This window comes from Pinus tabuliformis, chromosome 2_1 (assembly GCF_031772625.1).
Source record: "Pinus tabuliformis cultivar Carrire ecotype Pingquan chromosome 2_1, CPIR1, whole genome shotgun sequence".
Lineage (NCBI taxonomy): Eukaryota > Viridiplantae > Streptophyta > Pinopsida > Pinales > Pinaceae > Pinus > Pinus tabuliformis.
In genome coordinates this window covers 3,178,728-3,250,816 of record NC_142299.1, presented here as the reverse complement: position 1 = coordinate 3,250,816, position 72,089 = coordinate 3,178,728, and the positions used below count along the sequence as shown (strand labels likewise).

General features: G+C 40.7%; 2 protein-coding genes and 1 pseudogene across 2 annotated transcripts; all 3 read right to left on the bottom strand.

Moving 5' to 3' along the window:
• Positions 1-24,206: 24,206 nt before the first annotated feature.
• LOC149198405 (putative rhamnogalacturonate lyase C) lies at positions 24,207-53,589 on the bottom strand (annotated as a pseudogene).
• Positions 53,590-53,615: 26 nt separating this feature from the next.
• On the bottom strand, positions 53,616-57,644 carry LOC149198404 (uncharacterized). The gene is made up of 2 exons (XM_089403688.1): positions 56,796-57,644; positions 53,616-53,737 (listed from the first exon to the last, which is right to left on the bottom strand). The coding sequence occupies exons 1-2, from the start codon at positions 57,625-57,627 to the stop codon at positions 53,616-53,618; spliced, it is 954 nt and encodes a 317-aa protein (XP_089259814.1). The 5' UTR covers positions 57,628-57,644.
• A 28-nt stretch (positions 57,645-57,672) lies between these two features.
• On the bottom strand, positions 57,673-58,685 carry LOC149198403 (uncharacterized). Its single transcript, XM_089399267.1, has one exon. The coding sequence runs from the start codon at positions 58,548-58,550 to the stop codon at positions 57,690-57,692; it is 861 nt and encodes a 286-aa protein (XP_089255393.1). The 5' UTR covers positions 58,551-58,685; the 3' UTR covers positions 57,673-57,689.
• Between the last annotated feature and the right edge of the window lie 13,404 nt (positions 58,686-72,089).

The window sequence follows — 72,089 nt, the reverse complement described above, 5'->3', positions numbered from 1 at the left end:
AGAGGGTCCGAACTTCATTCCAGTGCTGAGGAGGCACCCTGTAATACAATACAATACAATACATTATTTTTCATTTTGTTTTCATGATCTAGCTGAGGCGGGCATTCCCATGCTCAGCTTTATAAATACATTTTGGTACATAGAACAGACGATCGTCTGATGGTAGACTGATAATTCTCTGCTGAAATTATCATCCTTTGAGTAGGATGATCATCTGCTGCAATGATGTACATGACAAATGCTTTTATGTCCTGAATATATATCGCAACCCGGATGGATGAAACTAAATCCGAGGTCTTCAATCTCTTCCGATCTTCACTCGATGTACAATTCGATCCATGTGAGAATTTCTTGAAGTCGAACATGGAAAGACATCGCTTGATTACCGGTCAATGATGTAAACCGTTAACAAGCGCAAGAGGAATCATCGATAAGGATGATGACCCTCAAGGTACTGCAGTACAATTCACGTGGCGTGAATAAAGGACTTGGCGTCAAACGCCACGCAAAATCTTCTGGTCGAAGGTCATTGATGTATACCTGTCGCCGGAAGTGAGAAACTTGCCATTGAGGCATGCAAGCTTCAAAGTACTGATGGGGTTGTTCCTAGATCAACTTCTTGGATAATGAGCTGAAGTCGACAAGAATCGATCCGTCAAAGGAGGGCCTTAATGAATCCCACATCAATGACACGGAACGGAGCTAATGATTTTAGTGGAGGTGAAAACAAACTGTGACATATGATTCAGGGTGGCGATCATGAATGGATGAAGGATAATGTATGGCAGTGGATGGGACACGGTTGACACTTTCAGAATGACCTCTCTTGAACATATAACGACACTGATGCGATGGATCGGTAGCATTACCCCAAAATGTGGATGGTTTGGCGAAGACCATGGTGATGAGACCGGTGAATGAAACAACCCAACCCGATGTGGTACGGAAGAAAAGTGTCATGTTCAAGAGCGACTTGCTACCATTAAGCTTTGATGTTCTCCCAATTTTTCCCCAGTCATTTCTGACGAGTACCTCTTTATTTTTGTCAAGCTTGAGGAGGATAACATATGCTTGTTCTATAACCTGCCCTTCGGGCAAGCCCATCGCTATGATTTAATGAGCTTAGCGATAGGGAAACTCATTCTCGTCTAAAGACAAGTTTGTCGCTATTTAATCATTTTAACGAGTCTAACGACAAGGAAAACTCGGTCCTTTTCACTTTTAGAGAGTCTGAAAAGGTACAGAAAGTTAACTCCATAATTCCTTTTTCGTCATCTAATCCCTTAAGTCCGAAAAAGTATAAAACAATACAGAAGGGATGAATTTTCGATTGCTTTAACGAGCCGAACAAAACAAGCGCTCAATATTTTTGTGCAATAATCCCTCCAGTCCAAAAAGATTAAAATCTAGAGGAGGGATAGCGTTCCGGTAGTTTAACGAGCTGGAAGGCCAAAACTCGGCAAACTTTTCATATTTTACGAGTCAGTGAAAAGAGCTCAAAGAAGACTCGTCTTTTGAGGAACGAGTGATAAACAGGGATAGCAACTGATTCCAGGTACAGGTTGGAATTTTCCAATCACGGCAGTGTCACAAGGATGGCTAGGTGAAATCACTCTTCGCAGCTGTTTCTCAAAAGAGGTAAACACACAAATGGAGGTGAATGATCGGCCAAATGAACAGTGGAGGTGACGGTGCACAAACACGACCAAGGCTTTTATGGCTGATGAATTTACGATCTCAAAAGGGTATTTACCAGTTCATTTTTTCTGAATGAGCTTGAACTCTAAAGGAAAGCCTGCTCATAAACTTATGTTTATTTTTTAACGAGCATGAACTATGCGCTAAAACTGCTCGGATCTTGCGTTTATTTTTTAACGAGCATGAACTATGTGCTAAAACTGCTCGAAATACCAGTCAATAAAATAAGAATGCCTCCTCTAAGGGTCCATTTTTTATAGAGCTTGCGCCTTACCACAGCTATGCTCCAACTCATCCTTCCTTTGTGTAAGTTCGGAAAATGGTTAATCTTAAAACCAGATAAATAACCGCCCCTAGCTTGCACTCCAGAAGGTTTGCATGCCCCCAGGTATAGGATAGAATTTCGAGGTTGCCCCTCCTCTCCCCCACCTCTGCTTTTCTTTGGGTGTTCACAGCTACTTGTCATCTTGCCAATCTAATGTTAACGATACTAGTCTTCTCTTTATTTTAAGGGGTCTTACGCGGTACTTGTCTTCCCGTCGGCCCAACTTTTAACGAACAGCTATTTGTGACAAGAGAAGGACACTACTCAAAGGCAAAACATTGGTATTATTGAGGGAGGCTTTCCTCTTTCTTATTATCCGAAGAGGGTTCTATTTGCTGCCGCAAATCAATCTCTTTCTTCGGCGATGTCTATCATTGGGTTACTCAAATATGGTTACCCTATATCACAACAATATAATCTCTTTCTTTGGAGGCTGCCCCTACTTATCCTTCAAAACATTTGTTTTAATGGGTGAGGCTTGCTTTTCCCCAAAGATGGTTACTACTTGTTGCAATAAGGGAATTCCTACTTGGGCAGTGCCCACCTCTTTAGACAAAGGTGAATGACTCTTTTGCCAAAAACATAACTTTAACAAAAGAATACTATTCCAGAACAACCCCTCTTCCATCCACGGACGGGGTATGGACTAGTCATATTCTTCTGCGGAAATTCTACCTTATACCCAGGGTTTCTTCTGCCCGAAGCAGACCAGGGTGCATGCCCCCTGGGTTCCAGTCTTTCTTTCCGAATCACTCGCACTCATCGGGAAGGAGGACTGGGGGCGGAGGCGAATCTTGTGTGAACAGACCATTTAGGAATGGTATTTGACTATTTGCGATGCGAGATCCCGGAAATGAAAGTTGGTCTACGAGCTTGACCATCCTTCCTTCGTGTGGAAAACACATTACTCTAAAGAGTGAGGAGACTATCGCTCCCATGCAATAAATATAGTCACGTCCAAGGAGTAGGTTATAATCCAAGGGTCCTTGGACAACCATCACGTTCAAATTGACGGTCTTCCCTTTCAATGTAACAGGCACATTGGGGAGGATTCCTAATGGTCGACTGGTTCCTTTATCAAAACCTGAGAGATTTCTTAACTCAGGTAAAAGCGCCGGGGAACCCAGTGCTTTCCAAGCAACAGAGGAAAGGATACTCACAGACGCCCCTTCATCAATGATAGTACCAGCCATGATCATTCTATAGATCTGGACAATGATTCTGAATGGTACACTAGCTGGTAACCGGGGTCCGCCTAGTTGATTCCAATCAAAGGATACAACCAGGTTGCTTGGTGGTGGGACCGAATATACGGCCGGATATGACCCTGATGATGTTCCTTCCTGCGATAAAGGAATGGGCGCATTGCCCTGACGCTCATCAGAGTTGGTGCTGATGAAAAGAACCTAGATGGTGTCATCCTTATTCTCTTCAGTGAGGGTGTCGCATGAAGATGACTCTTCGGCGACGGTGTCATTTGAAGATGAAACTTCTGAAGGTAGAACCGAGTCAACTGCCGTATCGACCTTTGGACTTTCGTCCGGTCTGGATTCAGTAGGTTCATTTTCAGTGACTAATGCTTCAGCCGACCACTTGAGCGGGCCAGCTGTATTTTCAATCAACGAAGGACTTGGCACGAGTTTTTTGTATCCAGGAGGAAGTTTTACCGGTGAAACCGGACGATCTTCCAAAACTCTCTTCGCTTCGTCTAAGAAGGGACAACGGTGGATGGCATGACTGCCTTCACACAACTTACAGGGGAATCTTACTCCCCCTTTTTGTCTAGATCCTTCACTTTCGCTGGTTGACGGAAAGCCATCAACCTGATTGTCAGAGGTTGATGCCCCCGAATTGTGCAGACGAGGGGACCAGTCCCGTAGTATCCGGGGAATACAGGGACAATCTCTGTGGAAATGGTCTCCTCTACATATGACACATGGCGATTTAGGCCCGGTCTGTGCAGTGGGTGGGTTTTCGTCAGATGTCTTTTGCTTGCCCCCAGTCGCCTTAGGCTCCTTCTTCTTCTTCTCTTTCTTCTTCCTTTCCTTCTTCTCCTTGGGAGGCTGACTTTTGCCAGCTCTACCTTGCGAAGATGAAGGATCAGAGGAAGTATTGTAAGAAGTGGAAGGCTGGTGGGTAGCTCTAGACTGGTCTGACTGTTGATTCGATTGCTCAGGATTAGTGGCGATCTGGACTACATTAGTTGAAAAGAGCCATACAGGGAGGCCGATTGTCAATCCTGGAAGTGACAATGTTGCCATATGAGGCGCACCAACATCTCCCCAAGAGGAGAAGGGATTTGGACTTCCGCCAAGGTTGCCTCCTTGGTTGGTGGGCTCCATACTTTTCAACTGAAAGATCAACGTGGGAATAACAGGTGATTTTGTTCCGCTTAAAATAAATTTTATTAACGACGCTTTTAGACACAAACTTGCTTTTTCATGTTTTAAGAGTCGAGAAAAAGCTAAAGATGACTCTATTCGCCTTCGATGTATTAACGAGCCCGAAGTGACAAATGCTCGGTTGGACCTTTTCAGTTATAGAGTTTGAAAAGGGCCAAAAGAAACTGCTCTGGAGATCTAGGCAGAGGGTGTGCCAAACCTTTCGCGAAACCACAGAATACGTTTTACGGTACGGGTGGTTGATCTTCGTGAATGTTGTGTTCACTGCATCGCGATCAGTAGGGCGGTCGACACAGCTTCCTATGGATAAAGGATAAATTCCTATAGGGGTCTCCCAATATACGCGATGGTACGCGGGAGCACAAGTCCGTATTAGTGCCACCGACTCTCAGGAGGAATCACCCACCTTCGTAGAGATCGACAGTCACTATGTTTAACGACGCCGGAACACGTCTCTACCTAGACCTCTAGATGTTTGCGTTATGTTACAAAGCGTTGTTATGTAAATTGGATTTATTTTAATGTTGATCTTGCTTAGCAGTTTGCCTTTAAGGATCACCACGAGATGTATATATACAACTTCCTACATGCAATCTAAGATGAGAAGCAAAACTTTTCGATCTTTCAACTTTGAAAACCTTAATCTACTGAGGGAAAAGAGGATATCAACTTTTCTCACAGATCATAGAACACACACTAAAATGCAAATTTTCCTAAATCGTCAAGCACACAGTCAAATGCAAAATGCACAATGCAGATATTTCTTTTCGTTATCCTTAATGTTGATGTAAGACAAAAAGGAAACTGTTGTATAACTTTGAATCTAATTTCGAGCGAAAGTAAACAAGCTTGTCCAAAATCAAAAGACACCTTAAGATCGACTTGTTTAGAAACTGGAAATGTATAGATTCAAACCACAAGATGAAAAACAAACAAACTCAAACAGCCATGAACAGTAATAAAACTAGCTCTTAAGATCACAAAGACACTTTTACAGTTCAGGATCTAAGAGGCCACAGCTATACTGGTTCGCTTTTCACAATGGGAAACTGTAACTAAAACAAGAAATACTGAAAGAACAATCACAGTTTCATCACACAACTGAGGCGGAATAATGTCAAGGAAAGTTGGTTTACAGCAAGTACAATGACAAGCAATCAGCAGCAAAACAATAGTGAAAACAGGTCTAAGACATAGTGGGAAACCTCAGGAAGACATAGCCTAACTGGATCAGCGCAGGCTCTGGTCTATCAAATTGACTCTCAGCGCAGTTCCCGAAGGGAGTACCCGCGCTGGAATGCAGACTGCCTGTGGACAGCCTGCACTGAGACACGAGAGTTGCGTTTACAAGGATTTCCGGGTCATAAAAAGCTCAAAAATTCACTGTTTTTGCTGAAATAAAAAGCTATAGGTCAAGTACAAGCTAAGGGATGATCAAGAGGATGAAAAGCTATCACAAAGAGTACAAGAGTCTTTTGTATATCAGCTCTTCAAATCATGAATCTGCTCAAAAAATGAGCAAGAGTAGCAGCCCCTCTACTTCGCTTTTGATATAGTCAAAAGCTTTTCGATTCGGTACTCTTTGGTTCAGGAAATGAATAGCAAAGATACTACAAACACCAACAAGATACTAGGCTCCCCAGCGGAGTCGCCAGTTTGTTGTGGGGAAAAGTATCTGACTCGGATGACCCTATCCCTACTCTAAGGGTGACAGTCCTTAGCAACAACTGAAAGTAAAGCTTTGATATTTTCCTTTATGAAAGTACAGAGAAGGAAGAAAAGATTGACCAACCGGTGTCTTTCGCTTTTGTCGATCCTATCCTCTCTCTTTGTCTCTTGTTCCCAGCTCCTTGCTCCCTTTGCCGGTCCAGCTACATAAAGATCCTGCACAAACAAGAGAAGGAAAACTACAAGAAACATGTACTCATAACTGATGCATGGATTAGAGTGAATCAGATATACAAGTAAATACAATACAAGTATATAGGAGAACATTCAAAGCTTTATTGATAGAAGTAAAAGGGTTCTGAGAAGGTTACAACCATCAATGGCTCCAATCCAGCAGCACCTCCCCAGCAGCAAGAAATCTCCTCTTCTCCTCTATAAAAGCAATCACCCAATAGCTCTTAACTGTAAACCAACAGCACTTCCTTACTTTGCACAAAATTCCAGCCTCCTTAGACCTCATAGAAGAGCTCTATATATAGGAGATTTGGAGAAAGGATGAGTCAGCTTGAGGCTGGCATAAAGCTGACTAGTGTCCTCTCCCACTTTAGTTAATCTTCAGTTCTTGAGTCCACTTGGAGAATCTTGCTTCCACTTGGAGATCAAGACCTTCTTACTCATCATAGGGCGAATCCCCTGAACCAAGTGTCAGTTTGGAAGCTTCCTGGGCAATTGACACCTTGCAGAATGACTGTGCCACTTGGCCAATCTCGCCCAGCGCAGGTAGCCTTCATTAGATTTGACTTTCAGCGCAGGTACAAGGAGGAGCAGTTGCATTCCAGCGCAGATGCTCAGTGGAGCAGCTGACATGATCCAAAAATAGCCTGTTTTTGAGTGTTTTCAGGTGGAGAACTGATGGGAAGTGCTGTGGTTTGCTGACCTTGTTCTTCTAGGGGTAAGAACAACATGTTTAGGGACTGAGGATCCCTGTAATTATTGACATTTCATGCTCCATGCTGCGAGGCACAAAAATGTCTATAACAGCAGGGAAACTCTATAAAATGGGAAATGATGAGATATTTTGAAGATACATACCTAGATTTGAATGAGGTCAGATCATCGTAGAAGCACATGGGGGTGCTGCAGGAGGACACTATGCAAGATGTGCAATTACACAGAATATTATTCATGTTGGGTTATGGTGGTCAACCCTACATCAGGATTCAAAAGTGCTTGTCGGGCCCATGACATATGTCAAAGGACTGGAAAAACATCACAAAGGGACAAGATGCCACTAAATCCACGAATGAAACTACAGTTATTTGAAAAATGGGTAATCGACTTTGTGGGACCGATCAAACCTCATGGTAAGAGGGGTGTGTGCTACATCGTCACTGCGATGGAGTACTTGACATGATAGGCAGAAGCATAGCTATTCAAGGACTACACAGCCACTACAGATGTGAATTTTTTATTCGAAAAGGTGTTGACATGATTTGGTTCTCCGAAGTTATTAATGAGTGATTGCGGAACACATTTCTTGAATGAAACCATGAGTGCACTCACAGCAGAGTTCTAGCTGTACCATCAGCAAAGTACACCGTACCACCCATAAGCTAAAGGGACAGTAGAGGCATTCAAAAAAATATTGGAGACTGCGCTGACCAAAGTATGTAACGTGCAGGGAAATGACTAGGACCTGCCCACACCTACTATATTATGGGCGTACAGAACAACATGCAAAAAACTGATGGGACAGACACCTTTCCGACTAGTCTATGGCATGGAATCTGTCATGCCAATGGAATACATCGTACCTGCTCTGTGAATAGTTGCACTCATAGGCATGTCAAACCATGAAGGCTTTGAAGAAAGGCTCGTGAAATTAGAAGAACTCGAGAAAGAATGATTTATAGCTCGATTTCATCAACAGGCACAAAAACAGCATGAAAAGGCCTGGCACGATCATCATATCAAGTTGCACACCTTCAAGGTAAATGACTTAGTACTGTTGTACAATAGTGAATTTGAAAAATTCCCAGGAAAATTTAGAATACACTGGCTAGGACCATACATGGTTAAGGAGGTTATAGATGAAGGCACCGTCCAGCTAGTTAAACTATTTGGTGAACCCTTCCCCAGCAATGTAAACGGCAGTCGCTTTAAGCCCTACATGGGTGGGTCAACTATCTAGCTAACCTACCACGACACAATATTCTTGACCTGAGGAGCTGGACCAGGGTGCAAGACTGTAAACACGCAGCAAATGCCGCTACCAATCTTAGGACACAATTCAGCAAGCATGCAGCAGTCCTAGCAGCCAGCAGAACAATGTGTTGCAGACCTCTGGGCAATATGAGAATAGAGTGAGGGGTTCCACGCCAAGGTCGCTGCACTAGCAGAGTGACTCAAGACAAGTCACGATGATTGTGTTGGGGCCCTTTTAGGCATGGAATCCCTCCACAGTAGGTTTTTGGGGCTCAAAGCCCAAGTTTTGGTCAAAGGTTTTGTAAGACTCTGTGAATTGCGGGCATGAAGCGTGAAGTAGAGGTTAAGTCATAGGGCTATTCACCCTAAATTAATGTAATGTAATGTAAAGTCATGTCAACCTACCCATGGTCTGTGGACCATGGGACTATATAAATAGAGCGAGGCTCTAAGTGTAAAGATAATGAATCAAAGAGAATAATAGGAATGGTTCAAGCATAGAAGTAGAGTCTAAGTGTATTGGGTCATAGTAGTAGGAACTAGCTCTATAGCTAACTGCACAGAGGCCTAGTAGAGTCCACAGCTGAGTGCATGGACCCCCTACAGCTGAGTGCAAAGGGCGGAGTTGAGATTGTAATTGAAGGAAGAATTAATAAAGATAAGGTTGATTATAAATACTGTGTATTTGGGTTTCTTTTTACTTTTATGCATTTATACTGTTTGATGATTGTGCACACTAATATGAATGTTGAATGATAAATAAGAATACTGGGCTCATACAGATAAGTTAAGTACTATAATAATAATGTAGTAAGTATAAGGAATTAGGGTAATACTTCCTTCGCACTGTAAACAGAGTTGTGCAAAGGCAGCTTCATTGTTGCAAGGGATAGATAGTTGCGCGAAGCAGCGTGTGCAAAGGATCGAACTGCGAACCTCCCAAAAATCATCAAGACATCCCTAGGGTGTGGAAACCTAGTTCTAGCACCCTCCCATACTACTTCGGGTGAGACTTCAGTTTGCACTCTGCGGACTATTGTCGAAAGGGCCAGTAGTACCGGGATTTGTTTGGCTAAATCATCTTTGAACCTGGGTCAGGCCCCAACAAGCCAATAGAGCATGTATACCATGGCTAATCCTTCATGCTTGGTGGTGGAATAGTTCTTCTCAGCCTTGGACAACCTTCTTCTTTTGAACGTTATAGGATGGTCCAATTCTCCTATGTTGGCCTATGTCAGTACTGCTCCTAGCGCTATGCATGATGCGTCTACATGTACATGAAACTCAAACTTCCAATCCAAGAATAGTAGAATTGGCACGGTGACCATTTTTCCTTTCAATACATCTAGGCTTTTCTAACTGTCCTCATTCCAGCAGAGCATGACATCCTTTTTCAACAACTTCTCCCTAGGTGTGGTGATCTGGGCATATCCCTTCATAAACTTCCTGTAGTACCCACTATGTCCCAAGGTTGCATGCAATTGTTTTACACTACTTGGCACCTCCAAGTTAAGTATCAATGTGACCTTCATGGGATCTACCAGCAGTCCCTGTCTACAAACCACATGACCCAGCAGAGTCCCAAAAGGAACACAAAGCAAACATTCCTTAAGATTGAGCGTGATCTGGTACCTTCGATAAATATCTAGCATTAAGTGAAAACTTTCCACATGGAGTTTTAACAGCCTAAACATAGTCCAGTCATCAAATTATACCTCCAGAAATTTATGACTAAAGTCTTTGAATGCAGTAATGACTACGTGTGAGAAAATCACAGGTGCATTCTTCAATCCGAAATGCATTACAATGTACTGAAAACATCCTCATTCAGTCACGAAGGTCATCTTGCTTCTATCTTCAGGTGCAATTTTAATCTGATGGTACACAAAGAACCCATCAATGAAGGAGTATGCTTCCTGGCCACCTACATTATCCAATATATCATTAATGAACAGAGTTGGGAAATGATCATGCACACAAGCGTCATTCAACTTCCTGAGATCTACGCATATCCTTATTTCATCCTTCTATTTCTTTTCCTGTACCACCATTGGGCTTACCCAATCAGATTTTTCTATGGGCTCAATGATGCTTGCTGCAAGCATCTTATCTAACTCTAAGTGGACCTTCTCCTTATACTTTGGATTGAGACGGTAAGGTCTTTACTTAACTGGCTTTATGTCGGCTTTTACCATGATCTTCATAACGCCCAGGTCCCCTATTATCCCTTTTAACTCTATAAACTTGGTAGGGAACAAATCTTGGTATTCATGGATCAGTTCAGTGACCTTATCTACTGTCGCATCATCCCAGTAAACTCCAATATTCGCAAATTTGGGCTCCGCCTCCATACCAATATTTACTTGTTTCGTTTTCAATGGCGTGGTTATATCAGGATTCTCGATCTGCGGTCCCTCAACCTCACGATGGCCCTCGGTCTCAGGGATATCAATCTCTCGTGGATCCTCATCTTCTTCTTCAGCAGTCACATTATAGCATTCCAACACGTGGCTTAGATGAGTAGTCCAATCAGGTTGAACCAGATCCAAAGTATCCTGCGGTATCCTAAATATTGCTGCTTTAACTTATTGTAGTGTTTCGTCAATATAGTCAAACCTATCTTTGAAGCTAAACATCATCATGAATCCTTCACGTAGAATATCCCATTCACCTATGCCATGGTGGAGCTCTGTCTCTAAGTACCAGTTCATCAAGATGACATCCAAGGTGTGACAAAATAAGTACACCAATTCAAGTTGGGCTTCGCTCCATAATCCTTAGCCCATTTGGTCAAGTGTGCATGTTGATCATCCTTCCCATCATAATTATTTGTCACTCATACCTTAGGCTTCCTAAAGAATGTTTGGATCATCCTCCTACACTCGCGCCAATCGTCAAAGTTACCCCTGTGCGTACCCCACCATCTCACTGGCATAGTGTGCAATGCCCAGTCCAAAGCCTAGAAGCGCTACTTCTCTGGTACTTCCCTCTCAAATGCATCCAAAAACACATCCACATCATTCAAGCCATCATAAGTGGGCAAATTTCTTACCTCTAATGACACACAACGACTGGGTCATCATGTTATGTCTCAGCATAGTTACTTCATGTAGCCAATTCTACCAGCCCTCTAATTCTTCATCCGAGTGTGAGGTGAAAGAACTCTCATGATCCCATGTAATTCATCCATCTGCTGTTGAATTCACCTAATCTTGATCTCGCGTTGTTATCTTATATATGCGGTCCAAATCGTCATCACTTTCGAAATCGCAGACTAGTTCCATATAGCACGATCCTTTAGCAAGATCTAGGAGTACTATTACACAAAGTGATTTCTTTTCAAATATCATCTTTCACTTCTTTAGGTTGATTACCCCATTCATGTCAGTGGCCCAATTAATTCCAAGGAGCACAGGGTAGCGATTGTTGTCATCAACAATTTCTAATACTTCAAAATCAGCCAATGCACTCACAACTTCAATATCTACAGTTACTCCTTGTAGTCATCCCATGGGGATGATCTTATGTTGATTTGACATCCTTAATTGAATCGGAGTTCACTGTAGTGCAGGTCTCCCAATCTGCTCCCAAGTCTGCTTCAGAAAAACGTTCACATCTCACCCTAGATCTAGAATAACCTTATCCATTTCCTATTCTCTTACCTGTGCAGTGAGTCTCACCTCATGCCCTATCCTTGCTTTATGCTTACCAATCTTCCATACCATGCGCGGTTCACCTAGAGCATTTCCTGCACATCTATTTATAAGTTCTTGTAACCCCTTCACAGCCTTGCTATCACGCAACAACTTCATGCAGGTCTCGAGAAAGGTCGTAAGAATAGAAGGTTCCATTTATTGAATAGGCTTATCCTGGCTCCTCGAGGTAGAGGCCTCAGTGAAGCTCTTCTTTGCTTGCATGAATGTTTCATGTGCACGCTCCAAATCAAATTCAACCTCCTTTGCCAAAGCTCTACGAGCCCATGTGCTATCTTTGGGTTGTTTCCCCTTATTGTCGCCCGTTGTAATTCCATTGAGGAGCACTATATTCACATTTGTATCCTCTTCGTGAGGCTCAGCCCTCATCATCTATAGGTTCTAAGTCAGTTACGGTGGTAGCACCCCTTTTTCATGTATCCTCTCTATCAGTGTAGCACAGTCCTCCATCTCATGATCAATCTAAGTACAATATTTGCACGATGGATGCGTTGGGTTAGTGCATTCACAGACATAGTTTCCTGTTCCTTCACAATTGTAACAGATCAGTTGTCCCTAACCTCTGTCAAGTCCTACTCCACCTCGACCTTGTCCATGAACCTAAAAGCCTATTCATGCCATCCAAGTGCTCTGGTCAGGGGGGCACATTTTTTCCTAAAATCTATAGGTGGGTGTTTTGTCCATCATCAATTCATAACTTTGGCAGTTTCACTCATCATGCCCTACTGACCTGAAGAAGTTGCAGAACAATTGTTGTGGTATTTGTACAAATTTTTGTAGCAAATGATAGTTATCAGTCGTATGTTTCCCTGCTACTTGACATATAGCACACCACAATGCAGGCCCTGCACTCAGTCCTGCTTGGGCTTCTGGCCTCAAAGGAATTAGTCCTTCTCCACTAATATAGTTCAGAAAGGCTCGGCAGTGTTCTTTGTCATACCCCTAACCTTTAAATTTTAGGCACCATATTTCTTCACGTGCCTCCGGTCTAACTGTTCTATCCTACTTTAGACTTTGATTTTAAAGGAAAATATTTTGCAACTATGAGTGGATCTGCTGAACCCCTAGATTCAGATCTTGCATCAGTGTTTCATGCAGTCTTATTGCAATCTCCAAGGCCTCTACATGAGTTGTAATATTCTATTGTGATAGTGCAACTCTTAGGTGAGGCAAGAGCAAAGCCACGAACCATTCATGGTGCTATCCATATCTTAAGTTCATATTAGCTTCACGGACTTTACACTTCAGTCTCTGATCCAATTCCCAAGGCATCTCACATGTTTTCATCGCGATTTCCTTGAACCCCATAATTGACTGTGCCTCAGATTTAGGCATACTGAACTCTTTATTATACGCAGTCTGGTTCTCTGCCAACCCAACATTTAGGTTATCGTTGAAGTACTTGATGTACCAAGTTAGTACAAAGTCTTGTAAAGAACTAACCAATGTTGGCTTCTTCATGTAATCATTTGTGACGCCTTGAGCTTCCCATACAACTTTTACGACGAACCAAAACTGGTATGAGTCCTCTTTTTCCAAGCCCTTAAATAAAGGCAGCTTCACGAATTCATCATATTGAATTGTGGTGGAGGTGGGGATGGTGTGGGCGAAGTCATAGGTGATGGTGGTGAAGTTGGCAGTCACGGGAATCCCTGCTTTATTAACTAAACTGCACTTCATGAAGAATCTTGTGCTACTCCCTCTTCATCACTCAATGGAGTTGAAATAAGTGGGTTGTATTCAAGACCTATTCTTCCTTCGTTCTTGTAAGTAGTTCCACTTTGCGTAGCTCCAAAAATCAAGGTATCTTCATAACCCGTTTTTTGCATGATAACATCTTAATTGAAGTATTTAAAGACTTCATGTACTTACCTCGCAGACCCTTGAACATGTGCTACTCTACCTCACTGTAACTGAGTGAGAAATTGACTACAAATTCTGTCACAAACCCCCCTATGATACAATCGAGTTGATGATCGACAGCATGGGCTATCTTATCCTCATAGGCTTATAGTCTCTATACTAACTCCGGGGTCCAGACAATAGGATCATCAAGCCTCCAGCTTCCTTTGCTATTTGCTAGCTTTGAAATCCACTCGTATAACTCAACTGGAAAGGAACAAAATAAGATCTCATGGATTTATGTATATAGGTACCTATCTAGCCACTGTTCCTTTGTCAGTCGTGGATTACTGCTCTCCTGCACTGCAAATTCGTGGATCTTCCTATCCAACTAGTCTTTGACCTCTTTCTTAGTTGGATTCTAGTGATATGACATCACACATCTCTCATGCAGATTCTGGTCTTGGCAACAGAACCATTTGTTGGCTTTGTGGGGCCTGACCTAAGTTTAGTGTTAGCTAGCCAAACAAATCCCTACACTACTGGCCCTTTCAGCATCATCCCATGGAACACAGACTGAAGTCTCACCTGGAGAAGTATGGTGGGATGTTGTAACCAAGTTTCTGCACCCTAAGATGGTCATGATGTCAATTTATACCCTCAACCCCTACTTTCATGCAAGTCACTAAGCCTTAGGGCTCTATCAGTCTACCCTTTATTCCTCCCTTGAGTACTTCTGTGAAGGTGTACGATTGACCTTCGTGCAGCCTCAACCTGTGGTCTAGGTACTTTTGCATAGCTATGACAATGCATTGTATAGGTTCCCAAGTTATCTTAAGTGTTTACTTATCTTACTAATTTCTCACAGTTAGCACCGCGTAAACTGATATCCTTACTTGCATTAAATTAACCAATACAATCTCATATATTCACGCATTACATAAACATTGTAAATTAAACCCAAAATGTAGTATAATCCAATGCATTAACAAGAAATAAATACACAATAATTACATAATGCTTCTCTTTATTGATATCTTTTAGTTTAATATAGACTCTATCCACCTTATGCACACAGCTATAGGGGTACGCACACTGAGTGTTGGACTTACACCCTAGGCCTTTGTGCACTCAGCTACAGAGCCTCTACCTATGCTAAGACCTAAAACACTTAGACTTCTCTACCAAAACCCCAGTGCTTCACTTCTTCTCTTCTTCTCTCCTTAAAGCTTACTTACCTGTCTCCTTTTTATACAATCCTATGGTCCGTGGACCATGGGTAGATCTTTATAGCCGACTTGACACTTTACAAAATAAGGGGGGACAACCCTTTATGAATCTTCACACCTTTGCACTCTGTGACCACAAAGTGCAGAGACTTTACAACTTTATTACAAAATCATCCCAAAGCATGGGCTTTTAGACCCAAAAATGCTCTTGGGAGAACTCATTCCCAACAGGCCCCCAACACAAACGTGGTGACTCACCCTCGAGTCACTCTATGGGCACAGAGATCTTGGCACGAAGACCTCCCAGCTCAACCTGTATGACGGCAACCTCAACGGTACACTTGTGTGGCTCCCTGCTTCACTTCTTCAACCAACTTCTCTGTTATTGATCCTGAACTGTTAGCCTAAAGCTACTACTAAGTCACTTTCAGATTAGCAAGCTTTCCTTCAATGGATTCCATGACCGAATAAGCTTCGTCTAACCAGGGCTTCAAGTGCGCCTTCAACACTTCCTCTTTGTGCTGCACTGCATCTACCTGTTCCTTCAATGTTTTGGCCTCCTGTAGCTACGCTAGTATCTATGTGAGAGCGACAGTGCGTGCTGTACCTTTTACTTTGTCATAGTGCTGCAGCAGTCCTCACACCTCTGTCTCTAGCTGCTCTACATTAGGATCCTCCTGCAGGTTCGTTAAGACCTCGAACGACTATTCAAAAAGCTATGTGCAGTCTGCTACTGCACTGTCTACCACTACTATTGCGACTCTGACAGTGGTTGCATGTTGCTTCTTTACTTTTGGAGGAGTTGAAGGCTAGGTCTTCAACTGTAAATCTACAATCTGTAGGTTCAACTCCAGTTGAACCTTGGCCAACCCTGTGTGAGCCTCGCTAACCCCTGTAGTGAGCTTGTAGACCTATTCATCTACATTTGTGCTCTCAGGAATGGCCAATTCGTGGACCATTCGGCAAACTTCCCTCACAGCCTTAATCATGCACATATTTGTGTTAGTGAGCTCCACCATGGAAGTGAGGGCGGTGTTTCACTATAGGGCCATATGCACATTATTAATCTTCTGTTCATTGATTACCTGCAAGGTGCAGTGTTCACAGGCCCTCAGCTCCACGATCAGTCCATTCTATAGTAAGTGGAGCGCCTCGCCAAGGAGCGCTGCCAAGTTCAACCCCACTCCCTTGAAGGCACTGAAAGCAAGCTTGTTAGCTTCATTTTCTATGGTATTTCTCCATCTGGTAGCACTATCGCTTGGGAGTCCTTCACACGTAGCATCTCGGCAGCTTCTAAAGTATTGATAGCAAGGCTGGTGGTCTACGTGCTAGCCTATGATGCGTAGATCTACATCTCATGCAAACCTATCTTGATTCCCCCTAATAGTTGTTGTTTCTACTGCTCGAACTGTTGTAGTACCTCCAAAGTGTCATCCCACAATGTGTCTCCAATGTCATTCAAATCTCCCTCTATGAGGGTGATTGGGTCCAGCGATGCCTTCCTAGCCTTAGACTTCTTCCATGACCACATTTTTTCTTATTCTCTTGGACATTTGATGCGGTACGATGTCGTCTGTGGGTCTACTCTGTGCTACTCTGTTTGCTCGTTCATCTCTTTCTCTGTTTTGAGTGAAGGCAAACTCACACCTTTGTAAGAACCATGCTCTATTTCACATGTCTGCTTTTCTGCCTACTGAGTAGCATTGTACTTTTCCTGGGCCTTGTCAGTGGTCTCCCTATTCCTCTTCTCAGCCAGTTGTGAAATCTAGAGCTTGGCCTTCTCCTTTTTGTGCTGCGCAACAGACTTGCTCTACCCTACCTCCAAGTCTGAGGCAGTGCGCCATTCTGTCAGCCAATGATCAAGAACTATAGTAATCATTTCATCCATTTCCTGGTAAGGTAAGTCATACCATGTCTACTGAGGGTCTTTCTATGCCCTAACTGATACGCACTGAAAGTCTACCTTGAAATTTGTGTACTCCTACAGTTTGGCAAACACAATAGGAAACAATCATGCTTTGTGATTCATAGCCATGCGTATGTTAATTTCCATCAATATCCATAAGATATTGATATCCTTGATGCATTAAGCATCCTTGGTAGCCCACAATGAAGCGTACTTCCCTACTTTTGGCAGGTCCAGCGCGAGCGAGGGGAATTGACTGTCTTTCGGCAGCTCCCAAGCTACCAACACAATGGATAGCAAGAGCCACACATAATGGAAGGTGTTGTAGAGCTCCCGTGCCTCACGGCAATTCACAAGGAACTCCCTGCAGAGATAGAAGATGCAATTAAACTAGACTCCTTCATTGTAGTGGGTTGTAAGAGCAATGACAGGTGTCGGCACTTCATCTGCACTCCTCATAACTTTTCCTGCCAAGATTTGCATGGACACCTTGACCATAGGGTCGCAGATACTCTAGATGGCATAGCCTCGTGGCTTCTTCACGAGCTTGAATTTCTCCTTCATGGCCTCAAAGAGGGCCTGTTTTCCACCTTTTCCACCAAACATCATTGCCAGATTCTCCCCTGTATAGGGCAGTCATGTGATCCTATGGATCAACATATCGGTGATGGGTATTGGCTCCTCCAGCCACAAACATCCATTCTGCACCAAGCATAGTAGCTGCTTCATGACCAACATTGTAATAGGTGTGCGATTATAGTGCAGCACCCATAGCAAGTTGAGAAGACCTGCCTTGTCTACACCCCTAAGCCACTTCTACGGTTCCAATGCAGTCATCCTAGTGGTTGCATGAACAACATGGTGCATTAGTTGTTTTGTTTCCGAGTGTGAGAACTTCTCATAGTTAGCTAAGTCCCAATCCTCCAGTTTCAATAGAGGAACCTGCCCCAAGCTCGTTCATTCAAAGAAAATATCATCTGGCGGCAGTGGGATGTGCAGGGCGATCTTGCTTTCATCGATGTCCTTTGGTACCTTGGTCTTTCCTTTGCACGGAGGAATGTACTCAGGAAACTTAGTGATAGGGTTAGTGTTGGGTTGTGTTATATTCTTTCAACATAGTTAATAGGGGGTTTGAAGGGCACCCGTAACCCCACTTTATGGGGTCTGGGGCAACGCCCCAGAAAATTTTGGTTTTGGACCCTATGTTAGGTTGGGCGGACCCACCTATGGTTCTGTGCATGATTTTCGCACATGATTATTGGACGCGATAGTTTTCTGTTCATGGTATTGGACGTGATGGTTTTTTGGTCCATGGTATTGGACACGATGGTTTTCAGTCCATGGTATTGGACGCGATGGATTTCGGTCCATGGTATTGGATGCTTCGGCATGTATAAATATGTATTGTAACATTGAAAGGAATATAATGAAAAATCAAGCTGGTAGTCCTGGTTTTGGGATCCATGGGAAAATCTCTATGCATATGTGTTTTATGTGTTCTGCTCTTGCATTGTTTATTTTATTTGTTTAAGAATTCGTATGCAGGTAATTTATGTACAGGGTTAAAACCTACATTTGGTATTAGAGTTGTTTTGGCTTCAAGGGGATGCCTTTGTTGCTAAGGCGTTTTTTTTGCTCAGGCCTGTGGTAGACCCTGTTCAGTGGGAGATCTGCGAGATCGATTCTGGTGGTGAAAGAAGATGGCGAGCAGTGGAAAGATAGAGATTGAGAAGTTCAATGGTCAGAGTTTTGAGTTGTGGAAACTCAAGATGGAGGATATGTTGGTGGATAAAGATTAGTGGATCGCGGTAGATCCGGGTACTAAACCAACGGGAGTGACCGATGAAGAATGGAAGAAGCTAGATTGGAAGGAAAAGAGCACAATACGATTATGTGTCTCAGATTCATTATTGCTGAATGTATCAGGGGAAGCTACGGCGAAGGCTTTGTGGGACAAGTTAGGGACTTTGTACCAATCTACGTCTCTGGTGAATAAACTGTTCCTGCGGAAAAAGCTATATAACCTGAGGATGAAAGATGGAGACTTGGTGATAGAGCTCCTGAATGCGTTTAATACTGTGGTAAGTCAGTTATCATCTGTTGATATTAAAATTTCAGATGAAGATAAGTGCATCAGTCTGTTGTGTTCTCTACTAGATTCGTGGGATAGTCTAGTTATTGCAATAGATAGAAATGCACCTGCTTTGCAGTTTGATGAAATAGTCTCAGCCTTGCTGATGGAGGAGATGAGATGGAAAAATATGGACAACTAGAATGGTGATGCCTTATCTGTACGAGGATGGTCCCAGAACAGAAACAAAAATAAGTCATCGAGTGGGAGATTTAAATCTAGAGGGAGATCTAAATCTTCAGGAAAACCTACAAAGGTGGTGTGCTGGAAATGCAGAAAGGAAGGGCACTTCAGAAGGGACTGTAAATCTAAAGCTCCTGATAAAGGAAAGGGATTTGATGATGCTCCTTCTGCAGAGGCGAAAACCACCTTAGATGAAGGTGGGGATGTGTACTTGGCTTCTTCCAATACACATGTAGATCATGAGGCATGGTTGATTGACTCAGGTGCATCCTTTCATTTCACTCCCCATAGAGAGTGGTTCTGCGAGTATGAGAAATACGATGGTGGTGATGTCTTCTTAGGAGATGATAGGAAGGCTAGAATCATTGGTAGCGGAAAAGTAAAGTTGAAGTTGCAAGGTGGAAGGGTTAGAACACTTCCGGGTGTTTTGCATATTCCTGCATTGGCCAGAAATCTGATTTCTGTAAGCAAGTTGGATGATGCAGGTGTAAAGACAGTGTTCGAGAAAGATACCTGCAAGATGGTTCGAGGAGCACTGATATTGATGCGGGGAGTTCGGATTGGAACTCTGTGCAAGCTGCAAGGTAGAACTGTTGTTGATGGGTGCAATAGTTCTATGGTTCCTGAAAATGGAGTAGAAAATCTAGTGGTCTCTGGAGATAAGACCATGTTGTGGCATCAAAGGCTTGGACATATTGGAGAGAAGGGCCTTCGAATACTTCATGGTAAAGGTATGGTAGAAGGTATGAATAATAGCTCTCTGGATTTTGATTTTTATGAAAATTGTGTGTATGGGAAGCAAAATCGGGTGAGTTTCCCCTCTGGTGGTAAGAGGATGAAACAGATATTAGAGCTTGTGCACAGTGATGTGTTTGGACCTGTGAAGGTTCCATCACTGGGTAAGTCTGTGTACTATGTATCATTTATAGATGACTTCTCAAGGAATACATGGATATATTTCCTTAAGAAGAAATCCGAAGTCTTTGACAGGTTTAAAGAATTTAAGGCTCTGGTGGAAAATTAGATAGAGAAGAAGATAAAGGTGCTGAGGACATATAATGGTGGAGAATTTTGTAGCGAGGAATTTGAGGAATTCTATAAGAAGTGTGGTATAGCACGGCAGAAGACTACTCCATATACACCTCAGCAAAATGGAGTCGCAGAAATAATGAACAAGACGTTGATGGAAAGGGCAAGAAGCATGCTCAGTGGTGCCGGGTTAGGACAGGAATTCTGGGCAGAGGCGGTGGATACTACATTTTACCTAGGCAACAGGTCGCCTTCATCAGCGTTGGAGGATAAAACTCCACAAGAAGTATGGACTAGTAAGAAACCCTCTCTTTCACATCTGAGGGTATTTGGATGTGATGCATATGTTCATGTTCTAAAGGAGAAACATACCAAGTTGGATAGTAAATCTGAAAAGTGCATCTTTATTGGGTATAAGGATGGTTTAAAGGGTTATAAGCTTTGGAACCCAGTCACACGGAAGGTTGTGTACAGCCGAGATGTGGTGTTCAGAGAGGTAAAATATGTTATTAAACATGAAGTCCAACCGAAGGAACCTGAGAAGATAGAGCTTGAGCCAAGGGAGGAAGAATCATGTAGGAATTTATAGTGTAAGTTCCTCAGACAAAACACCAAAGGACACTGCTCATAACCAGATCACACTAAGGCGTAGGGAAAAGAGCATACGCATGAGAAAAATCCTTCCTTTCTGTTTCTAATTTTCCCAAATCGCATAGAGTCATAGGGCAAAGAGCATACACAAAAATGAAAGGTATAGATCTAGTAATAAAGAAAAGCTAAATAAACCAAAACTGAAATAAACGGAGAGAAAATAACTGTAAACTGCAAATAAACACTGTATACCTCCAGATCTTAAAAATGACACAGCTAGGGCTACCGGAAACCTTTTCGCATGAAACAAAATGGGTTCCTCACTGGAACAGATGATCCCAGCACAATAGAGCAGTTCTCTTGGCCCGAAAGTAGTCAGAAACAGTAGATCTAGGAAACAACAGTCGGATGCAGTTCTACTGGCTTCAGATTTGGATCACCAATGGACGCGGCCCTCAAATAGCTCTGATACCATGTAGGAATTTACAAGGTAAGTTCCTCAGACAGAATACCAAAGGACACCGCTCACAACCAGATCGCAGATCAATACACCAGTATTTTTGACGTGGTTAAAACCCTCAAAGAGGGAAACAGTCCACGGCCTGAGCCAACGCGGCCACTTCAGGCAATTTATTAATAAAAGAATGAAAATTTACATAAGCTTCTCTCGTAGACGGATTACCCTACAAATGACCCTCCATGCGCTTTAAATAGAAATCATGGACCAATTGGGTGTCAAGCCATGGATCAAGTATCGGTAATACCGAGGAGAGAATGAATCATCGAATCACTACATATCGTGACTGTCGGATTGTAAGTTACAAAATGTACATAGTAAAGAAACACACTTTACCTAACTCTATACTAGACCAAGTTATACTTAACTATTTCCTATGTGTCGGAATATCCTAACAAATCAGACTCTATAGCAGAGGAGGAATCAGAAGATGAAGAGCCACAAACTCCAGCTGTGAGAAGATCAGTTCGAGAAAGAAGGCAGCCAGAAAGGTATAGTCCATCTGCTTTCTGTTCAAATTTTGCTTTGTCTGTTATTGATGATGATCCCAGAACTGTGAAGGAAGCAGTGGATTCAGAGGATGGAAAACTCTGGAAAGAGGCCATGGTTGATGAAATGGCATCTTTGCACATAAATGAAGCTTGGGATCTGGTGAAGTTGCTGGCTAGAAGGAAACCCATTAGTAGCAAATGGGTGTTCAAGAAGAAGACAAATGCAAAAGGAAAGGTGGAGAAATACAAATCTCGGTTGGTAGCAAAAGGTTATTCCCAGGTGTCGGGAATTGATTTTGGTGATATTTTTTCTCCTTTTGCCAAGGTAACTTCTATTAGATTATTTATATGTTGCTGCTACTTTTGATTTTGAAGTAGAACAGATGGATGTGAAGACAACATTTCTTCATGGGGATTTGGAAGAGGAAATCTACATGAAGCAACCTAAAGGCTTTGCGGTGAAGGGTAAGAAAGAACTGGTATGCAATTTAAAGAAGTCTCTGTATGGGTTAAAACAGTCACCAAGGATGTGGTATTAGAAATTTGATGCATTTATACGGGGACTTGGCTTCACCAGAAGCAAAGCAAATCATTGTGTGTATTTTAAATTAATTGGTGACCATGTTATTTATCTGGTCTTGTATGTGGATGATATGTTGTTGGTTGGAAATGATAAAGAAATTATCCAGGATTTGAAGACCCAATTGTCCTCCAAATTTGACATGAAAGATCTTGGTGCTGCAAACTATATTTTGGGCATGGAAATTAAAAGAGATCGGGCAAAGAGGAAGCTCTGGTTAAACCAGAGGAAGTATGTCGAGACAATACTGTAGAGGTTTAATATGCAGGATAGTAAACCGGTGAAGGTTCCTATTCCTGTAGGTGTGAGGTTATCTTCTGAACAATGTCCCAAGACACAAGAAGAGGAAGAGGACATGTCCCGTGTTCCATATGCAAGTGCAGTCGGTAGCCTGATGTATGCAATGGTCTATACTAGACCAAACATTGCACATGCAGTGGGAGTATTGAGCAGGTTTATGTCAAAGCCTGGGAAGGAGCACTGGACAACATTGAAGCAGTTTTTTAGGTATTTGCGTGGCACTAGTGATTATGGTTTGTGATACCAAGGAAGACCAGGATTGGACAGAGTGTTGGATATTCGTGTCTTTGTTGATGCAGACTGGGTGGAGATCTGGATCAGAGAAGATCTACAAGTGGGTATGTGTTTAGCCTATTTGGAGGTGCAATCAGTTGGATGAGTAAGAAACAATCTGTAGTGGCACTATCAACTACAGAGGCAGAATACATGGCAGCCACTCATGCAAGCAAGGAAGCAGTTTGGTTGCAGAGATTGTGTTCAAGTATGGGGTTAGTACAGGGAGCTATAAGAATAGACTATGACAGCCAAAGTGAAATTTTCTTGGCAAAGAACCCTGCTTATCATTCAAAGACAAAGCACATTGATGTTTAGTATCACTTTGTGAGGGATATGATAGAAGATAGAAAGGTGTTGCTGGTAAAGGTGGACACTTCGAAGAATACTGCAGATGCATTGACAAAATCTGTGAGCTCTGAGAAGTTCTCTTGGTGTAGAGAAGTAATGGGCATCTCAGGGCTGGAAAAATGACTAAGCTCTCCTATGGCCCCATATGGAAAGAAAACAACAAGTGGGAGATTGTTGGGTTGTGTTACATTCTTTCCACATAGTTAATAGGGGGTTTGAAGGGCACCCGTAACCCCACTTTATGGGGTCCAGGGCAGCACCCTAGAAAATTTTCGTTTTGGATCCTATGTTAGGTTGGGCGGACCCACCTATGGTTCTGTGCATGATTGTTGCACATGATTTTTGGATGCGATGGTTTTCTATTCATGGTATTGGACGTGATGGTTTTTTGGTCCATGGTATTGGACACGATGGTTTTCAGTCCATGGTATTGGACGCGATGGATTTCGGTCCATGGTAATGGATGCTTCGGCATGTATAAATATGTATTGTAACATTGAAAGGAATATAATGAAAAATCAAGCTGGTAGTCCCAGTTTTGGGATCCAGGGGAAAATCTCTGTGCATATGTGTTTTATGTGTTCTGCTCTCGCATTGTTTATTTTATTTGTTTAAGAATTCGTATGCAGGTAATTTCTGTACAAGGTTAAAACCTACAGTTAGAACCCTTGACTTCAAATTCGTCCACTTCCGCCCCAAAATCCTCATCATCCATCAGTATTTCCTTCATTTCTTCCTCCTCTGGCTCCAAGTTAATAACTTTTCCTTTTTCCTATGTGGGGGGCTTATCCTTCGGTGGGTTTCTTCTAGGAAATGCGTGCAACAGTATCGCAGCCTCCTTGCCCTTCTTATCCTTCGCACTCTCCTTGGTTAGGGTAGGCTTCAATCTAGGCATCTGTGGTGACTTGGGGACTTCAGCTAGTACCTCTGCAACTTCTAGAGTAGCTCCATCTACCTCCCTAGCAACCTCCAGCATATCTCCCTCAGTTGTCACTGCTTTGGCATCCATAGGTTCGGATACTAGGATAAAATCACGAATGAAATTTCGGTTGGACTTTGGAAACCAATCAAACACTGGGTAGTCAAGAAATGCTTCGAGAAATGTACGGATCATGCACGCCTGAGAGCTCACCAACTCAAATTATGTTCAAAATGCAAAGTGTTTTTCATTGGGCCTCCATCTATAATTTATAGGTCATTTTGAATTCAAATCTAACCATTCCCCCCACATTCGATTCATTAATGCCGAATTGGTGATAGATTTCCAAGGATCTTACCCATAAATCTTTTCTTCAATTGTTGGTTGCTCGCTCTATTTGGTCGCATTCTTATCGTCAAATCATGAATAGTGACTTTAACGGTCACTTTCTAGATAACCTGCACGATTTTTCCCTGGGTAGCAGCTCTCTTCACACTGTCACAAACCCTGTGACATTTCCCCGTTCTGCACAATCATCCAATTGCACAGTTCCCCCCAACCGAGTAGCATATTTTATAGTAGAACGCCTCCTTTCAGTTGCTTGGGGTGCTAAGACTATGCTACCTTCGTATAGTCACTTAGCCGAGTCACCAGTGTATGGCTTCAATTGGCTTCCATTCACCTTTCCTAGGAAGGGATCTCCGTTCAATTTAACCAACTAAAATACTCCACCATCGGTAATCTCCTTAATGACATATAGCCCTAGCTAGTGCATTCTGAATTTCCTGGAAAATTATCAAACTTGCTGTCATATAAGAAAACTAGATCCTTTACCTTAAATGCACGTAGCGTAATGTGCTGATCATGCCATCTTTTTCGCACTCTTTTGGACCTGTTGGTGAAATCCAGCCAGAAATATTTCTTCTTCAAGCTCAGCAAGCTACACGAGCCTCTCTTCCAGGGCTCCGAGATCTGTCATACCCGTGAGTGCCACTATACGTAGATTAGGAATAATGCATTCCATGGGCATCACTAATTCAACACCATAAACAAGCCTAAAGGGTGTCTACCCAATTAACCTTTTTCATGTCACTCGATAGGAAAATAGTACGGCGGGTATGCACAGGTCCCAATCACTTCATTTAGCATTGCAAATCTTGGTCAGCACATTCTCCAGTATCTTATTGAATTCTTCCATCATCCCATTGTCCTGTGGGTGATAGGGCATGCATTTCTAGTGATACACTTGAAATTCCTCCATTGACGTGTTGATCATTTCATTCAGAAAGTGTGTACCATGATCACTCATCAAAATCTTTGGACACCAAAATCACGTCGGTACATACTCAAAGAGAAACTTCGAAGTGGTCGTGCCTATGCAATCCTTCACAGGTTGTACCTCTACCCATTGATTCAAATACTCAGTCACGGTGATAATGTACCTCGTTCCCATCCTCTTCCCTTGGGGTTGAATCGGTCCCACAAAATCTATCACCCATTTCTCGAAAGGTTGTAACCAGGGAAAATTTTAAGAACCCCCCCAAATTTACATGTATAATAAATGGGTGAATCTCCATGGTATATAGGAAAAATGGAAGGCGATTTTATCAATAATACGATATGTATATATAATTTTTTGGCGAATCTCTCACCAGGCATGGCGAATATTTTACTCAATTATAAAATCTTGTGTTTATTGAATACACAAATGAAATCATTGCATTTCTTTAAAATATCTTTTGAAATCAAAATTACCGAAATTACATATCGATAACCTAGTAGGTGTAGGATAAAATTCACCCGTGCCATTCACAAAAAGCATGAGAAAAAACCTAATACTATATATAAAACCAAGAAAAATTCAAATTCATCGCGAACTCGTAACCACCCTGCCAATACACAAGTATGTTCATGTTTGCAATTAGAAAAATTACCCAAATTACAATCTATTTACTCCAGCATATGTTGGAAAGTTATAGAAGGATGACTAGTGAAATCAATCCATTCCTTTTAGCTCTGGATTTGTTTTAGTTTAAAACAGAAGTATACAAATATACTTGTCCAATGTCTATGCTTTAACCATTCACCTTAAGATGTTTTTTCAATACAATTTCCTAAGTCTATTTAATATATTCATTATCATAAAAACCAACCTATATCCATCTTAACTCCACATCTACCACTCTTAGGGGATGAAATCTATTTATCCCTCTGAGCACTTGGTATACCCAGAATTAAGATGGATCTAAGATGATAGAATTTCCCCTTTAAATAGTCTATGCTCACATGAATACCATGGTATTACCATGGGTTATCATAAACCTGGAGCTTAAAAATTACTATTAGTAATTTATAAAAATTAATAAAATTAATAGTTGATTTTTATTTTAACCAAGCTAAAATGTTTAACATACATTAAATTACAACATCCATTTTTACTCTTGATCAGATCAAATATTTTTTCACTCTACGCTAGTTTTCATATCACGATATTTGATACCTATCGGGGGTTAGTAGATCCAGAGTAAAGATGGATCTATGCTGGTTTAATTCCCCCATTTAAATAGGCTACATTCCAGGTGAATACCATGGGTGAATACCATGTGCCATTTTGGTGAATACCATGGGTCAATACCATGTGCCATTTTTATTTTTATTAATACTAATATTAGGGTTAATAATGTTTTTTTGCATGGTATTAATAGCATTCTAGTCCATGGTATTTGTCCCATAGTATTTTGCCCATAGGTTTCACCTAAATATAACGCATTTTTTGAGTGTTCGTAAATATAAGGTGACTTATGGAGCAAATATAAAAAAATGTTTTATTTGTTTACCATACCTCTCGTTTATTTATATTTTTATTATTTTACCATACCTATTTTACAAATATGGTATTTGGCCCATAGGATTCACTTAAATAAAACCTCTTTCTTGAGCTTTCATAAATAGAACGAGGGTTATGGACTAAATATAAAAAGAAGTTTTATTTATTTACCATGCATCTAGTTTATTTATATTTTTATTTATTTACCATACCTTTTGAGTAAGTATAAAAAGACGTTTTATTTATTTACCATACCTCCACTTTACTTATATTTTTATTTGTTTATACCCTTGCATGTATATAAGGTGACTTATGGAGTAAATATAAAAAATGTTTTATTTATTTACCATACTTCTCATTTATTTATATTTTTATTAATTTACCATACCTCTTTTATAAATATGGTATTTGGGCCTTTGGCCCATAGGATTCACTTAAATAAAGCCTATTCTTGAAAATGGGTGAATGGGTTCACTTAAATAAAACCTATTCTTGAAAATGGGCGAATGGAAGGTTGTAACTCCTAATTTCAAGGGCTAAATTTACCTTTTTTACCCTCTCCCTTAAAAGAAGGTGGGCTATTTGAGGTGATTTGTAAAAATGTACTGTGATACAAAATAATCGCCCACTAAAAATTTCTAACCCCTTAATTTCGCCAAAGGGCGAACATTCACCCCTAAAATCACCCCTAGTTGTAACATCATATGTGGGTTTAGAGGTAGTTCATCTCTCCACGATGGTCTACTAGTCCTTTGAAACACGTCGCACGCCCTGCAGTAGGCTTTGAAATCCTGATGGAGGGTTGGCCACCACAACCCTGTGCATAGAATCTTCTGCATGGTCACTCTTCCTGCATAATGGCCTCCCACACTGCCTCCATGAGCATCCACAAGGATACTACCCCTTTCAAACTCTGCTACATATCGTCATAATACTTCATCAGACCCCATTTTGTACAGATGTCCTCAATGACAAAAAGTCTTCCGCGTGCACCACTAACTGCTTTTTCTGCTGGAAAGTGTAACCTTCTGGGGTATTTCCTGTCATTAGGAAGTGTATGATGTCTTCAAAGTGACCATCCGTGATGTGCATTGCAAATAGCTGCGTGTCAGGTAATCTGTCCTCCAAATTATTGGGCTCTTAATATGGTCTAGTCTCATGTTCATTCATCCAAGCTTCACAATAACTTCAAAATCATACTCTTAGAACAACAATAACCACCTACAGATTCTCTCCCACAACAAAGGCTTATTCACCAGGAATTTCAATGCAGAATGATCTGTATACATATTAAAATTTCCACCTAGTGAATGGTGCCTAAACATTTGGAGCACTTATACCATGGTTAATCCTTTGTGCTTGGTGGTGGAATAGTTCTTCTCAGCCTTGGATAACCTTCTACTTGTGAATGTTATAGGATGTTCCAATTCTCCTCCACCTGCTTGTGTCAGTACTGCTCCTAGTGCTATGCATAACTCATCTACATGTACATGAAACTCCTACTTCCAATTCGGGAAGACTAGAATCGGCATGATGACGACTTTTCCTTTCAATACATCCAAGATTTTCTGATAATCCTCGTTCCAACAAAACGTGACATCCTTTTTCAACAACTTCTCCCTAGGTGCGATGATCTCCACATAGCCCTTGATAAACTTCCTGTAGTACGCAGTATGTGTCAAGGTTAAATGTAGTTGTTTCACACTCCTTGGCACCTCCAAGTTAAGTGTCACTGTGATCTTCTCAGGATCTACCATCATTCCCTGTCTACAAACCACATGACCCAGTAGAGTCCCAAAAGGAACACAAAATAGACATTTCTTCAAATTTAGCGTGATTTGGTACCTTCAACAAGTATCTAGCATTAAGCGCAAAATTTCCACATGACATTTTACCTGCGAAAACATAGTCCAGTAATCAAAGTATACCTCTAGAAAGTTATGAATGAAGCAATGGCTACGTGTGAGAAAATCGCAGGCGCATTCTTCAATCCAAAAGGCATTATAGTGTACTGAAAACATCCCCATTTAGTCATGAAGTTCATCTTTCTTCTATCTTCAAATGTGATTTTAATCTGATGGTATCTAGAGAACCCATCAATGGAGTATGCTTCCTGGCCACCTACATTATCCAATACCTCATCAGTGAATGGAGTCGAGAAAGGATCATGCATGCAAGAATCATTCAACTTCCTGAGATCTACGCATATCCTTATTTCATCCTTCTATTTCTTTTCCTGTACCACCATTGGGATTACCCAACCAGATTCTTCTATGGGCTCAATGATCCCTACTGCAAGCATCTTATGTAACTCTAAGCAGACCTTCTCCTTATACTTCGGATTGAGACGGTAAGGTCTTTGCTTAATAGGCTTCTTGTCGGGTTTTAACATGATGTTCATAATGCCTAGGTCCCTATCATCCCTTTTAACTCTATAAACTTGGTAGGGAACAAATCGTACTATTCGCGAAGCAGTTCGGAGACCTTATCTACCATCGTGTCATCCCAATAATCTCCAATATTTGCGAATTTGGGCTCTGCCTCTATACTAATGTTTACCTGTTTTGTTTTCAGTGGCGTGGTTATATTAGGATTCTCGATCTGCAGTCCCTCGACCTTGCGATTACCCTCAATTTTAGGGATATCAATCTTTCATGGATCCTTGTCTTCTTCTTCAGTAGTCACATTATAGCATTCTAGTGTGTGGCTCAGCTGAGTAGTCCAATCGGGTTGAATTAGATACAAAGGATCGTACAATATCCTAAAGATTGCTCCTTTAACTTCTTGTAGCGCTTCTTCAGTATAGTCAAACCCGTCTTTTAAGTTGAACATCATTATGAATCCGTCACGCAGAATATCCCATTCTCCTGTGTCATGGCAAAGCTCTGTCTCCAAGTACCAGTTCATTAGGATGACATCCAAGGTGTGACAAAACAAGTGCACCCATTCAAATTGGGGCTTCTCTCCACAAGCCTTAGCCCATTTGGCCAAGTGTGTGCACAGCTCATTCTTCCCATCATACTTTTCTGTCACTCGTACCTTTGGCTTCCCAAAGCGTGTTCGCATCATCCTCCTACACTTGCGCCAATCTTCAAAGCTACCCCTATTTGTACCCCACCATATCATGAGCATAGCGCACAGTGCCTAGTCCAAAGCCTAGAAGCATTGCTTCTCTGAAGCTTCCCTCTCAAATGCATCCAAAAACACATCCGCACCATTCAAGTTGTCATAAGTGAGCAAAGTTCTTACCTCTGATGACCATAGTGCAGCGATCAAGTCATCATGTTACATCTCAACATAGTTACTTCATGTAGCTGGTTCTACTTGTTATCCCCCTAATTTGCTCTCTTTTTTCCATTTTCCCCTTCCTAAATCATAACCATTTACTATTATTTTACCTCTTTTACACACCCTCATCTTGAACCAGTCCAAGAATGGTGACATATTTCATGTAAACTTTATTTTTCATATTTTTTAATTCAAATTAGCATTAGTTAATCATTTATTACATGATTTCTTGCTTATAATCACTCTTTGTAACTTATCGATATATCCAATGTTTATTTGGTAGTTAGAGTACTTACTATGACCACAAATCCTAGTGCATGATCAGTTCTTGCACCATTACTAGCACAGCAAATCCTCGTAGTAGATCCGAACCTCCTTGATCACCGCCTCGTTTTGAGCAACTTCAGCCATGACAACAAATCAATCTAAAGGTAGTCGAGCTTCAGCCACGACAACAAGATCGATCCAAAGGCAGCCGAGATCGAATTTATGAAGAATAAACAACTGGAGATTAGCTATGACTAGTTTTGTTAAACTGTCTAATTTTAAAGGCCGAAAAGATAAATTTTGCATTTGGTTATGTAATTGGTTGAATGATCTATTTTGGACTTTGGCCAAAGATCTATATAATGAAGAATGTAGATAGGATGAAGGGAGTTTTTGATAAGTTTTTTTTGGATAGAACAGAGACACAGCCAGAGAGGTGGTAACAGGTTGTTGTATTTTATTATCGCCTAAATCTGGGCTGGACAATGTATTAATGCATGTACTTGACTCAGTGAATTAATAAAAAGGGAGCTCTACCTCATGTTTTATAAATTATATTCTTGTTGATGAATTGATTAAAGTACTGAGAAACATTTCTATTTAAAAGGGAAATGCACTAGTTGGCTAGGACCCAGCCAACCCAGCACGTTTACCCTATTTCTTGTTTCCTGTAATTTGTGTTTATATTGTCAAGTGTGATTTAATTTCAAGCACATGCATTCTTGTCTGAGTGAAAATGGATCCGTTGTGTGAAGAAGCTAAATTTCCTTTTCCTGCACTTGATTTTAGATTGGTTTCCCCTGCTTGGTCCAAGTAGGAGAAATAACCCTACACCAGTGCACATTGGTGTGATATTTCCTTTTCTGCAATTCTGTTTGGTTGGTTTTCCCTGCCTAGTCCAAGCAGGAGAAATGAACTTGCACCACTGCACATTGGTGTGATGCAACAAGCCTTCTTAGTCTACTTCCCGTAATCTTCTTTCTTTCATTACATGTTTTATGACAGGATAAATGTATATGGATTGTTTCTTTATTCCTGCACTCTATCAACATCAAAAATATTCATTTTTTATGTGTGAAATTTGATTTAACAGTATAATAACACTCACTAACTAAGCACTCATTTTGAGAGTTAAATGCTAAGTGCAAGAAGCTCTGATCCAGTGCAAGAACTAGTTTCTTGCCACGAGATCTGAGTGCTTTGAACCTAGAAAAGTTCAAGCCTTGTAGGAAGTAAAAAGCCTTTAGTAAAGACACCATTTATACCTTCTGCATAAATCTTTGTTCCTGCACTAGTGCAAGAAGACTGCGATAGTGCAGGACAAAGTAGTGGAAGAAGGAAATCTCTAAAGGAGCAGGTTCAAAGGGCCCATTTGATGTGACTACTAAGTGTCTCTGCTAAATAAAAACACACACTCAGTAGTTAAACAATAATTAGCTAGAGATATTTCCCTTTATCTTTAATTCCCTCTTGTAAATTCATTCTTCCTTGTTCTAGTCTTATATTATTTTGATGGTTCAAGTTGCCTTTTTCTCTTTTTAGTTTGATTCTGCAATATTTCTTTTAAAAAAATAGGGATTTATATAAGAAAGATTCATACCATCTCTGGCATTGCCTATTCTTTGTCTCTAAGTTTACGGATCCCCTGAGTTGACATTTAAAACTCTCCCATCACCTTTATTGATCAGTCATTTCCATTTCATTCGTGAACTACAGGAACGCAGAGCTAAAAGCAATTCAAAACCATAAACATGAAGAAATGGGAAATAAAAACAAAGCTCAAGGCTTCGAGATGAAGGAAAAGGTGAAGGAAATGGCACCTTTGTATACATACACAACCTGTAACAGAGATGCAGGAATATCGACGTGGGAAAGCATGTACAGACTGCTTGAAGAGGAAAATCCCAGGATAATGAAGGTAGCTACTGGCGCAGGCTCACAACACTCTTCTGAAGCATCTTTAGAAGAGCTAGCATGTTCATTTCTTCACCGGATAGTAGCACGACCCAAAATTATACCATATACGGATATGATAAAATGGATACTTGACAATGCAGAATTGAACAACAGACAATTCAAGGTTCAAGGGCATGGGCTCATCGGATCATTCGCTGCACAAGATTTAAGGCTTATGTATCATCTTCCAGAATCCCAAGTGACTTAAAATGCATAATTCGTTAAGAAATTTGCAGCGGAGAACCCAAACCTATCAGAGACAACTAAGGATTGGTCCAGAAAAGAGGAGCCACTCAAGAAAGACAAAAATGATATGTACAGCACTGGCTCCCTTACCTCTCCCTATTGTTTCGCTGCGGCCATGCTTTGTAGATTATTTGGGATGCCGGACATCAATAAGTTTTCGTCTGAATGGCTACCATTGATAGATGCTGCCACAAATGACGATATTATAGATTGGGCCAAGATATTTTCTGATAATCTATACACAGCTATTATCAATTACCGGTCTAAAAGATCCTTGTCTCAAAGGGTCTATCCTCCTTTTTATCTATCCGCGTATGTTATGGATTCTATTTGCTATGTGTCTAAATTTCCCATTATGGGGTGGAAATGGACAACCCAGGACCCATTACCCATCCATGTTTACCATAAGATATTATGGGATTCTCAGTTCATTCCACATTTTTATTAAATTTTCCATGGAATTATCCTACCCCTGTACAAAATTCTATATGATGAAGATCCTCCAAGGTGTTCACCTGAGGCATAGATAGATATCATCCCCATCGCAAGATGGTTCGGGTAAGAATGGTTCACCTACATTAGAGTATTTGGAAGCACTGTACCTCCTCACGTCCTACCCTTGTATATTCCTGACAAACTATTGGCTAGAGAAATTGCTTATCAAACCTGTTCAGAAGGAAGCCTCACCAAAGAACTAAAAGACAAAAAGAAGGGCATATGGCCTCAGTTTCCTGTAGCTTGTGGGGCCTTTTCATTGTTTGATGTAGGCCACGCATTCGCCGAAGTGGAGAATGTGACATGCCTACAATTATTTAAATTCCCGGGAAGGCCATTCAGCCCAAATGAAGTTGCTCAAAATTTCACAACGAATGTCAAGATAAAAATATTTGTTGGAAAGAAGGATTTATTTGATGATTTATTTCAAAATAAAAGCTCACTCTAGGAGATTTTGTGGGAAGCTCAATCATGATTGTCTCCAGATGACTTCCAAAGATTCAAAGTATACAGAGAGAAGAGACTAGCCAGTATTCCCCTAGAAAAACTGCAACTGCCTGCCAGAGAAACTACTCCCAGCATCAGCCTTACTGAAAATTCAAGCGCTTCCGGATCTAAATCTAAGACTGGACAAGAGATTCCTGAGCATTCTAAAAGGTCTGAAAGCGACCAAGGAAAGAACGAGGAGTCAGCTAAAGACACGGCTCATTCAAGTGAAATGTCGCAACAACAGGTTATCGCCTCCCCGCCAAGAGATGTTCCCCCTCTCGTCACCGAAGCACCACCTGTTGGAAATAATACTGAGAGGGGGGGTGAATCAGTATTATCTAGCAAATTAATAAATCTTCCTTTTTTTGATCTTTGAATTATTTTTGCATGTTAGTACCATAAAATAATGAGCATGAAAAACAGATAGTCACACCAAAGAACACAAGATGTAAGGTGGAAACCCAATGTGGGTGAAAACCACCTGCTGCAATATGTCTCTATCTTCTTTCAATTTAGAAACTTCTTTTACAATGATTTTGTACTGGTGCAGTCCTTTACCAGTACGCAGGCTGCAACCTGCAGAGAGCTACAACTCTCTCTCGTTTTCCAGTCTACTCCTGGAAGGGAGATACAACCCCCTACTTCTTTTCATAAAGCATCAGATGATCAACAAGTAGATAACAGTTACAGATTACTACAGATATCAGATCAGCAATAACAGAATTAACCCAGAACACCTTATCAACAGAGAAAAATAATCAACAGAACAGAGACGTAGTTTTCCCTTCTGTGGTCTGCAACCAGACGCAGTTAACCTTCTGCTGCCCTGCGTGCCCACGCACTGTTCCTTCAACTGTACTGCGTCTTTTTCTACAGGGACGCACCCAAAAATACTATCGCGCCGCGTCCTGTTAACCCAAAGATGCACCCAGAGATACTATCGCGCCGCGCCTTTTACCTCAGGGACACACCTGAACCTTGTTTGTCCTGCGTCCCCACGCAGATCTCCCGTTACTGAGCTGCGTCCCGGACGCACCTGAGCCATGTCTGCCCTGCATCCCCATGCAGGTTTCTCTCTGCTGCGCTGCGTCCCGGCGCACTTGTCCTTCACTGAACCTGCGTCCTTTCAGATATAAATGATATGAAGACTTCAGGACTAACCCAAACAGTTAGATCTACAGATCTGATCATGCGCCATAGAGATCACAGTCCATTAGAAGATTCGCCCTCTTAGATCTGGACTAGATCTCACTAAATAAGATATTCAACCAAAGACCATGAATCATCCAAATGAATTCCTTTGCTTTATATAGGCAAGCTCCTCCTCAATACATGGAACAATACCACGAGCCGACACCATAGAAACACAAAACCGTCGGCTAGATACCACACAAGAAGCCCCCACGTACTTTTTCTCTGCCTTGAAATGTGTGCACTGGGTGGACGCACCCCCTGAACGGTTGGCCTGCATCCTTGGACGCGGGTTCTGCATAGTATACCTGCGGGGACGCACTTTCTGAACCGATTGCCTGCGTCCTTCTTAATTTTCATCAAACTGAGAGCTTTACCACTGGAGTTGCCATCAAGTACAACATCTGTAACATACAGTCATACCAGAAAACATAATGCCAACAATCTCCCCCTTTGGACTTGATGGCAACCTCACAAACTTCAGCTTCATTCTCCCCCTTTGACATCAAGGGCAAAGGGTATGCTCCCCCTAAGCTCATGCTCCCCCTGAATATGAACCAGATCTGCAGCAACGCACCACCATGAAAGAGATAGAGACATATTGCAGCTATTTCCAAGATCTCCTTCTCCATAATGCCAACAATGCATTATGTGCTCCCCCTGAGCCTGTACCACCAATAAGAAGAGGTTCAACAAGATGATGCATCAACAACCCCCAGCTTTTGCCTGAGGTATTCAAACGTGTCCCTGGGCAATGGTTTGGTAAGAATATCAGCAACTTGTTCGTTGGAAGGAACATACTCCAACTTGACTTTTTGTTCAAGCACTTGTTCCCGGAGAAAATGGTACTTGATTGGTATGTGCTTGGTTTTTGAATGCATAACCGGATTCTTTGATATGCTGATTGCACTTGTGTTATCACATAAGATGGGAATAGGTGGTGTACAAGTGATTTGAAAATCCTGCAAAGTCTGCATCATCCAAAGGAGTTGAGTGCAACAAGATGCAGCAGCAACATATTCTGCTTCAGCTGTAGACAAGGCAATCGAACTTTGTTTCTTGCTGAACCAAGATACCAGTCTGGAACCCATAAAGAATGCACCACCACTTGTGCTTTTCCTGTCATCCACGCTTCTGGCCCAATCTGCATCTGTATAAGCATGAAGAGTAAGATCTGTATCTCTAGGATACCATAAGCCATAATTTTGAGTCCCTTGAAGATATTTGAAAATTCTCTTTACTGCCTGAAGATGAGTCTCCTTCGGATTTGCCTGAAATCTTCCAACTATTCCAACTGCATGCATGATGTCCGGTCGGGTACCTGTCAAATATAGTAAACTTCCAATCATAGATCTGTAGGTTGGTTGATGTACTGCTGCAGATTCATCATTTGCACTGAGACTACATCCTATGACCATGGGTGTACATACTGGTTTTGCATCTTCCATGCCATATTTCTTCAAAATCTGCTTGAGATACTTGGTTTGAGATAAAAAGATTCCTCCTTCCTTTTGTTGGATTTGTAAACCAAGGAAATATGTCAGTTCTCCTAGCAAGGACATTTCAAATTCTTTCTGCATGACCAAGGCAAAGCTTTGACTCATAGCTTCTTCATTGCTGCCAAAAATAATGTCATCTACATACACAACAAGTATTAGCAATTTGTCATTTTCAACTTTTATATACAGATTGCTATCTGCTGAACCTTTTGAGAAACCTTGTTGATGAAGATATTTGTCCAACCGGTAGTACCAAGCCCTTGGAGCTTGTTTGAGACCATAGAGAGCCTTTTTCAATCGGCATACAAGATTTGGATCATTTCCAAGAATGAACCCATCTGGTTGTTCAATGTACACTTCTTCTTCCAAGTCTCCATTCAGAAAGGCTGATTTCACGTCCATTTGAAATACTTTGAAGTTTTGAAAACTTGAGAGAGCAAGGAACATTCGAATGGCCTCAAGTCTTGCAACAGGAGCAAAAGTTTCTTCAAAGTCTATTCCTTCTTGCTGCGCATACCCTTTACAAACAAGTCTGGCTTTGTTTCTAATTACTTCTCCATTTTCATTCAATTTATTTTTGAAGACCCATTTTGTTCCGATAACATTCTTATCCTTTGGTCTAGGAACCATCTCCCAAGTGTTTTTCTTTTCAATTTGCTCAAGTTCTTCATTCATTGCTTTCACCCAACATTCATCTTTGCATGCTTCTTTCACATTTTGTGGTTCAGTAGAGGAGAGTAATGCCAAATAGCTTGAGGCTTCTGCAACTGTTCTTCTTGTTTGTACACCTGCTTCTTTTTGCCCCACAATCTGAGATTCTGGATGATTCTTCTGAACATATCTGGGTGGAGTTTTCTCTTCTATTCTTGTCTGCTCCTCTGGTTCTTCTTGAGGTTCTCCTTGGGGTTCTTCTTCTTCATCATTCTGTCTTTGAGGGTAGCCTTCATCTTCTTCTATATCTTCATGATGTACTTGTCTAGGAATATATCCCTTCTCATCAACCACTACATCAATGTTGTCAACAATTCTGCCAAGTCTTTTATTGTAGCATTTGTATGCTTTGCTATGTGGAGAATAGCCAAGAAGAATGCCTTCATCTGCTCTAGGTTCAAGTTTTCCAAGCTGCTCATCAGTATTCTTGATATAGCATTTGCTCCCAAAGATTTTGAAGTGCTTTACCGAAGGAGTTTTACCACTCCAGAGCTCATGAGGAGTTTGAGTGCTGTTCACCCGGACATTTGTCTTGTTGAGAATAATAATCGCAGCATGTGCAGCTTCACCCCAGAAGGTTGCGGGAGTTCCTGATTCATCAAGCATAGCACGAGCCATTTGTTGAATTGTTCTGCTCATTCTTTCAACAACTCCATTTTGCTGAGGAGTTCTATCTGTAGAGAATTCTCTCCTTATCCCATGTTCATCACAGAAATCGAAAAATTCATTTGAAGTAAATTCCCCACCTCTGTCGGGTCTGAGGCACTTAATTTTGTGACCTGATTCATTTTCAACCAAGGCTTTGAAGGACTTGAATTTTTCGAATGCTTCATCTTTGTGCTTCATAAGTCCTAACCAGACAAACCTGGAGAAATCGTCAATAAATAATATCAAGTATTCCTCTCCTCTAGGTGTTCTTTTCCTGAATGGACCACATGTATCTGTATGTACTAGCTCAAGAGGCATGCTAGCTGATCCTTCTTTCTCTGGAAAGTTAGTCCTGGTTTGTTTTCCAAACTGACATGATCTGCATATGGTGTTGTCAGGAATTTTGATATCTGGAAGATCGCGAACTGCCTGATATTTGCATGCTTTCCTTATTTGTGAGAAGCTTAGATGTCCCAACCTTCGATGCCATAACCAGTGCTCTTCATCCTTGCTTAGATAGCATTGTTGTTGTCCTTCTTCAAATATGTACAGATTATTTGGAGTTCTTTTGCCTTTGAGTACTGTTTTACCTGTATCAAGATCACGAACAAGACATCCATCTGATCTGAAAATAACCTCGGTTCTTTGATCACACATCTGGCTGACACTTAGTAGATTATGCTTCAATCCATCAACATACAAAACATTTCCAGCCTTGACCTTTTCTTTTAAAGGAGCAATACCTTTTCCTTTTATAGTTGCAGGAGTATCATTTCCAAAAGAAACTTTCTTTCCTTTTTCTAAAGTAGAATAAGATTCAAGTTTTTCTTTATCACCTGTCATATGTTTCGAACATCCACTGTCAATGTACCATAGATTTTCCTGTCCTTCTGCATAAAATGCTATCCCACATCTTTCTGTTTGAGGTTCCTTTATTCTCCATGTTTTGGTGCTTGTGGCTTGTTCCTTTTTCCTTCTTGTTCCTTTTTCTCCTGAAACCTGCTCCTGCATTCAGAGTCTTCATGACCAAAATTATTGCAAATAGAACATTCAACTTCATTTTCAAGCGCCGAAAAGTTGTTATAGGTCCTTTTTGTAATCATACTTCTTTTTTTTTGAGCTTACCTAGTAATGATTGTTTTATATGCAACACATTGAGCTGCTTTGTGACCAAAGTTATGGCAAGAAAAGCATTGTCCATTGAAGAAGCTTCTGCAGTTATTGAATCTACCAGCCAACTGATTGTAATTTCTATTTTCATCTATTCTTGAACCAAACTGAGAAGATTTTACCTGTGGTTGGTTGTAGCTTTTGTTCACCCTTAAGATGGATTGCCCTTGATAGTTTCTGTTTGTAATTCATCCCTGCTTTACCTGATTATCTTCATTGTTCTTTTGCTCATTTCTTCTTGCTGCATCAAGATAACTTTTTGAGGTGGATGCTTGAGAGGTTTCTCCATTATAGCCCAAACCTGTCTTGTTTAGAGGAGACCGCTGCACATTGATAATCTCATCCAAAGTTTCAGATCCTTTGACAAACTTAAGATTAATAGCTTTTGTTTTCTCAATTTCTTTTCTGAGACCAACAATTTCACCTTCTAGTTTTTCAAGATGTTTTTCCTTTTCATCAATTTGAAATTGTAGAGTATCAATGATCACATTCTTTTCTTCTATACATCTCTTGAGTCTAGTAATTTCATCATAGAGATTATCCACATCTACAGCATCCTCATAATCATCATCTTCAAATGCCATTAATAGCGTATATTTATTACCTTGTTCATCTTCATCACTGTTTGATAAGCCATCACTATCTTCATGGGTGTAGTAGCTTTTCTTATTTGCACTTTGTTTCTTGTTCCATCTAGCAAGTTCCTTTCCTTTATCCTTATAAGGACATTTTGCAGCATAATGACCTACTCTTCCACAAGCAAAGCATTTGAAAGGTAGCTTACCTCTGAACCTTCCAGAACCCCTTTGAAGATTTCTGACAAAATTTGATTCTTCTTCCTCTTCTTCTGGAACATGTCTTGCTTCATAGTAATCTTCTTTGCCTGATGCCTTAAAAGCAGCTTCCCTTCTGTCTGATGGACCTCCCTTTCTCATTTCATAAGCAGTTAGAATTCCATGTAGCTGAGACATAGTGAGAACACAAAGATTTTCCTTTTCTTCTATTGCAGATACTTTAGATTCAAACTTGGGGGATAATGATCTTAGAATCTTTTGAACTACTGTAGTCTCTTTTATTTCTTCACCCAAAATTTTCATACAATTAACAATCTCATCTACCCGAAGAAAATAATTAGCCACACTTTCATCATTATACATCTTGAGAGTCTCATATTGAATCCTGAGAGTTTGAAGTTTAGCTTGTTTTACCTGTTCATCTCCTTCATATCTCGTGACCATTTTGTCCCATATCTCTTTTGCTGATTTGAAGTGCATTACCTTCATGAATTCTGTTTGGGATATACTTCCTAATAGAGTACTGACTACTTTTGCATTTGTTTCATACTTCTTTTTCTCAGCAGGATCTGTAGGAGTAGCTGAAGGAAAAGCATAGCCTGTTTCTACAATGTCCCAAACTTCTGTACCAAGGGATTGAAGATATACAGTAACTCCTACCTTCCAATAATTGAAGTTTGTCCCATCAAAAATCGGTGGCCTGATTGATGCTTCTCTCTCGTAGTTGCTCATGATGAACGATCTACCTTCAAGCGATCAAGCTTCTCTGAAGGACCTGCTCTGATACCAATTGTTGGAAATAATACTGAGAGGGGGGGTGAATCAGTATTATCTAGCAAATTAATAAATCTTCCTTTTTTTTTATCTTTGAATTATTTTTGCGTGTTAGTACCATAAAATAATGAGCATGAAAAACAGATAGTCACACCAAAGAACAAAAGATGTAAGGTGGAAACCCAATGTGGGTGAAAACCACCTGCTACAATATGTCTCTATCTTCTTTCAATTTAGAAACTTCTTTTACAATGATTTTGTACTGGTGTAGTCCTTTATCAGTACGCAGGCTGCAACCTGCAGAGAGCTACAACTCTCTCTCGTTTTCCAGTCTACTCCTGGAAGGGAGCTACAACCCCCTACTTCTTTTCATAAAGCATCAGATGATCAACAAGTACATAACAGTTACAGATTACTACAGATATCAGATCAGCAATAACAGAATTAACCCAGAACACCTTATCAACAGAGAAATATAATCAACAGAACAGAGACGCAGTTTTCCCTTCTATGGTCTGCGACCAGACGCAGTTAACCTTCTGCTGCCCTGCGTGCCCACGCACTGTTCCTTCAACTGTACTGCGTCTTTTTCTACAGGGACGCACCCAAAAATACTATCGCGCCGCGTCCTGTTAACCCAAAGATGCACCCAGAGATACTATCGCGCCGCGCCTTTTACCTCAGGGACGCACCTGAACCTCGTCTGTCCTGCGTCCCCACGCAGATCTCCCGTTACTGAGCTGCGTCCCGGACGCACCTGAGCCACGTCTGCCCTGCATCCCCACGCAGGTTTCTCTCTGCTGCGCTGCGTCCCGGCGCACTTGCCCTTCACTGAACCTGCGTCCTTTCAGATATAAATGATATGAAGACTTCAGGACTAACCCAAACAGTCAGATCTACAGATCTGATCATGCGCCATAGAGATCACAGTCCATTAGAAGATTCGCCCTCTTAGATCTGGACTAGATCTCACTAAATAAGATATTCAACCAAAGACCATGAATCATCCAAATGAATTCCTTTGCTTTATATAGGCAAGCTCCTCCTCAAAACATGGAACAATACCACGAGCCGACACCATAGAAACACAAAACCATCGGCTAGATACCACACAAGAAGCCCCCACGTACTTTTTCTCTGCCTTGAAATGTATGCACTGGGTGGACGCACCCCCTGAACGGTTGGCCTGCGTCCTTGGACGCGGGTTCTGCATAGTATACCTGCGGGGACGCACTTTCTGAACCGATTGCCTGCGTCCTTCTTAATTTTCATCAAACTGAGAGCTTTACCACTGGAGTTGCCATCAAGTACAACATCTGTAACATACAGTCATACCAGAAAACATAATGCCAACACCACCTGCCACAACAGAATTAGACAAGGAATGGGAAACCTTCAATGAAATGATCAATCTTGAAGGACAAATCCCTAAAACACCTGTGAGAAATACACAGGTAACAAAAGAAGTGGTCTCATCCATAGTCAGTCATGTCATAGAAAAAGAGCATTTTCCTATCGCCTCGTCTTCTAAGCTTCTATTGAATGTAGAAGAGATTCCCCCACTTGACGTATTTTATAGTCCCCAGCATAAAGCAGTCATGAGAAGGCAGAGGAAGAAGAGAAAATTAGAAAATACACAAGATGACGAACAATTAGATGTCTTATGGAAAGACCCCAATAATAACCCCACTGAAAATCTTACTAAATTGTCTCAGATTGCAGGAGCATATGCTTCTGCAATTATTGACAAGGCATCAGAAGTTCAGCAACTGTTGAAAGAACAAGAAGATCAAATCAGGGAAGCAGAGAAGGCGGCAGAAGTGGCAGCCACAATGACAAGCATTCTCATTGGCTCTGTAAATGAAAATTTGCACAGAGCCAACTTAATCGCAGAGCCCACCCCGGGGTATCTACCAAATAAACAACGGCTAGAAGCAGAATGGAGGCAGAAGGCACAGTAAAAGGGAAAAGAGATCTAGGCACTTAACAGGTTAAATTGGGAGTGTTACTGGGCACACTTGGTGAAGCCACATAGTCAGTGGATGACGGTGAAGTGTATCGTAAATGCGGCCGAGAAAGTGGTGTCGGCTCTCTTAGATTCTGCTTTTTTAGCCCAGCTCAAAGCTGAAGTCAGCCAACCGACTCTCCTCAAGTCCATGATGAACACTTGCAGCTTTAAAGATCAGATTTAGAAATAGCCTTATTTAGAATGTTGTTTTTTCTTTAAAAATTAGATTAGAAAAAGGACAATCATTTGAAAACCGCATCCTAAAATTTTGTAAATAAACTATTATTAGAATTAGGAAGTAGTATTTTAACCGTGCTCATGCATTTAGAGCAAGGTCCAGAAATTTGTCAAAAACTTGTCCTCTGAACATGCACTTTTGTACCCTCGGAGGGGGTTTTGATGAATGGATGGATCGAGATTTATTAATGTTTGCATCTGATATCTGCTACTGATGTTGCACTTTTGTACTCTTGGTAAATGTTAGAGCAAAGATACATAGATCATTGTTTCTTGAAGTTTATGAGTAGAACCAGTCATAAATGGTACTTTTATCTCTTGACCATTTCTGCTTATACTCCTAAAGTGATATACAATTTTAGTTGTTTATATGTTATTGCATGAATGTTTGTGTTAACATTTGGCACTTTTGTACGGTGGAGCCATTGATTTATGTTTGATATATGAATGAATTATTATACGATATGCAGTTCACAACTGTTTTGCCTAACTTTTTATGTAAAACAATTCATCTCAAATTATTTCTGTTCTTATGATAGCTGAATGATCTTTATTACCAGTTATTGTTTGAAATCTCTTTAGATCGCATAATGGAAGAAACACACCCGGGTTAGCATAGATTAGATGTGTTGTTTTCATTAGATTACGATAACATAGAGTTAGTTTAAAAGTTAGATTAAAGTAGCTTAGAACCCTCAGATCAGCACTATCCATCTGTGCACACACACATACACCCTTAGAATGGGAAACTAGTCCCTTTATCCCCAGTCGGACCCACTATACCAAACAAATAAGGAGCTGCCAACCAAGGTTCGGACCGGGTAGGTATCCCCCTTGTTGTCGACCCGATTTTCGGGGCTTCAACATATTTGGCGCTAGAAGGAGGGCCTAGATACATTGTCTGTTGGAATAGTTTTCAATTGTAACATTTGAATCAGGATGACTGCTCATAAACTTCCCATTTGGAGTTGCATCCATCTTCTCGCCTCTTCCAACACTCCACCTGAAGTGGTAAGACTTTTATCTCAGGTAAAATTCAATGGTAAGAATAACTCTTCTGCTTTTCATCATGCTCTTCAATTTATTCACAATGTTTCAAATTCCAATGTTCAAGGAATTGATTAAGGCGTTTTATGCAGAATTTTTACTCTTACATTCACAGCGGAAGCCAGAAACTGGTGCAAAACCCTCCCAGTTGCCTCAATTCACAGCTGGGACCAACTTGTCGAAGCTTTCATTTGTAAATTTGATTTTTATTACTATGACCAGGTATATGATGAAATTGATTATCTGTGAAAAGAAGATGAATCTGTTAGGAATTTTAATATGTGATTTCATCTTGATTGTTTAAAATATGATTCTAAAAATCAACTCATGAATGAAGAATCTTCAGATTATGCCGAACATCCCCTGCCTCCTATGTCTGATCCATCAGAAATTAGTCTAAGCTTTGTTCCACTTTTTTTTTATATGAATGAGGACTTCAATTTGAATGTGCGACTAAGTCATGACGAAGAAGATTCCCAAAGCTTAGGAGACATGCATGCTCCAACACAAGAAGACCAAAGTGAGGATGTTGAAGGAAAGCCCCCCTTGACACCAGAAGATGAATTTGATACAAAGTCAGATAATATCATTGCAAGTCAACAAATGCAGATGCCAAGGTTAGAACAACAAACTAATTCTCTTTCGGAAAATACAAGCACACAAAGGTATGATCTAAAGCTCGATGTCTATCATGAATCTAATGAACAAAGATTTTTTCATGATGATAGCTTCAAATGCATTGTTCCAGAAACGTATTTTTCTCTTTATCCTGATGTTTTTAGTGATGATAATTCCCCCCCCCCAGTATTAAAGGTATATCAAAAAACACAGAGGATTATTCAAATGAGTCATCATTAGGTCTTCAGGATAAAAAGGCGGCTATAGAACATCCTTTGATCATTTTCAAACAGGAACCACTTGACCTTCCTTGTCTGAAAATATGCGATGAAAAAGAGAAATCTAGGGAAACCTGTAGAATCATTTATGATAGCTACTTTGAAGATGATGATGTTATTGATTCATCTCAAGTAACCCAACAGACCTCAGATAATGAGAGATGTTCAAATTCAAGAATCATATCAGTCAAGCCTCATTCCAGAGAGACAGATCATTTGCATAGTCTTACTGTCCAAGACAACATTCCTATTTATGATTCTTATCATGAGCAAACCCCCATACCTGTTCTAAATCAAAACTTGTCTTCTGATTCACAAGACGGAATTCGAAATTGCTCGGATCCCATAATTCTGGCCAGTTCTTGTAAAGAAGAAGATATTTCAAATCACTCCCATTTGTGCTGTAACATTAGTTGTACAGATAACCATTACATTCTTTCTTGCTTTCACTCATTTTGTACAAAATCAAGTTTTGTTTTAAATTTTCACATTTTTAATAAATTACAGGCCGTTAAGATCAAAAGTTCATATTCACAAACTTTCCTATCGTCTGCCCTATTGACTGATCTCCAATTCATAATGGAAATTCATCCAGATTTTCACGATCCAATAGGCATCCAATTGGAAGAAAGATTTCATGAGAAAGAAATTCCAGACAGAATTCCAACTGAAGTTATGCTTTCTTATTCCACATCCAACGTTAGCAGTCCAAGAAAATTTTTGTTCTTGACACTGATGTTTAAAAGATACATATGTGTAGGAATGAAAATGAAAAGATGGTTCAACTGGAAATATCATTTTACCTAGTTAATTTTCTGCATATAGTTAGAATAGGAGTAGAGTTAGTTTAGCTAGGTTATTAGATCAATAATTTGTTTTTTTTTTTCTATATTGATAGGCAGAATAACAGAAGAAATTATCCCTATCATGTACATAATCAAAGGGTATAGTTACTTCTCATTTCGTTAAATATTTTCCTCCATAATAAAATTTGCTGTGATCAACAGCATTTGACATTTACTAAAGACACCATGTCTCTATCAGATTTTGAACTTCTACTTGTATAAATAGCGAACCTTTTGGAAACTTAATATTTATTATCAATAGATACAGCTAAAAACTTTAAACCAGATATAATACTAGTTTCAACTTCAAGAAATTTGATGAGAGTAGTATTAGTGAGCAAATTGTTTTATATCAGTACAATGAAAGGTATCAATAACAAGATAAGGATTCCCTGTAGAAACAACCATTTACAAAAAACTCTATTTTTGTCGTCCAAGGCTTTCTTAAGGAAAAAAATGACTTCCTCCCTGCTAAAGAAAATCACAGCATTTAGAGAAACAATCCAAGAAACACTATATCTCAAAAAATAAGAGGTCTCATCATGAGCCGGCTTATCATGATCACAGATATTATAACTTGCTAACTTTGCCAATATTGTCCACCAAAACAGGGCAATGACTTAAGATTGTTGAAATCAAAAGACAATGGGTCTCATCACGAGCCAGCTTGTTCAGCAAAAGTGTAAATCAAGTGAATGACTGTGTCATAATTTGGCTACCAAACCAAGACATTGTTCTTTAAGAATAAAAAAAAAAAAAAGGGAAAGAGTGTCAATCTGGTTTTTCTTTGAAAGTTGTAGATCAACCTTAAGCAGGATAAAGGATCATTACTGGTTAATAGGTAACCTTGTCGAGGCAATGGACACCTGCTGGCAGTAGAGGCTCTATCTACGACAAAGGAGCATATTTAAAAAGTTGCTACACAGGGAAGACTTTATTTTATCTTTACAAAACCAAGTAATGACTGATGTAAATGCAAGAACAAGCTGAGTAAACAAACAATTAAAATAGAAAGAAGTTGAAACAAAATATTGTTGACAGTTTGAAGTATAATATACTTTATCTTTTTATAATAAAGTTTCGAGTTTCTGAGAAATGTTTGTTTTGGAAGTTTGAAAAATTTAATAGAAAAGCAGAGATAACTGGTTCTCCCAAGTGAATCGCCAATTGTTGTGGCCAGCAACAACCCCCCCTTTTTTTCATTTAAGTGTTGTCCAAAATACTAAAATGATTTCTCACATGGTCGAATTCAGATCATTTATTCCCATGGTGTAGAAATGTACCACGACAGTCGGTGAAGACCTCAGGTTGTATCAGCATTCATTGGTTCACTTGACAGTTTCTCCTGTTGCTGCTAGTTGATACCACTCCACCTTATATGTTGCAGTCAGTCATGGCGACATTCTATATGCTGGCACCTGAGTTTGCAGTGTAGTACCATCCTATTCCATCATGTTTAGTTGGTACCTTTTGGGATCAGTCTTTGATATCAGTGATCTGTTGCATCTTTCAGCATCATTGACAGTCTTATATGTGATATTCAGACATGTACTTGCTCCTTATGATCAGATGATCCATTATGTATCTTCCAGTCATTTATACTTGTATACTTAGTGGATCCGCTTGTACTTGATATGCGGACATGCTTTACTTTTTATGAGCATGGGTATGCCCGCCTCAGACAGTGTTTCTTTCTGATCTCCTTTTGGTGGCTTGGCAGGCTGAATTCTGGTGAAGTCCTCCTCAAGTTTCTCGACAAGACTTCCTTTCCATGTTCTTACATAATATATTTCGGCCATCATGTTCCCCTTCTGACCTCATACATTAGGGGGCATCTGTTATAGCTCCAAATCTCACTCTTATGGTTTGTGATGCTGCACTCATGGCCTAGGGCAACCCCTCCTTCCAAACCTGGTCCTAAAATTTAAAAAACAGTGTTTTATCCCGAAGTAGCAAATATCCATAAAATAAGGGCTCCTAAGTCCCTAAAAGTGTTGTTTCGACCCCTAAAGGAACAAGGTCAAATGATTACAGCTTCTCCCAGAAGTTCTCCATAAAAAACTGCTCAGAATGGGTCAATTTAAGATCAGTGCACTTACTCCATGGTCAAGGTGCGCTTAAGCCCACCTAAATACACTATGGGGGTGCACTTAAGTGCAGAAAGCCCTTCTGTGGGGTGCGCTTAGTAGGAAAGAGACAAATGGCAGTGTCATTTTGCAAGGTGGAAAGGCATGGAATCTTCCATAACTCTCTCCTATGACACTTGCCTCTCTAAATTCGACCAATGATGAGTAAGAGATGCTCAGTCTCCAAGTGGAAGCAAGGACTATCAGTGGGAGGACACTAATCAAAAACATAGAGCTGACTCATACCCTTGTCAAGATGTCTATATATGGATCCCTCATCTAAGAGATCCGGAGGTTGGAATTGGGCATATTGTAAGGAATTGCTATTAGTTTCTTGAGGTGATATCAGTGCATGTTGGGTTATCTAAGCTTTTATATGAGGTGAAAAGAGAACTTTTCTTGTCAAGAGGATGATGCTGGGTCAGAACAGCTGGTTGTAACTATCTTGACTTCACTTTGATTATCAATAAAGCTATTATTGTTTCCTTCCATATCTTTGTGTAATCCATGTTTATGCATTTGTATGGTTAATCTATACTGACCCTAGATTATTTATATTAGTAGATCTGTCTTCTTGCATAGTCTTGTGTTGTTGTGATCCTGCAGGTAGAAGTTGAGCATATGAAAGGACAAGCATCGAAACATTGTGAGAAGGAGGAAGAATCAAACAAGGAGTCAAGAGAAAGACAAAGGTTGGCCTCCTTATTCTTCTTCTATCTATCTATTATAAAAGGAATCAAAGTAGACTTTCTTCTGTTGTTTCCAAGGTAGCTACCATACCTTAGTGGGATAGAGCAGTTCTACATAGACACTAATCCCCGTAACAATAGTATTGTGAGCTTGATAGTTAGCTGGTGTGACAAGTGTGGGATTGTTGGAGAGCTTGAGGAAGGTTGTGAAGTGCTTTTGATCTTGTGTGAAGCTTGTGAGTGAGAAAGACTTTGTTTTGGGAGATCCATCTTCAAGGGTGAATGCTTGAGGAACTTGCTGGCTGGACCCTCTTGAGAAGGCTTGTGACATCAAGACCTGGGTTGTAAGCTTACTCTATTTTATATTTAATACAATCAATGATTTTCTCCTACGTCTCGTATGCAATGTATTAGATAGCTCATGATTTCTTGGCCTTATGAGTAAATAGTTCTTTGTTGTATCCGGTTATGTGCTTTTTTGTATTTCCTTGCTTTGTTTCAGGTTGATTACTCATTCGGAGAAGGAAGCGGAAGCTGGAACGGCGCAACGAACTTCATCGACCACCGGTTGAGGTAGGCCTCCAACTTGAGCTATTTAAGGAGAATTGTTGTTTATTTGTCTTTGTTTGTAACTAGACGCACTCTAGGGCTAGAGGGGTTGCCTCTGTCTGCAGAGGGAGCACTTTCCGATTTCACAAATTGGCGACTCCGCTGGGGAGTGAGCTTGTTGTTAGATTTGTAAACTTTAGATGGAGCCTGAAGTACGGCTAGATAGCCTTCGAAACGCTATTGCTCTACATTAGCAAAGTAGATCAACGCCACTTTAGTCAATCTCCGGTTTGGTTTACAAACTGAACAGCTTGGCGCTGGCCTTTGTCCTTTTTGTTCATTCTTTCCTTGAGTTTTTGTTTTTGGTCTCTTTTCAAGATTTGGGGATTAGTTCTCTGTTTCTTGGCTTCCTGGTTTGGTCTGGGAGATGCCTTGTGTTATCACAAAATCACTACTGAGGGCTGCAACCAAGCAAGATTTCATGTAACTCTTTCAACCTAGCTTTAGATCAAAGCTTAGCCTCTTTGATCAGAGAGGGCTCTCTCACAAACTCTTGATAAGAATCATTCACTACAAAATATGGCTAACTCTTTATTCATTGATAAAAGCAAAGCTGGTTGGATTCATGTCAAACTGGTTCTCATTGGGCTATGGAGTCTCATACACTAAGTAAACAAGAAAAACATTATCATTTCATAGAAGTCAAGGCTCTTTGCATTAAGTGTCAAACATACTCCATCAAAACCACAGCTTGCTAAACACACAGGAAGTCAGAGCATAATATTATGAATTCTGAGTGATTGTGTTACAACAAGGCTGTAAATGAACATAAAACATAAAACACCATCCTTATATTTGACCACAATAATCCATCGAGAATCTTGAGAAGAAATCAACACTGTTTTACTATTACTGTCATAAGCTTTACAATGGCCCAAAACAACTCTGTTTTTCTATAAAATGTCCAACCCCTTCTACATTCTAATCTGATCCCTTTATAGGCAAAAAAACTTATCCACCTTGAGCTTCCTCCTCCAGCATGAGGGGAGCCTCGAAGGTGGCTATTCACTATCCCTATCTAGTGCCTAACTAATTTATTAATTACAGCATGTCTAAACTGAAATCACAAATGGTTTTCATTTAATCAAAATCCTAAATCTTTGCTCCTTGTCGCATGATGCTTTTCTGGCTCTTGACACATGTCCTTTAGCTGTTTAGGTTGAAGTATCTTTGAAGGAGAGTACATAGAACGAACTAGCTTTGGATTCTAGTTACGTGTATGCTTATTAATTGATCAAGAAGAATGCTCTGTTTTCACGGTCTTTGTTTCCCACATTCTCCCAAAGTATAGCAGCCTGTTCCCAAATCTTTTAATAACCCCAGACATGGAATGCTGCCATGTTTCAGATGTGCTGTAAGTGATATTAATAGACAGGTGCTTCTCTTCCCCAACTCCCGCTCACAGTATCACACTAGCTGCTCTGCACTTTAAAATCATCACCTACAGCAGTTTCGTAGCGCGCTACGAAACTGCTGTGTGATTTAAATAAACCACAGTGTTCCTTTAAACTTCTCACAAAATTGAATAGCTGATGTTGCCAATCTTCAGTTTCACCTTTGCTATGCTGAGATTCAGAATCACATTCCCTATAACATGAACCTCCAATAGATGAACCAACTGCAATTGATGAAACCACCATGATTTTACCATCCCACTGACTCAACACAGTGTCATATAAGCCAAAACAGAGCAAGTTTGCTAGAGATATGCTATCTGCATAAGTGTGATGGGGAGGTATCTGAAACCCATCAAGCAAAGGATGTAATCCATTGTTTTCAGCCCGGGCTATTTGGATGGGTACAAGACAAATAAGTTGACAGATCCAGTTTCCAGAAACATCAATGTTAAACAGATGGTACAAACCATGGTTGCCATGACGAGCAATGGCATTATCTTTCCCAAATTACATGGTATCAAAATGTGGTTTATATATATTTGCATCATTGAATCGAACCTGAATGGCTGCATTGGTTGATGATGCAATTGCTAATCGAAGCTTATAAAGACTGTTTTGTTCCACACCTCTTAGCTGGAATTTTATTTGCCATGTTGCGGGACAAAAGCTTCCATCATTTTCAAACCTGCATGTGTGTGCAAAGCACCAATCTCTTCTCCAGTCACTAGTCCCAACTGTATATATCAAATCGTTGTCTTTGAAGATTTCAGAATATCTTTCCCAAAGGCCATATTGCCGGAACCTTTCAGGATGATTGAGAAATAGTTTGTTGATGTGGCAAGGCTTGGGATCTGGAATGAAAAATTCTGCAGCAGTGCGATCTGGTAAACCCATCTCCCATATAGTAGGGCCATCTCTTGGGGGCTCATAGATCAAAATCCCAACATCTATCCTACAACCTGAATATATGTTAATCAAGCCTTCTTTCATATAGTCACCAAGAACACCCAGCACCCAACCATAGAGATTGTAGGTACTAGGGCAAACATTTTCTATAGAGAAAAGCCCATTCTCATCAGCTTGACTCCAAAATTGGTAGCTCTTACTCTCTTTTTGCCAAGAGCCCTTTTCCCAGGTGTGGACAATCCCAGAAAAGCAAAACGAGCAGGATGAACATCCTCAACAGCATATTTATCATGTACTAACAGTTGTCCAGTAATATATCCTCGTTCTGGTCTCTTTCTAAATAATGGAGATTCAGGCCACCCATAAGGCCAACTTTGTACCTCCTTTATCATCTGTAACTTTGCATCTTGCCACAAGGAGAATGGGTGAGCCTCTCTTGATGAAGAATTAAGATAAATGAAGACTGGGCCAAAAACCTTTTGCCACGCTTCTCCAGAACGAAACTTAGGACATAGCTCTTCACCCGCATAATGAGCACTATGAAACATTGCAAGCGATGTTGGCCCAACATGGGATGTCAAGTTTTGTCTTATTGGACCTCCATTACGAAATTCATCGTTAGGAGTGATGACCCAGAACCCAACCATGGGATCAAAGCTGATCCATCCATGGACTCTGTTCTCCCTATTGTCACATGAGTACTGGTACTTATCATCTACCTCGCCTTGAAGGCTAGGGTTCCCAGGATTTGAGAGAAAAACTGCTTCAGGATATGTAAGTATGTTGCATCTGTTTGGCATCCGATCATCCGGGGATGGCATCAATCTTTGCTCGTTATCAGCAATTGCCATGTAGTGAAATCTGTCTTTCCTCAATTTGAATGTAACACGAGTTTGATTGAGATTTAAATCTGGCCACCCCGTTGGATGCTCATATATCGCATAGGTGTAAAACCCACTACTCCCTCGAAGCAAAACAAACCTTTTGTCTATATTTAATGGCACCATCTTCCAACTGCTTGAAGGATTGTATGGCCTGAGGAAAGAGACTTCAACCTTATCCTTGTTAGCCTCGACCACTTTAAAAAATATCGCACTTGGCACATCAAACGTATCCTTCCCTCCTGGCTCGTTCCAATTGAGATCCCAGTATCCTCTGTTCGTTTCTTTGTTGAGAATTTCGAGCAAATTGTCAAGCCCTCCATAACGTATGCCTGTAATTATCCCCGCTGGTTTTGATATGGTGACTCGCACAATTCCATTATCTAATGCAATGTGAGCACCCTGATCCACAAAATACACATCGCCCCCCTAACACTTCCGCTACAGAGTGCAGAACTAATAGCATACTTATCAAAAGTGTGATAAATGTAATCTAATGTAGCGCAAGTCTTCTGAGAGCCATGGTTCTTGGAATATTTACAATCTCCCTCTGAATTTAACTTGTGCTTTGGTAATTCTTTAAACTCCAAAACTTCTGTGGCTGGAAATCACCAACATCTTCAGCGATATTATCCAAGGAAATGTTCTTCAAAAAGGACATGGCATCACCTAGCATGTAAACTTTGAGCTCAAATTCTGATGAAGCCTGGCTTACAGCTTGAGAAGTTTCTTGGTCGCCAGCTGGAGCATGTAACCGGCACGTTACCACGTTTGTAGAAGACAATATCTAAATAATACCATCCACCTTGACAAAGGAAATTCATCTATTTCGAACTCTGCCATTTGCGCCATCCTTCTTTTATTTCTATTTAATGCGCACTCACCCTTTTAATGACACCAGTTAACCTAAAACCAACTCTTGTGCCACTAATAATGGCGGCCTTGTAGCATATAAAACTACTCGACACTTGGCATTAATCACCGCATTTGAAAAGAGCACTTTCATGTCTTCAATATATGCATTAATAATGAACCAACGTGCTCGATAATACTCAAGACATTTTCATTTATATCAGTCATTTTAAAAACCCTTGTATTTCTTAGATCCATCCATGGTGCCATCATGTTCTCCAGAAAGCAAGGCGGAATTAATAACTCCATTGGTGCTAGCCAATATCAAAGGCTTCTTTCTTCCATCCATTGTCAATGCCTCAGCCAGATTTAGGCTCGATATGCTCATTTCTTAATAAACCACCCCAAATTATACTAAGCAACAACATAGCAGCTATCTGCTTTTAGAGCTTCAGAGTATTTCTGAATTCCTTCATGGACAATTTCTACAAGTTTGAAACTGGTCCCAAGGTCTATCAAAGCAATTACCAAGTACTCTGCAGCATGAACAAGGTGTGAACATGAACTTTATCATAAATATTTTTCAAATCTTTCAATCCATTGTGGCGCCCTGCTTTGTAAAAGAAGTTACAGATTGTGAAAAGACAATCCCAAATGTCAAACACTCTATGACTTATAAAATTTAATAGATTCTTTGTCTAGAGGATTCAACACAAAATCTCCTGCAAGTCTCCCACATTAGTATGTACATCTTTCACAATCACCCATGAGCCAGAATTCAGAGATAACTCCCTTAATGTATTTGATGGCAATCCTACAATAGCTGCATCATCATAAGGTGTCTCCTTGAACATACTGCCACTGCTCTCATCAACATTCCTGGAGGGAAGTAGAACTCTGTACAATAAGCATGCTAGGATTTGGACCTTCACTGAAAACTCAAACAAATCCCCAGTTTCGTAGCACGCTACGAAACCACTCAAACAGGTAGCGCTGCGAAACTGCTAAAAAGAATTCTGGCGCTGCGAAAATACCCTGACTTTAAGCTAAACTAAAAAAAATTTGACAACAGCATTTTCAGTGATAACAGTGGCTCCACTTGGGATAGTGTGCCCTTGTGGTGCGCTAAGAACATGCAGCTCCAGTGCCTCGTCCATTTGTGACAGACAGAAATTTGCTTGACCAGCATGACTGTAGGAGAAAGAAAGCTACATCTACTGAAAAATAAATGCTCAGTCAACCTTGAGCTTATTTGCAATTTACCTACCTACCTACCCTAACCATTTCAACTTCTTCAGCTCAATCAATATGAAACTTCCAATGCAGCCAATCATTAGCCTCATCTGATATTTGATTTCTTTGACTGTCCTGGAGTTCAGGGTCAATGTGATAGTGTGATGACCGCTGCCACTGAAATCTTATCTGACTGTATCGGATTTCAGATCCAATGTGATAGTGTAAAGACCATTGCCACTGAAATAGTCTCTGATCTTCATATGAAAACTGAAACACTGGAGAGTAAAACTCTTCCATGTAATCAGCTATAGGGTCCCAAAACACATGATCAGCTTGTCCTTCCTTGAAACTTTCCAGCTGTGCAAACTGATCTTCAACCACAGTATTCAGTTCCTCAATCGTGAAAGAGAGAGGAACCAGCATAGTCTCCATGCGTTCAGCCATAAAAAATTTCTGAGAATAATAATCATGATCAGGAAAACTGTATGCCTGAATTTTTCCTTCTAAACCTTCAATTTCTTTCTCAATATCTTTGGCAATTTCATCAAAAAATTTCATCTTATCCTCTGACTTGCAGTCAAAGGATTTCAGATATGAAGATAAGGACAAAGAAAAAGATTCATTTGTTTCTTCTGTACTATGATCACTATTCCATTGTTTAAAACCTTCAACTGAGGGAGATTCTGCCACCACCTCTGTCCTATCTGTCCATTCCTCCAAAAACATGAGCCAAAGGTCTTGAAATGACTTAATGGATTCCGCAGGCAAGCATTCAACCCACTGTTTGCATTTCCCTTGAAGTGAATCATAGAATAACATAATGCAAACATCCTCATGTTTAACTCTAAGAAGCTGTGTAAATTCACAAAAATCTGATATATGATTCAAGGTTAAACTTAAATCTTCACCGTTGAATTTTGGACCATTCCTTAGAAAGTATGCATCCTTGGGAAAATGATTTGGGAAACCATGAATTCCTGAGAAATCAATGCATGCATACCTTGAACAAAGATGAGCAGCTTCTGGGTCTTTCATAACTCCAGTGGAATCACCATGAATATATAACTTTGAATTCTTCAACAATGGAGTCGCCAAGGTAGTTTTGCAGCCTTGAAAATCATTTGAACTCCTGCTACCTTCAGAAATTCAATCTTAAGCTCCCGGCAGACACACCAAAATGTTATCACAAAATCACTACTGAGGGCTGCAACCAAGCAAGATTTCATGTAACTCTTTCAACCTAGCTTTAGATCAAAGCTTATCCTCTTTGATCAGAGAGGGCTCTCTCACAAACTCTTGATAAGAATCATTCACTACAAAAGATGGCTAACTCTTTATTCATTGATAAAAGCAAAGCTGGTTGGATTCATGTCAAACTGGTTCTCATTGGGCTATGGAGTCTCATACACTAAGTAAACAAGAAAAACATTATCATTTCATAGAAGTCAAGGCTCTTTGCATTAAGTGTCAAACATACTCCATCAAAACCACAGCTTGCTAAACACACAGGAAGTCAGAGCATAATATTATGAATTCTGAGTGATTGTGTTACAACAAGGCTGTAAATGAACATAAAACATAAAACACCATCCTTATATTTGACCACAATAATCCATCGAGAATCTTGAGAAGAAATCAACACTGTTTTACTATTACTGTCATAAGCTTTACAATGGCCCAAAACAACTCTGTTTTTCTATAAAATGTCCAACCCCTTCTACATTCTAATCTGATCCCTTTATAGGCAAACAAACTTATCCACCTCGAGCTTCCTCCTCCAGCATGAGGGGAGCCTCGAAGGTGGCTATTCACTATCCCTATCTAGTGCCTAACTAATTTATTAATTACAACATGTCTAAACTGAAATCACAAATGGTTTTCATTTAATCAAAATCCTAAATCTTTGCTCCTTGTCGCATGATGCTTTTCTGGCTCTTGACACATGTCCTTTAGCTGTTTAGGTTGAAGTATCTTTGAAGGAGAGTACATAGAACGAACTAGCTTTGGATTCTAGTTACGTGTATGCTTATTAATTGATCAAGAAGAATGCTCTGTTTTCACGGTCTTTGTTTCCCACCTTCTCCCAAAGTATAGCAGCCTATTCCCAAATCTTTTAATAACCCCAGACATGGAATGCTGCCATGTTTCAGATGTGCTGTAAGTGATATTAATAGACAGGTGCTTCTCTTCCCCAACTCCCGCTCACAGTATCACACTAGCTGCTCTGCACTTTAAAATCGTCACCTACAGCAGTTTCGTAGCGCGCTACGAAACTGCTGTGTGATTTAAATAAACCACAGTGTTCCTTTAAACTTCTCACAAAATTGAATAGATGATGTTGCCAATCTTCAGTTTCACCTTTGCTATGCTGAGATTCAGAATCACATTCCCTATAACATGAACCTCTAATAGATGAACCAACTGCAATTGATGAAACCACCATGATTTTACCATCCCACTGACTCAACACAGCGTCATATAAGCCAAAACAGAGCAAGTTTGCTAGAGATATGCTATCTGCATAAGTGTGATGGGGAGGTATCTGAAACCCATCAAGCAAAGGATGTAATCCATTGTTTTCAGCCCGGGCTATTTGGATGGGTACAAGACAAATAAGTTGACAGATCCAGTTTCCAGAAACATCAATGTTAAACAGATGGTACAAACCATGGTTGCCATGACGAGCAATGGCATTATCTTTCCCAAATTGCATGGTATCAAAATGTGGTTTATATATATTTGCATCATTGAATCGAACCTGAATGGCTGCATTGGTTGATGATGCAATTGCTAATCGAAGCTTATAAAGATTGTTTTGTTCCACACCTCTTAGCTGGAATTTTATTTGCCATGTTGCGGGACGAAAGCTTCCATCATTTTCAAACCTGCATGTGTGTGCAAAGCACCAATCTCTTCTCCAGTCACTAGTCCCAACTGTATATATCAAATCGTTGTCTTTGAAGATTTCAGAATATCTTTCCCAAAGGCCATATTGCCGGAACCTTTCAGGATGATTGAGAAATAGTTTGTTGATGTGGCAAGGCTTGGGATCTGGAATGAAAAATTCTGCAGCAGTGCGATCTGGTAAACCTATCTCCCATATAGTAGGGCCATCTCTTGGGGGCTCATAGATCAAAATCCCAACATCTATCCTACAACCTGAATATATGTTAATCAAGCATTCTTTCATATAGTCACCAAGAACACCCAGCACCCAACCATAGAGATTGTAGGTACCAGGGCAAACATTTTCTATAGAGAAAAGCCCATTCTCATCAGCTTGACTCCAAAATTGGTAGCTCTTACTCTCTTTTTGCCAAGAGCCCTTTTCCCAGGTGTGGACAATCCCAGAAAAGCAAAACGAGCAGGATGAACATCCTCAACAGCATATTTATCATGTACTAACAGTTGTCCAGTAATATATCCTCGTTCTGGTCTCTTTCTAAATAATGGAGATTCAGGCCACCCATAAGGCCAACTTTGTACCTCCTTTATCATCTGTAACTTTGCATCTTGCCACAAGGAGAATGGGTGAGCCTCTATTGATGAAGAATTAAGATAAATGAAGACTGGGCCAAAAACCTTTTGCCACGCTTCTCCAGAACGAAACTTAGGACATAGCTCTTCACCCGCATAATGAGCACTATGAAACATTGCAAGCGATGTTGGCCCAACATGGGATGTCAAGTTTTGTTTTATTGGACCTCCATTACGAAATTCATCGTTAGGAGTGATGACCCAGAACCCAACCATGGGATCAAAGCTGATCCATCCATGGACTCTGTTCTCCCTATTGTCACATGAGTACTGGTACTTATCATCTACCTCGCCTTGAAGGCTAGGGTTCCCAGGATTTGAGAGAAAAACTGCTTCAGGATATGTAAGTATGTTGCATCTGTTTGGCATCCGATCATCCGGGGATGGCATCAATCTTTGTTTGTTATCAGCAATTGCCATGTAGTGAAATCTGTCTTTCCTCAATTTGAATGTAACACGAGTTTGATTGAGATTGAAATCTGGCCACCCCGTTGGACGCTCATATATCGCATAGGTGTAAAACCCACTGCTCCCTCGAAGCAAAACAAACCTTTTGTCTATATTTAATGGCACCATCTTCCAACTGCTTGAAGGATTGTATGGCCTGAGGAAAGAGACTTCAACCTTATCCTTGTTAGCCTCGACCACTTTAAAAAATATCGCACTTGGCACATCAAACGTATCCTTCCCTCCTGGCTCGTTCCAATTGAGATCCCATTATCATTTGTTCATTTCTTTGTTGAGAATTTCGAGCAAATTGTCAAGCCCTCCATAACGTATGCCTGTAATTATCCCCGCTGGTTTTGATATGGTGACTCGCACAATTCCATTATCTAATGCAATGTGAGCACCCTGATCCACAAAATACACATCGCCCCCCTAACACTTCCGCTACAGAGTGCAGAACTAATAGCATACTTATCAAAAGTGTGATAAATGTAATCTAATGTAGCGCAAGTCTTCTGAGAGCCATGGTTCTTGGAATATTTACAATCTCCCTCTGAATTTAACTTGTGCTTTGGTAATTCTTTAAACTCGAAAACTTCTGTGGCTGGAAATCACCAACATCTTCAGCGATATTATCCAAGGAAATGTTCTTCAAAAAGGACATGGCATCACCTAGCATGTAAACTTTGAGCTCAAATTCTGATGAAGCCTGGCTTACAGCTTGAGAAGTTTCTTGGTCGCCAGCTGGAGCATGTAACCGGCACGTTACCACGTTTGTAGAAGACAATATCTAAATAATACCATCCACCTTGACAAAGGAAATTCATCTATTTCGAACTCTGCCATTTGCGCCATCCTTCTTTTATTTCTATTTAATGCGCACTCACCCTTTTAACGACACCAGTTAACCTAAAACCAGCTCTTGTGCCACTAATAATGGCGGCCTTGTAGCATATAAAACTACTCGACACTTGGCATTAATCACCGCATTTGAAAAGAGCACTTTCATGTCTTCAATATATGCATTAATAATGAACCAACGTGCTCGATAATACTCAAGACATTTTCATTTATATCAGTCATTTTAAAAACCCATGTATTTCTTAGATCCATCCATGGTGCCATCATGTTCTCCAGAAAGCAAGGCGGAATTAATAACTCCATTGGTGCTAGCCAATATCAAAGGCTTCTTTCTTCCATCCATTGTCAATGCCTCAGCTAGATTTAGGCTCGATATGCTCATTTCTTAATAAACCACCCCAAATTATACTAAGCAACAACATAGCAGCTATCTGCTTTTAGAGCTTCAGAGTATTTCTGAATTCCTTCATGGACAATTTCTACAAGTTTGAAACTGGTCCCAAGGTCTGTCAAAGCAATTACCAAGTACTCCGCCCATTGTGGCGCCCTGCTTTGTAAAAGAAGTTACAGATTGTGAAAAGACAATCCCAAATGTCAAACACTCTATGACTTATAAAATTTAATAGATTCTTTGTCTAGAGGATTCAACACAAAATCTCCTGCAAGTCTCCCACATTAGTATGTACATCTTTCACAATCACCCATGAGCCAGAATTCAGAGATAACTCCCTTAATGTATTTGATGGCAATCCTACAATAGCTGCATCATCATAAGGTGTCTCCTTGAACATGCTGCCACTGCTCTCATCAACATTCCTGGAGGGAAGTAGAACTCTGTACAATAAGCATGCTAGGATTTGGACCTTCACTGAAAACTCAAACAAATCCCCAGTTTCGTAGCACGCTACGAAACCACTCAAACAGGTAGCGCTGCAAAACTGCTAAAAAGAATTCTAGCGCTGCGAAAATACCCTGACTTTAAGCTAAACTAAAAAAAATTTGACAACAGCATTTTCAATGATAACACCTTGTTTGTTTAAATATTGACTGTCTTGGTTTGGGAGTTTTTGGCTCGATTGTGGCTATTTTTGAACATCATCACATTTTTTAATTTAATAGTCGCACTGTCATCGTGCTACCCTTTTTGTAAGTTTCTGTTCATCGCGTCATTATGCTTAACAGTCGCGATGGTTCTGTTTATCGAACCATCGCAGAAAATGCGTGTACTTCCGCGCTGACATTGCATTGTTGCTACACGTAATTCTTTATCAGCGCTTTGTTGTTGTGTACCACTCGCGCTGATTCCTATAGAATTGAATTTCTTCAATTATGCCTCCTGAACCTGTTGGTCTTGCTATCCCCTGCTGTTCTCACTTGGTTTATGACTTGTTTCTCACTGTCAAAAGGTTGAAACACTTTCTTGTGAGTTTTGTTGAGTGAATCTTGCCTTTTTTTCTTTTTTGACCTAGTTTTATTGTTCTAAGTTTGTTGGATCAGCTTTGCTTGGTTGCTTGTTTGCACAGATTCGTTTGCTACTTGCTATTGGTTTGACTGAAGCCTTCCCCTTTGCTTTCTTTTGGTTGATTGTCTAGTGATTGTTTTTGAACCAATCTTGATATTTTTTCAATTTCTTTTCACTTCCTAGACACAGATCACAGCTGTTTGGGCTCAATCGGTTTTCCACATTTATTTGTTATCATTTCTCAAAGTTTGTTTAATGCACCTTGCCATCAACAAAAAGAAAATCTCTTTTGCTTTATATTAGTTAATAAGAATTAGAAGCTTTTCATTTTGATTAGTGATTAGTGATCTTGAAGAAAAGTTTGTGAATTTCCATTAGTTGCATTAGGGAAGTTACTTGTTGTTTTGTGATCATTTTGTTTGCGTGAAAGCTCTCAAACCCTCTTGTAACTAGCATTCATCGAATGAAATGACATATTTTGGCATATAGTTTGCATTTAGGGAATTTTGAGAGATTACATACGGTAAGGCCTGAAAACTGAAACCTAATCAAAGATCAACCATAAAATGAACTGAATAAACTTAACAACGCATTGGAACTTAACGCACACATTTAGAGGTCTAGGCTAGAGATGTGTTCCGACGTCATTAAACCTAGTCACTGTTGTTTCACATTATGGTTGGATGATTCCTCCTTTTGTGACTCGATAGTGGTCTAACACGGATTTTTGCTCCCACGTACCGTCGAGTATATGGGGAGACCCCACTAGTTTATCATCTTTGATCCACAGGAAGCCGTGTCTACCGCCTTACAAGCCATAACGCACCGAACACAGCATTCCGGAAGATTGACTATCGTACGGAAAGTCCTTGGTTTTCATATGATTGCTAAGGTGTATATGCAGTTTTACGGATTTGTTTGGTAAACCCTTACCTAGTTTCTCCAGAGTAGTCACTTTTGATCCTTTTCGGACTCCTTAAAAGAAAAGGCTCACTTGAGGACTTGTCACTTCGGGCTCACAAAACATTCGAAGGAGACTAGAGTCACCTTTTTTTCCTTTTCTCGACTCTTAAAACATGAAAAGGTCAAGTTCAGTTCCTTTGTCTAAAATTTATTCGACCGCGTTCACATTTACCCGGTTAGACCTTGTATGCGTTAGCTTGAGTAGGTTTCATTTTCGTCCTTATATGGCAACCTTTCCAAGGTTCACCAACCCAGGGATACCCCTTGATGAGCACCCTGGTCATTTCGCTCCTCTTGGGAACGTTGGTGCTCTTTATATGGCAACGTTGTCCCTCCCAGGGTTAACTATTGGGTTGCTTGTTTGGTTTTTCTCAACCTCTATGTTCCCTGCCATCTCACCTACTGATCAATCAGTCCCTCCACTTGAACAACATCATGTTGATTCTAAGGTGGACCTCTCCCCTTCTATGCCTACTTCTACATCCTCATCTTCTACTTCTCCTGGTGAAAGTTTAGATTCGAATAACCAGGTGGCTAAGAAGAAGCAGAAGAAGACCAAGAAGAAGAAGCCTCCTAAGGGAGAGGCTAAAAGTGCAGCCCTTCCTCCGAGTCCACCTCATGTCAAGCCACCTTCTGCTCCTCCACAGAAGGTCAAATTTCCTTGTCGGTTGTGCAAGGAGGACCATCTTCTTCGTGATTGTCCTGGCATTCCCAGGGTCTTAGAATTATGGTCTCGCGATTCAGCCCGCCCCTCATCGTCCTCTGAAACTCACGGTGATGCTACCTTATCAGTTGGGAATGGTAAGGGAAAAGGGAAGATTCGAATCCCCTGTAGACTTTGTGAAGGAAATCATCCCCTTCACCTTTGTTCGCTCATGGATAAATCCTCTATTGCCTTGGAAAGTCTCGCAGCTCCCTTGCCCCAACTGCCCGTTGGTTATCAACGTCTCTCTCCCGCTGCAGATCATCCCCCTGCTGACAAAGAGATTGATTCAAATTCTTCTCTTGTCAAGGCCCCTCTTCCCGAACCCGGCTATCCCCAGCCTGTTCCAGACCAACCATTGGTCGGAAAGAGTGTCGACTCAAGTTTCCCACCCATCGACCACTCCGTTTCGGAAGAGAGTCACGCCCATGTTCTTCTCATCTCCTTAGATTCTCCTGAGTCTCAAAATGACTCTCCTAACCCAGCTGCTCCCGAAGGTCCTCCTTTGGTTCCTTTAGTGCATGGGGGTAATCATACGATTCCCCCACCAAGTAGTTTGGTCGCTTCCTTTGATTGGAATCACCTGATCGTTGACTGCCTTCCATCCCACATGCCTTTCCAGATTACAGTACATACCTGTGCTAAGGCAGTACCTGGCACTATTTTGGATGAAGGAGCGTCTGTCAGTCTTATGCCGTATACTACTTGGCAAGCTTTAGGTTCCCCGCGGCTTGGGCCGGTCACCCAGAATCTGTTGGCCTTTGACGGAGGAGCTTGTCCATCTCTAAGAGTTCTCCCGAAGTTCCCTATTACTTTGCAAGGCAAAACCGTCTATACAGACGTACTGGTTACCCAAGGTGTTTTAGACTTTAGTCTTCTCCTTGGTCGCGACTATGTTTACGCCATGGGGGCCCTCGTTTCTTCACTTTTCCATGTGGTTTTCTTTCCGCACGATGGAAGAATTGTGACTATCGATCAAGTGTCATTAGTTAGTCCGTCGATGCCTCCTGCGCAGTTGTCGTACCCTCCTAGTTTTTATCCACCAGTTGTATCTGCCCCACCACAGATCAACTACGTGGCCACCTATCCCGTGCCTGTATCTAGTGATGCTGCCGTCGTGCATAGTGTCCTGAGGGCATTAGGTCCTGACTTCTGAGATGTGGTCCTTCCACCAGGAGAGACACTCTTGGAAGCCCCGACTTCCTGTTCATTATGATGGAGTTCGGGCGGAGCATAGTTCCTTTCCTGTGTCAACTCCTTAAAAAATGAAACTAGGTCTTGACGAAGCATAGTTCACTGTCCTATGTCAAGCTCCTTAAAAAATGAAACAAGGTGTCACGAGCATAGTTCCTGATCTTGTGTCAAGCTCGTTAAAAAATGAAACAAGGGCTATGAGGATAGTTCTTTTACCGTGTCAACCTCATTAAAAAATGAACCAACTCCTCCTTTCCAAATCGAGTCTTTGCTTAAGATCTCATAAAATACAAGTCGAGTCTTTCATAGATCTCGAGAGTGAACCTTCATTCCATTCACCTCGTTGAATGCAATGAATCTTGGGGGGCATGTACCTCGTTTTGCATTATTATTTTGGGGGCATGCGAACTTATAACAAGCATAGTTTTTCGTTTCAAGCTTGTGTAAACATGAAACTGAATCCAAGCAGAGTTCTCCATGGTTCAAGCTTGTGTAAAAATGAACCCATACCCTATTTACATCTTGTGATTGTTTTCTATCCGCTAAATTCTGCTAGATGAGCCTTGGTTGTTTCATTCCATTGCTACCATCTCTTTGGCTGATCATATGCTCTCACTTGGTTGTTTTTCCTTTCCTGTGGAACCGCAGCAATCGGTGGTTTTGTTAGCCAGCCCCTTGACCATTACATGTTTTGAGTAGTTCCACCATTATTGGAACCAGTTACTACACTTTATACCACTCGTTCCTCCAGGACAAGTCACCTTTAAGCTCTTTTCTTACTCGTAAAAGATGAAAAGATTGCCGAGTATTTTTTTCCTTTTTTGACTCGTTAAAGAGAATAAAAATGGAGGTCTACTTTCAGCTCTTTTCCGACCGTTTAAAGATGAAAATATCGCCGAGTTATCCCTCTTGACTCGTTAAAAAAAACGAGAGGTAGTCGCCTTTAAGCTCTTTTTCCGACCGTTTAAACAGAAAAAGATTGTTGGGTTTTTGTCGTTTCAAACTCGTTATTGGCTACGAAACGACGTGCTTTTGACCACTTTTTTGCTTTTTCGGGTCAAAGTTACTACTTTCGAAAAGTACTCCTCGACCATGCTGGTCGAGTGGTTCTTTCGAGCATTGTTTTACACTTTTTTGAGCTCGAGAGACACAACTTTACGAAAAAGGACCCCCCTGGAGTTTCCTTTTCTGTTGTCTTTTCAAACTCTCTTAACATGAAAAGATGCTGAGTTCTTCCTCTTTCAGACTCGTTAAAACCTGATGACATTGGATTCCATCGAGATGATGCCCTACAAGCATATGTTATCCCCGTCAAGCTTGTTAATAAAAATAACTAGGGTACTCGCCAGAAATGGTGGAGGAAAATGGAACCATAATCATTGTCATGTCGGCAGTATGTCTCTCTTGAGCATGGCACTTGTTTGCATTTGCGTCTGGGTTGGGACATATCATCTTGTTTTTCACTTGCCTCCGTGGGTTTGGGTGATCTTGTTTGACCTCTGCTCATTTGATGTCAGATACTGCCAAATCCACTGTCGTGCCGCCGATATGTTCAAGAGAAGTTGACCTCTGCGAAATAACAACCTCCCTCTGATAACTCACATAATTCTGATTCACCACAACATTCTCCCTCTATCTCATGTCGATGATGTGGGAAACACTATGGCCCACCTTCGATCAAGGTCACTTCCTGTCGACTTCAGCTCATTATCCAGGAAGCTGATCTAGAGACTCCCTTCTGGTGCCTTGGAGCCTACATGCCTCAATGGTAGGTTCTTCATGTTGGACGCGAGGTTTTCATCATTGGCCTCTGATTGAATGATTCTACAGGTGTTCGACGCCAGCTCATTGATTCGCACGCCGTAGATTGTACCTATAGTACCTTGAGGACCATTGTCATTATTGATGGTACCTCTCGCGTTTGTTAACAATTTTCACTATTGGCTGGTAATCAGACGATGTTCATGCATGTTCGACTCCAACTCATGTATTCGCATGATTGGACTTGTACTCTATTCGGATCGGATGCGTTCAAGACCCCGAACTCAGCCAGCTTATGTTCGGGTTGTGTGGATCGGTTTTATGATTACATGGCTCATTGATGGATGGCTGCGACCATACCTTTATTATCATCATGGTCTCATTCACAGGGTGGCTGCATCCATACCACAGACCCATTTCGTATGTCTTTTGGATGGCTGCGCCCATGCCTAGACTAGATGTAATTCATTATTAGAGATATCAGTTGTACTTGCGTGCAGGTTCTTCCTCGTGGTGTTCCAATTCAGTCAGTTTCGTAAAGCATTTCACCCCTCCCACTCTCTTGGGCTTCATACTTTAGAGGGCATCTGTTACACAGTAATTTGTCACTACCTTCATCCCAGTCTTCCTACTGTGTCATGAGTCCAAATCATTCATGCTCATGCTCTCTGCTGTAGCCAAATGACCCACTTTGCCAAAGTTTCTGCATCATCGCGACTGTTGTGAAAATAAACGTGCTGATGAGCGCTCCAAAACATATCATACGCGCTGTCATCACGGAAGCACATGTAATTCCCACAATGATCGAATTTCATCAGACAGCACACCTGTTGGTCTTATTTTCCCGCGATTACATGACCTTATTCGTTATGCAGTAGCGATGTCAACGCTCCAGGACAGTTATGTACCCGCGATGATCCAGTTTGGGCAAGTTTGTTCTAACACCCGGCCTTCCAGATGACTCTAGGCCTGGTCGTTGGTCTTGGTTATGTCGCCCTCCCTTCTCTGGCATGCTTGTTTTGTCATTTGAGCCACCTTCCTTGGAGATAAGCTCATCTTCTCACCATTCCTGGAGACTACTTATCCTATTTAAGCCTCCACCATTGCTATGAGCGGCCAGTTTGTGATAGTTTGGAATTCTTAGTGTTTGGAGTGTTGTTGATAGTATTGTGAACTTGATAGTTAGCTGGTGTGACAAGTGTGGGATTGTTGGAGAGCTTGAGGAAGGTTGTGAAGTGCTTTTGATCTTATGTGAAGCTTGTGAGTGAGAAAGACTTTGTTTTGGGAGATCCATCTTCAAGGGTGAATGCTTGAGGAACTTGCTGGCTGGACCCTCTTGAGAAGGCTTGTGACGTCAAGACCTGGGTTGTAAGCTTACTCTATTTTATATTTAATACAATCAATGATTTTCTCCTATGTATCGTATGCGATGTATTAGATAGCTCATGATTTCTTGACCTTATGAGTAAATAGTTCTTTGCTGTATCTGGTTATGTGCTTTGCTGTATTTCCTTGCTTTGTTTCAGGTTTATTACTCATTCGGAGAAGGAAGCGGAAGGTGGAACAACGCAACGGAACTTCATCGACCACCGGTTGAGGTAGGCCTCCAACTTGAGCTATTTAAGGAGAATTGTTGTTGATTTGTCTTTGTTTGTGACTAGACCCACTCTAGGGCTAGAGGGGTTGCCTCTATCTGCAGAGGGAACACTTTCCGGTTTCACAGCTGGGTTAAGCCTCTCAGACTTTAACCAGTAGATCAATGACCCTCTACACTACAATGTTGGTTGGCCAGCTATGCCAACTAAGCTTCCCTCCGACAATCCCAAGTTTGAGGGTGATTTTGCAGAGGACCCTACCAATCAAGTTTGCTCCTTCCATATGTGGTGTTCATCCAATTCCATCATCGATGATTCCATTTGTCTACAGTTCTTCCAATGCACGCTCACTGGAGATGCTGCAAAGTGCTATGTTGACCAGCCTGCCACCTCTCATTCCATTTTTGCAATGGTTGCTAAGGAATTCCTTTCATATTTTCAGTTACCTCTCCGATATGAACTGGTATGGAGCTCTTGACTACATTTCGTCAGTCCTTTGCCACCCATATTTCTAATTATGTTGTTGAATGGCATATAAGGAGGAGCATGTGCCATGCTCCACCCTTCGAAGACATGTCTACCTTATTGGTATGGGCTCGCAGGGGATAGAATTGAATTAAACTTAGTCATTTTTGTAAAGAATTTTGTAAAAGATGTAAAGTTTCCACGCTATGTGGATGTGGAGCGTGTAGATGAATAAGAGTTAAAGGGGCTTAGCCCCCTATTTTGGGTTTGTTTTGAGTGGGTTTTGAGACTCACCCATGGTCCACAGACCATGGCATTGTATTGAAAATTCTATAAGTAGTTGGGTCTTAACGAGTCTTAGAGGTAAGTTTTGATATAAGATTGGGTACATTGAAGAGTTTTATTGTCTTGGGCAAGAGCTAAGGCAGGAACACTCTGCTTCTTGCACTTAGGTAGGGAAGGGAAGGCTCCCTAGATGAGTGCATGAAGGCTTGGGTAGAGTCTAGATCTGAGTGTGCGAACCCCTGCAGCTATGTGCGCAGGTTAGAAGAGTCTGTAAGAGGTGATCTAAAGATCAATAAAGAAGAATTTTTTAAGAATTACTCTGTATTTCCATGAAATTTGTTTATGTTATATTCGCTAATTAATGATTTTTTTTATGAAATAGTGATTGAATGCTATGAAAATTTATTGAATCTATCTTAATAATGTATGAAATGAATGCTTAGCCACTTCCACAAAGTTACAGGCCATTTCTCTTATGTTTTCTAATAGATTAAGTAGATCCATGCAAACTTCAAACTAGGGTTGCTTGTTGATGCACGAAAGTAGGTAAATTGAATTTTTAAGGTCTGCAAGGACTAATTGTGGATCTTCATGAAGGTTTGAAGGGTGTTTTAACTTAGTGATGGTAATGAGCCCTAGAAAGTCTATCGATATACTCGAAGGAAAGCCTAAGGCGCTAGAAGGCATCACACTAGTCTATGGATGCAGAAAATTGGTTCTTACATCCCCCAATACTGCTTCAGGTAAGAATGTAGCTTGCGCTATGTAGGTAGTTGCCAAAAGGGCTAGTAGTCAAGGGTTTTGTTAGTTGGTGCAACTAACTCTGAACTTGGGTCAGGACCCCATAAGCCAAGAAATGGCTTTGTTGCCGAGACTAGGATATGCTTAAAGAGATGTGTGATGTCACATCATTGGAATCCGACTAAGAAAGAGATTGAAAAGTGGTTAAATAGGAAGATTCATGAGTTCGCGACTCAAGAAAACATGAATCCATACTTGTCAAAAGAAGATTGGTTGAATAGATATCTGTATATGGAGGTACACAAATCTTCTTCTTCACTTTCCAAATTGAACTATACGAATGGTTAGCTAAACTAATAGACAATCAAGGAAGGTGGGAGCTCGATAGTCCTATAGTGTGGAATCTAGAATTGGTGCAATGATGAGAGGCCTCTTAAAACAAGATGATGCAAATTGTCAATCATTGGCTTAATTGAATTCTGGAAGGATTTGTTACGGAGGTTTCAGTTGACACCTCAACCAACTATAGCAAAGTAGAGTGAAAATTATTCAAAGGATAACAAGGTAAGTATTTAAGGTCGTTGAATATTTGGATTAAAGTGCTATTATATGAGAAGTGGGTAATTCCATTAGCTTGATGTTGGAAGCTACGCAAAGTGGAAGATTCTTTAGAAATCACGTAGAATTAGGACTACACTATAGCCCATTGATTGAACCTCCTTCAAGCGATGATGAACGGACAGTGCAGACTACATGACAAAGTGTTATTAATCTAATAACTCAGGGTATTCCTAGAACACATCATCCATCCACTCCACCTCCACTACCTCCATTCAACATGGCAAATGCAATGAAGATGCCAATTTTCAAGGGCATAGGAAGTAATGATCCATAGTAGTTCTGGTTTTTTGTGAACATTATATGGACAACACAACAAATCACTGATTATGATATAAGGAAGGTGCAGTTGGCTACTTCCTTTCACGATTGCGTGGTAACCTAGTTGTTATAGACATTTTTGGGCACTGCAACCCCAAGAATAAATTTCCATAAACCAAGGGCTCTTAAGTCGCTAAAAGTGTTGTTCCAACCCCTAAAAGAACAAGGTCAACTAATTACATCTTCTCCCAGAAGTTCCCCATGAAAAACTACTCAGAATTGGTCAAAACTAGATCATTTCATCTGCTCCATGGTCAAAGTGCGTTGCATCCCACCTAAGTACACTCAGTAGGTGCGATGCATGTTGAAAAGCCCTTACATGGGGTGCGATGGGCGAGAGTGGACAAATGGCAGGGTCAATCTGCAAGGTGGAGAAGCAAAGAATCTTCTAGAAACTTCTCCTGTGACACTTGCCCCTCTGCATTCGCCCAGGGATGAGTAAGAGATCATCAATCTCCAAGTGTATTCAAGAACTATCAGAGAGAGGACACTAATCAAATCTCAAAAGCTAACTCACCCCCCTTGCAAACATCTATATATGGATCCCTCATCCCAGAGATCCAGAGGCTGGAATTTTGTATCTTGTAAGGAAGTGCTGCTGGTTTCTTGGTGCTACATCATAGTGTTGGGTGATCTAAGCTTTTCATGAGGTGAAAAAGGGATTCTTGCTGAGAGGATGATGCTGGGTCAGAATAATTGGTTGTAATCCTCTTTGCTCTTTCTTGATTATTAATAAATCTATTCAAGTTTTCCTCCACATTCTTGTGTGATTGATGGTGTATGCATTTGTGTGGTTAATATACATCTAGTCCTATATTGTTTATGATAATAGATCTATGTTCTCATATAGTGTTATGCTGTTGTGATTCTACAAGTGCTCTTTGAAGCTGGGTATACAAGGAAGCAAGTAGCAAAGGACTATCAGAAGGGAGAGGAATCAAGCAAGGAACCAAGCGCAAGACTGAGGTTGGTCTCCTCGATTATTCTCTCATCTATTTCTCATAAAGGAAAATGAAAGTATTTTTAGTGTGTTTGTTTCTAAGGTAGTTGTCACCCTTAGTGGGACTAGCAGTTCTGCATAGACACTAGTTTTCCCTATAACGAAATGGCGACTCCACTGGGGAGCGAGTAGATTGTTTGTTTATCTACATTTGTTTACTTTATAAACTTACAGACGGAGCCTGAAGTTGAGCCAGGAAGCCTTCAAACTGCATTTTCTATGTGAATGCAAAGTAGATGAATGCCACTTCAGTCTATCTCCAGGTTTTGTTTATGAATTGAACAATTGATTTACAAGCTCTCTAATTGCCCTTGTGGTGGTTCTAGTAACCTCTTTAGATCTACCCCTGTGATTGATTTACTGATTACCATTTGCTCAGCCTAAATCCCTGAACTGAACTGCAAACTATGACCCGGAACCCAGTTAAAGTCTCGTCCCTGCTCCAGCGCACTGTCTGTTCTGTGAACTTCAAATGCATTTCACTTCCCGAGTGTAGCAAGTGCGCTACATTTTAGTTTCACTGTGTTATAGGTGCGCTGATCAAACAAGGCCTTGTTCCTAAATTTTGGTTTCTGTGTTCACTCTTTTCAGATCTATTCAAGAGTTTTGCTACCTATAGTCAGTACACCTCTGTTGAAACCTCCTTCCTTGTTGTTATTCCGCCTCCTTTATGCAACGAACTGTCAATGTTTTTGTGTATTTTGAGTCATTTTCAGTTCTCCTTTACAAAGAAGTAGCATAATTGTACTGTCGTTTCTTGATTTGAAAGTGTCGCAAGTGTCGTTTTCAGTCATAGAAGAGAATCCGATTGTTCTTGATAGTTGATTACATTGTTACTCTTGTATCTAATTTGAATTAGTAGTTTTTCAAGTGTCGAAAGCAAGTTTTCAATTTCGAATAGCAAAGTGTTGTCGCTGTCCTCATTTTTCCTTGAAAAGAAACTTGTTAGTAATTGTCACTTTGAAAAATAATTCAGATTTGCACTTAGGTTTCTTTTTATCATTTACACATTAATAAGGCTGAAAACAAATACATACATGTGCATTTGCATTTAGACTGTTTGTTGGTTTGGTTTAGGACAATGCATATAGTGTGTGCTCTTTTCTCTTTGTTGAAATAATGCCATCTCTCTTTTCTTAGTAGCTAGGATTTTCATTGCAAAAAAGAAGATTAAATGACTGTTTATCATCTTAGATTGCATTTTAGAAATTGGACAAAGCACACTCATTTAACTTGTTCCAAATCCCCTGGTAAAGTTAGAACAAGTGTTCCAACACCATCGGAGACTCCGGTTACTCCTAACATTTCTGGTATCCCTGCCTTTACAGAAGAAGTTCAGGAGCCACCAAAGGATAGTAGCACTGATCCTAGTGTGAAGGTAAACACTTGCATTACTGAACCAGCTCCATCTACAGCTGATTCGGAAGGTGTTATTCCCCAAACATCTGGCGCTGCAGATTCTATACCTTCTTCGACGCCAGAAATATTTTATGGACCTGACGGTCTACCTCTTCCACCTGGTCTGATTGCTATAGAAGAGATTGTAGAGGATCCTCTATCGCAATTTGGAGTTGGGATCACTTTATATCCTTCTTCTTTATAAATTATTCTACCGCCATCGGAAGCTCCTGTAGAATCGCTAGGAAATCTTTTGGATAGGCTAGAAATGTCTTAACAACCGTCGACATCTAGCACTGTG

What these genes read in the sequence shown, in the direction of transcription:
- LOC149198403 (XM_089399267.1), bottom strand. Translation starts at nt 58,550, where the DNA reads ATGGTGCCATTAAATATAGACAAAAGGTTTGTTTTGCTTCGAGGGAGC.
- LOC149198404 (XM_089403688.1), bottom strand. Translation starts at nt 57,627, where the DNA reads ATGAAAGAATGCTTGATTAACATATATTCAGGTTGTAGGATAGATGTT. An exon ending in TGAATCTCAGCATAGCAAAG is followed by an intron (nt 53,738 to 56,795) that starts GTGAAACTGAAG and finishes TTCATGCTGCAG; the next exon opens with AGTACTTGGTAATTGCTTTG.